The sequence below is a fragment of the Notechis scutatus genome, chromosome 8, assembly GCF_049901735.1.
Source record: "Notechis scutatus isolate UNSWTSFEM ecotype Mainland chromosome 8, rNotScu1.2, whole genome shotgun sequence".
In the NCBI taxonomy this organism is placed as follows: Eukaryota; Metazoa; Chordata; class Lepidosauria; order Squamata; family Elapidae; genus Notechis; species Notechis scutatus.
The window spans coordinates 8958763-9019710 of NC_142016.1; the positions used below are offsets into that span (position 1 = coordinate 8958763).

Sequence of the window (60948 nt, forward strand, 5' to 3'; positions counted from 1 at the left end):
TTATCTATTGTTGTGAGCCACCTCAGAGTCACCCCGGTCAAGATTGGCAACTATATTAATTTGATAAATACATACATATATACATTACATAAAAGGTACCTTCCACTTTAAAAAATGTTCCAGATAAGTAGCCTCTTGACACAAAGGGACTCTGCCGGATAGATTGTTGTTTGTCATTCTATCAACATGAAAGACTGAGGTATTATTGTTTGTCTAAGGCCCGGTCCTGTTTGATTTTGTCCTGTGTAAGTCTGGGCCATCCATTTGGTTTGATGTTTTTAATCTGTGTTTATGTATTTTCTAGTTTTGTACACTGCCCAGGGTCCACTGAGTGGCTTTGAATTCACATGAATAAATAAATAATAGACACGAAGTTTTCTGTTGATAACTTTGGGAGGGGATTAGCATACAAAGTTCTCTCCTGAGGCATTATTGAAAGTCGGGAAGTTGAGTCATGGCAAGTGGTTTCTTGAAATACTCTCAAAATGTGTCAGGAGATTAAAATCAGTTTCCAAACTTCATGGTGTCCACCGCTGAATGGACTGCTTTAAGACCAGAAAGTGGGGCCAAATGTTGTTTTCTTGCATATGAATAAAAACTGATTACCCATCATGTCAAGCCATGGTTTGCTTAATATCAGTTAATAAAGAATAAACCGGACACAGGACAGACACAGACTTCAGAGGATAATTAGAACTGCAGAAAAAACAATTACTAGCAACCTGCCTTCCATCGAGGACCTGTACACTGCACGAGTCAAAAAGTGGGCTGTGAAAATATTTACAGACCCCTCACATCCCGGACATAAACTGTCTCAACTCCTTCCCTCAAAACGACGCTATAGAGCATTCCTCCCACTTATGATGATTTTTTGACTGTTTCCTAGTATGATTTGATTGCTTATTGTACGCTATGACTATTATTAAGTTGTATCTTATGATTCTTGATGAATGCATCTTTTCTTTTATGTACACTGAGAGCAAGAAAAATTCCTTGTGTGTCCAATCACACTTGGCCAATAAAGAATTCTATATCTATCTATACTATATCAATATATATTGATGCTATCACAGAAAGCATCAAAAACTGTTGAGAACAGTGTTTTTCAACCTTGGCAACTTGGAGAAATGTGCAATTGAAATTGGCTGAGGAACGCTGGGAGTTGAAGTTCACACATCTTAAAGTTGCCACGGTTAAGAAACACTGGTTTGAAGTAAGCAGGCAGGAGGTATACTCATTGCAGAATGAAGTCCGACTAATTCAACCCTCAATATCCCTCTAACTCTGAGAAGAAAACTTTCTCTAACTTTTCAGTAGTTTTCTTCCTACAAATTCCTCCAGGTGCCATACGTCACAACACTTGTTCCAAGTCTTGTCTTTTTGTTTGATCAGATTTTGATCAAATGAATAACAAAGAAGCAATATTAAGAAACTTGACTGGATCTTTTGGAAGGGCGCTTAGTTGAAATTTCAATGGCAAAACCCCAGTTTAGCAGATTAGGACACCAGGTGGATGGTTGTATCTACCCATCCATGTAGAGAGAGGCAGGCTGGATGCCCTTGGTTGCCTTGCACACTGCGATATCATCTACAAATGATACAATCATGTAATATGTGTAATAACCTTATGATGCATGCAACTTCCACTGTGGTACAGCTAGTCCTCAACTTATAACCATTCATTTAGTGGTCAAAGTTACAACAGCACTGGCTGATAGAAAGACACAGCCCCAAAATTTGTACAGGTAGTCCTCAATTTATAACCACAAGAGGGACTGGAAAATTCATTGTTAAACAGCGCAGATTTAAATGATGCACCACATGGCCATACCAAATTTTACAAGCGTGTTGTTGTTTTTTTGCCATGATCTTTAAGCAAATTATATATGGTTCCCCACTGCTCAACCAGCAATGAGAAATACCCATCTGTAGCAGTTTAGAAACTCCAAAATTCACAACAGAAACAATAAGTGTAAACATATGCAAACCAGATACAGTAAAACAGTGATTTTTCAAGAATGGACAGATTCAGAAATGAAAGAGAAATTGATACTGATCTCCAGCAAATGACAAATATGTTGCCTGTCCACATTTGAATTAGTTACAGCAGACAAAGGGACAAGGAGGCAAAATATCGCGCAATACGCTCCACATTTCAGGGAACATTCCGTTTATAATATTGAGTGACATTATTTCTTTACATTTGTTAGAGCAAACTGTAAGCAAGCTCGGGGCCTCTTACAAAATCCAGATACAGTAAAAGCTGTTTAATAAAACATAAAACAAGAGAGACAACCTGGATTGAACCCAGGATGGGCCCCCCACAAATGCATCGACCCCAGGCCTGAGATGCCAGGTCTTAAGGGATTGTGCAACCCCTGGGAGAAGATGCCTCCGTATCCTGAGAAGATACTGTTCCAGAGGCTAAGGCCCTGATAGAATAGGCCCACTTCCTTGGCCATTCAATACAGAGGCACTCTGCTAGAATACACTTCAGGGCAGAAGCAATTGGAGAGAAGTGTTGTGGTTTGCTGGCAGCGGTGCAGACGGCAGTGGAATCAGACAGTGGGGAAGAAAGGGGACCAGTCAGGGAATCTGGAGAGGACTTGGACGAGGGTCCTGCATCCAATGCAGGGATGGAGCCAAGACCATCTGGGAGTGGGGTGCTGCCTTCGGAGCCTTTGGAGTCTGGCAGCAGCGAGGCAGAGGACCCCAGGGAGCCTGTTCCCAGTGCACGTGTGCGCAGAGCTGCTAGAAGGAGAGAGCAACTGAAACAAAAGGGGCGACTCGGGAGTAAGGCTGGGAGGTGATTGCCCCTCCCATCAGGGATAAAAGTCAGACCTCAATGACGAAAAGCTTTGCAGGAAGCAAAGCAGTTCAGTAATTTCCAAGTCCTTCTTGAAGCTCGGTACTCTGGTCGGTTTTTTCTGGGTTTTTGGGTTGGTTGATGTTAGCCTTAATTGGACTTCTGTTTCTTGGCAGCATTCTGCAGCACTGAAAAGTGTGCTCTTATCTGGAGGAACGATGTACAATGAGTTTTGGCTGGGAATGCAAGTAATTCCCAGCGTTGCATTAAAATAGTTTTATTTTTAAAATTAGTTTGTGTTTTATTAGGTTTGATGAAGCCTAGGTCAGAACAGTAAATGGGCCCCTCAGATAACTCGGTCTAATGCCCTCAAGGGCTGTAAAGGTAGCAATCATCACTTGGCATTACACCTAGAAGCTGACTGACAACAAAGGCAGCTCACTTTGCAGTGGTGACACATGAGCATACCAAAAAGCACAGGCTATTGCTCGTGTTGCTACACCTTGAACTAATTGTAGCTTCCAGGGCAGCCTCATGTAGAACGCATTGCAATAAGCCAGTAGTGGGATAACCAGGGCACGAGTATCTGAAAAGCCACCCGATTGAGGAAAGGGCACAATTGACGCACCTGGAGAACCTATACAACGGCCCTCCTGGCCAGAGCTACCACCTGCACTTTGGGAAAGGAGCTGTGAATCTAGAAAGACACCTAGGTTGCCCTCCACTCTTGAATGTGGGAGCGCTGCCCCTTTCCATGGATGGAAACCTCTCTAAACCAGTCTTGTCAAGCTTGAGCCCAAGTCTGATTTGCACCCTCCAGAGGCAAACAACCTCCAGACTTGGGGTCAACAGATTGACAGCTTCACCTGCGCAGCCCAAGGTCAGCGTGTAAAACTGGGTACCATCAGCATACAGATGATACCTCACCTCAAACCAATGGGGGAATCTCACTTAGCAATTTCAGGTAGATGAGAAAAGGAGGGAGGAAAGTGTGAAGCCATGAAGCCCCCCAGAAATGATGGGCCATGGGTGTGATTTCTCTACTGCTGCCAACATTGAATGAGACTGACTGCTAGAAAAGTAACAGTCCAATGCTGGCTACTTCCAATCCTGGCTACCATGGTCAATAGTATCAAAGGCTACTAAGAGATCAAAATGCACAAGGATGGCTGCCCCATCACATGTCAGTTCCCCCAAAGATCATCAACAAACACCCGAAATGCTGACTCCGTACAGTACCCTGGTCTAAAACCTGACAGGAACAAGCCCAGATGATCTGTTTCCTGAAAGAACCTTGGTAACTATTGTCCATGGATCTTCTTCACAATCTTCCTCACAGAAAGATTGGAAATTGGACAATAATTGTCCAGCCTTGTCCACAACGATGATGAGGAGATTCATTTATAGAATGTATACAACTGCCCTTCTCACAGCAGCGACTCTGACAGCATACAAAATTAAAGCAACAATTTAACTATCTCAGCCACAATGCCTGAGGTCAAAATAATAATCTCAACTGATAAAAAGAACAACACTAACCAGCAGAGCTCGCCTAACCTCTTATCATGAACTACCTGGAGGGAACTGCAACGGTCTTCAATGTCTTATGAAAACCTTAACAGGATCAAACCACCTAGATTTGTTGGTTCCAGAGGCACTGCCATGAGAAATCACAATTCCTGGACATTTTCCATTTCTCTTTGCCAGGGATTTGTCCACATCTCATCTTAAATCATTGTTTCTCAAATTTAGCAACTTTACATTGCATGAATTCCAACTTCCAGTTTCCCAGCTTTAAATTTGCAGAGATACACTGCCTTAACGGCTCTTGCCACAGAAACTCAGTGAGATCTATGGCTCAGGCAAGAAACAACTTCAAAGTTGGGCATAACGTGTCTGACACAACCCACTCAACCAACATTCATCTAGGAAAGATTTGGTTGAAGAGGATGTTCCAGGGTCTAAGTGTCCCAAGGAAGAAGGATGGCCTATAGCAGTGGTGGCTAACCTTTTTGGGCTCCTGTGCCAAAAATTTCCGGAAATACAGGAAGTGATGAAACAGGCCTGTTTTTCGGCCTCCAAAGGCTGCAGAGGCTTCCCTCGAGCCTCTGGGAAGCCGAAAAAAGCCTCAAACTGGCCGAAAAAATCAGCTGTGAGGCATGCACATGCGCAGAGAGGTAAGTTTGTCTGGGGCTCACATGCCCGCACAAATGGCTCTGTGTGCCACCTGTGGCACACGTGCCACAGGTTCACCATCACGGGCCTATAGTGATCAACCACAAAAGGCCATTTCTCAAGAATGTCACATTGTTTAGGATAGTATTTCTCAACCTTGGCAATTTTAAGATGTGGGAGCTTCAACTCTCAGAATTCCCTAGCCAGACATGCTGGCTGGGGAATTCTGGGAGTTGGAGTCAATACATCTTTAAAGTTGCCAAAGTTTCCTGGCTGGGGAATCCTGGGAGTTGAAGTCCATACATCTTAAAAGTTTCCAAGATTGAGAAACACTGGTTTAGGATCTTGTGCATCACAAGCAAATCCTGAAGTTGACTTAGTTGGCGTGATGCAACTTGTACATGGCCAGGTACCAGACTGCCATATTCTGCCATCTTCCACACCAAGCATGGCAGCCTCACATGGATTGTTGTTGTTGTTGTTAGTTGCGAAGTCATGTCCGACTCATCGAAACCCCATGGACAACATTCCTCCAGGCCTTCCTCTCCTCTACCATCTTCTAGAGTCCATTTAAGCACACGCCGACTGCTTCAGTGACTCCATCCAGCCACCCCATTCTCTGTCAGCCCTTCTTCTTTTTCTCCAGGGAGCCCGTCCTTCTCATTAGGTGGCCAAAGTATTTGAGTTTCATCTTTAGGATCTGGCCTTCTAAAGGGTTGATCTCACATTGATATAGAATTTAATTATAGGCCACTGCATCAGGACTGACCTTCAGCAACTCCATTGGCTCCAAATGCCTGCCCTCTTTTTCCTCTGTCGCTCAATTTTGAGAAGCAGAATTGTTCCTTTGAGTCTATCATCCATCCACATCACATGCCCCTCATATGCATCCTTGCTGATCACAGCCTCAAGGAAAAGCCAACCTTTATGGGTTGAATTCTGGGGATCTTAATATCTCCAGATTCATAATTCAAAGGTATTTTTCTTTCTTCCTCCCAGTCTATATATCTTTGATATTTCTATGTTACCAGTGGAAAAACTGTTGCTTTAACAATTCTGATTGCCATAGAATCTATTATAAATCTATTTCTTTTCTGATCTTGTCTAATTTGTCCTTGTCTCTTTTTTTTTATCTTCCAGCACCCTTTCCCTCTCTGCACCTTATCTATTCTTCAGCCCAAGAAAACAAAATTATCTTCTACCTTTGCTTCTTTACTATCAATTTAAATTCATTAAAAGGTTAGTTTTACCTTTATTGTTTTTATAATTTAACTAACCCCATGTTTTTTTGCTTTCCATTTTTACCCTCCTAATGACTTTTGTAGCTTTCCAACTAAAAAAAGAGGCTATCGTTTGCTTTATCTCAAATTTTTAGGATTCTGGCCTCCAATTCTGACAAAGTTGTCATCTCTTCCTCTCTTGTAATTGTTATATTTGCCGAAGAAGACAACATGCCTTTCTTATCTACTATCTCCCTATTTTAAATTGTTCCTTTTCTCCCAATTCTGTCCTTTATATTGTCCTACATGTCAAATTCTGACAAATAACCCTCGACTTGCAACCATTCATTTAGTGACCTTTCAGAGTTGCACTGGCACTGAAAAAAGTGTCTTATGACCAGTCCTCATACTTACAACAGTCGCGGCATCCTCGTGGTTGTGTAATCAAAGGTTGTGTAATCAAAATTCATATTTATGATGGTTGAAGATTTGCAACCTTCCCAGCCAGCTTTCCACAAGCAAAATCAATGGGGGAAGTCAGATTTGTTTAACGACTGCATGATTCACTTAACAATTGCAGTGATTTGCTTAACAACTGCGGCAAAAAGGTCATAAAATTGCGTGTGATTCATTCAACAATTGCTTTGCTTAGAAATAAAACTTCTGCTCAAAACTGTGGTTGTGCATCGGTTACCTGTACATAATCAAAGGCCTTGGTGTGGCCAATGAAGGAAAGAAAATCTATTCTCTTGCTCTTTCAATTATCTATCTTATTTAATTTAGCCGTCATCTTGATTTCTCCGTTGAAGGCTTGGAAAGTAATTAATTGAAGGTGACCTTCTTGGTCATGTAATTAAACTCCTTACCTAGGGTCAGAATCCAGGACCACAGTGACCAGCCTCTGTTCCAACTTCGCCGTTTCGAAAAACAGAATGTTCCATTGTTACACAACTCTTGCTATTAACTATTTTTTCTTGAAGTCTAATCATACCTTGTAATTTAAAACCCTCATTTCTTGACCTGGCTTGTGGAATGATTCTGAACAATGCTACCCTTCTACACGACACCCTTCAGATCCTTGAAGACTGTGATCAATCATGCCTCCCTATATGCTTCTCTTCTCCAGGCTAAATATAATTCATGTCTGCAGCTGCTTCTGTAGGATTGCATTACTCTTTTTATCAGCTAACCATCCTATTGCCTTTAGGTTTATCTGATAATCCATGAAAGACATCTAGATCCTTTCTTATAAAGATTGGCATCCAATTTGGTCCAACCACCTCTATACAGATGTATTTGATGCTCCCTATTTGAATGTTGGGTTTTGCCTTTCCGTTGCTGAATTTAACCTGCCTCCTGTCTGTCCAATATTCCAGCTTGTCAAGATTCTTCTGAATCTTGATAGTGTCCTCCAACGTGTTTACTCTCCTTGTTTTTCCGTTTCCTGCAAATTTTATAATCATATTTTCGAATTCCACATCCAAGTCATTTGTGCATAGTGGCACTCCTCAACTTATGACTATTTTTTTGGTGACAGTTTGAAATTGCAATGGCACTGAAAAAAGTGACAGATAACCAGTCCTCACATTATGACCATAGCAGCATTCCCACAGTCACAGGAGTAAAATTTGGGCACTTGGCAGCCAGCATGTATTTACAATTGTTGCAGCATCCCGGGGTCATGTGGTTTCTGTTCATGACCTTCAGGCAAGCAAAGTCAGTGAGAAAGCCAGACTGCTTAATGACCACACGATTCACTTAACAACTGTGCCAAAAAGGGTGATAAAATTGGCACAATTCACTTAACAACCATCTTGCTTAGCCTTGGAAATTCTGGTCCCAACTGTGGTTATAAGTCAAGGATTACCTGTACACTGAGACCAAAAAAGTCTTAACTCTATGATTGTTGTGGTTTACCGGCAGCCTGTGCAGACAGCAGCAGAATCAGGCAGTGAGGAAGAACGAGGACCAGTAAGGAGTCTGGAGAGGACACGAACAAGGGTCCTGCACCCGATGCAGAGATGGGGCCAGGACCACCTGGGAATGGGGTGCTGCCTTCGGAGTCTTTGGAGTCTGGCAGCAGCGAAGCAGAGGAACAAGGGGAGGCTGTTCCCAGTGTGCGTGTGTGTGCAGAGCTGCTAGAAGGCGAGAGCAGCTGAAACAAAAGGGGCAACTCAGGAGTAAGGCTGGGAGGTAATTGCCCCTCCCATTAGGGATAAAAGCCAGGCCAAGATGACAAAACCTTTGCAGGAAGCAAAGTCGTTCGATCAGTTCCAAGTCATCCTTGAAGCTCTTGGTACTTCAGTTGGTTTTTCTTGAATTTCGGTTGGTTTCTTTTCTAGTTAATTTGATACTTCCTAAATGAGATAGATTGAGTGGGAAGTGGCTGGTGTGCGTGCATGTGAAATTAAGCCTCCTTCCTATAAAATCCATTCAGAAAACAAAGGTGCAGATATGGTTTAATTCTGCTTCAGCTGAGATTGCTGGGAGAGAAAGTAGTTTAAAGGTATTATTTCATTAACTAATTCATTGGCTTCCCAGCACTTGTAGCACTGAGGAGCTGCTTGCCTTTTAAAATCCAGCGCTGAAGCCCAAGAGTGCTGGATTTCAAAATAAAAGCCAAGGAGCTCAGTGCTACAAGGAGAAGTTCCAGGAAGCGTTGTTGTTGGAGCTGAACTGGGCTTTACTTCTGTTTTGGCATCACTTTACAGAACTGAAAGGTGTGTGCTTATCTTGGGGGACTGTTTGAGCTTAATTCCGGCTGGGAATGAAAACAATTCCCAGTGCTGCAATAAAATAGGTTTTGTTTTTAAAACAAGTTTGTGAATAATTATGGTTTAGAAAGCCTAGGTCAGAACAATGATGTACATTCGATGCTTCCTTCCAGCTTGACACAGAACCAGTGATGGGGACAAAGGTGCAGCCAACTCCGTATTCATTTAATGGTAGCATAATCCAGTCCTCATTTTACTATGTTCTCTCCTAAGATTTCCGTGGAGGCTTTACCTGTGGTGGCGCAGTGGTTAGAATGTGGCATTGCAGGCTAACTTTGCATTCCCACTGCCAGGAGTTCAATCCTGACCAGCTTAAGGTTGACTCAGCCTTCTGTCCTTCTGAGGTCAGTAAAATGAGGATCCAGATCGTTGGGGGCAAGACGCTGACTCGGTAAACTGCTTAGAGAGGGCTGTAAAGCACTATGGACTGGCATATAGTCAAAGTGCTATTGCTATTGCAAATCTCTTCCCACATCTACCCTACTAAGGTTTAAGTTTCCTCTGCTTAAGTAGGAAGGAGCTTAGAAGAGGCAGAAGGTTAGAAAAGTTCTATTGCTTTACCATAAATACGCCCATATATTTTTCCAAGCTGGTGTAAATCTTTTCTAAGAATTGCAGAGGGCATCTTTCACTCACCCACGTCTTTGCAAAGGAAAAGCGGTTTCCTGTCTATTCTTTCCAAAGCTCTCACCACAGCTGTAAGAAGCAATATTGCTCTCACCCTTTTGCTTCTCCTTCTGCTCTTTTCACTACAGATAGTCCTTGATATATGACCGCAATGTAAAGTAAAGCACTATGAAGCGGTATATGTGTCTAAGTGCGATTACTATTGCTATTACTGATTTGCGGAAATCAAGGTACACTATGTCCACTACATTCCATACTGGTTATTCTACCCAAAGAAAGACAAGTAGGTGTAAAACCTGCCTGCTCATATGACGTTTCTGGTCTCTAACATTTTTTTCAAGCATGCTCTTTTTTTGAAAGATCTTTGGGAAAAGGCATTGGTTTGAGGAAGTACTAGTGCAAAGTTTGACAATTTGCACACTGTCTTGTTTTGTCGGAATGGGTACATCTATTAGTCTTAAGCCACAATCTTGTTCCGTATTTGTTAATACCCCAATGGTCTATTTCCTTTACTTTTCACAAAGTTACCAGCACACTGTCTTTGTTCAGGGAAAAGGAAGAGCGGGTGAATGGTTACACTGTGGAATTTATTACCACAGCAACCACTAACCTGAAAGGCTTTTTAAAATGGATGTGACCAATTTATGGCTGAAAGTCAGCTGGTCAGTTATGGAAAGGCTGGTTTGCAAACAATGCTAAGACAGATTTTTTTTAAAACAACCATCATTTGTTTAACGAACCTGCAGGAACACTTCATGCAAAGCCAGAAATCAATGAAATTCAGGATTTAGCCTGAAGGCCAACAATTAATTGACCACAGGCGTAATGGCATTCACTGACTTTCCACAGTATTTTGAAGTGAAGAATATTTTTAAAATTAAAAATTTCCAAAATCTGGAATTGAAATTGAATTTTTTTCTCTTCTCAGAAATCTCTGGTTTAAAAACCGAGATCCTTAACCCAGTTATGGCTCTTAAACTCCATACTCTTTATGGGCGTCTCAGAAGCTTAATTATCTCATCGAGCAAGGTGTTCCTTGGAAGTTTTCATAACACAAGGAACAAAGCTAAGGCTTTCTCAATTAATCCGATTAATTGAGGAGTTGCCTAATCCACTGACCCTCAAATGGACCAAACTAGTTGGATGTTCATGTGACAGGCTTGATTAAAATATCCATAAATTAGTTTGTGCTTATTTACCCAACATACTTAATCAGATGAATGGAAAATTTAGCGGCCGTAACTTGCAACTTTGGTTAATTTTAGTCTTGGCTTGATTTCTGCTTGATTCAACAACCAGATTGAGCATGATGGCTAAACAGGCTTCAGGATTAAAGTGAGGGTCAAACTCAGGCTCTACTCTATGGTTAGTTATACTGTACTTGCCTCAAGTGAAAATGCAGAATTCATTGCATTACACTGCATTACTTGTGAGGAAGGTCGGTGTGTTAAAATGTGATGAATAAATTATTGAAATCCTCAACTTACCACCACAACTGAGCCCAAAATTTCCATTGCCAAGCAAGGCAATTGTTGAGTTTTGCCCTTTTTTACGATCTTTCATGCCAGTTGTTTTTTTTATGGAATTTTTTATTTTATTTTGATAACAAACATAGACAAAACACAAACACAAAACATCAAATAAAACCATCTTTCCATTGTATAGTGTGTCGGTTGGTACATATCCCTTGTGCACAATATTAAGTCTTTCTCTCCTAACCTTAAAGTTCATATTATGTAAATCACTATCCATATCATATTATATTGCTATGAAACCATTATTAGACTTTGATTATAAGTTCATATCATCCTTTTCGAGTGAATCTCAACTTTTACAACGTCTAGTTCATAATATCATTCATTTCACAATAATCAAATATAACATATCATTTCAATGTATCATCTTTACTATTATTTTATATCTACGGTATATTATAGTGTATTTTATTTCTCTGTTTTCTTATCTAGCCATTGATAAAATAAATCCCATCTTTTATAATATTCTTTTTCTTCTTGCTCTCTAATTGCCAATGTCAATCTATTCATTTCTGCACATTCCACAGCCTTTCATGCCACAGTTGTTAAGTGAATCACTCAAGTCGTTAAATTAGAAACATGGTTGTTAAGTGAATCTGGCTTCCCCATGGACTTTGCTTGACAGAAGGTCGCAAAAGGGGACCACATGTTCCCAGGGACACTTTAAGACTTGTGGACTTCAACTCCCAGAATTCTCCAGCCAGCTCTTGCTTTATGGACCGGTCTAAGTACCACTACTTCAGAACTGTGGCAAATCCAAACAGCCTTGGAATAGACTGGTCCATAAAGCAGAGCTGGCTGGAGAATTCTGGGAGTTGAAGTCCACAAGTCTTCAAATTGCCAAGTTTGGGGACCCCCTGCGTCTACAGGGATGGTGCCATGTTGTAAGCCTGAGAAATGCAATGCTGCCATGTTGTAAGCCTTGAGTTCCTTTTTTTTGCAGCGCTGCTGCAACTTTGAACGGTCACTAAATGAACTGTGCTACCTCGAGGACTCCCTGCATCTCAGAAAAAGGCTGCATTCTTTCGATTTTTTTTTTTTTTAACCAAGCAGACAGAAAAGAGAAGTCGGGTTCTTTTTTCTTTTTTTTTTTTGGGTGTTTTTTTTTTTTCTCGCAGCCCGCGTCTTTGGAAGGAGGCAAGTCCTGCTGCCGGCTGTCCCACAGTGGGAAAGGCGAGGGTGTTTTCAGAGGCTCGGCTCCGGATTGGCTCCCTTAAGACATCGAGAATTTGGGCGGGGGGAGGAGGTGTTTCTAATTCCGGCAGAGGCGGGTGGGCTGGGCCACGAGCGCCCTCCCCCGTTAACGAGCCTGGGGTGGAGCCCCGGCTGGCGGCACGCGGAAAAAAAAAAAAAATCCCGTCCGCCGGAGAAAGGGGCGCATTCATTCATTCTTCCCCTCTCCGGCTGAGCTCTTCCGAGGCGGGCACACGGCAGCCTTCCGATCGTCTGAGCCTGTCCCGCCGCTGCTCCCGGAGAAGCAGGTTTCCCGCGCCGGGACAGAAACGTCTGAAAGCGAATTGAGGGGGAAGAAGAAGAAGAAAAAAAGAAGAAGGGAAAGAGAAAGGGAAAGGAAAGAGGAAAGGAGGAAAGCAAAGAAAAGAAAGAAAAAGGGAAAGAGCTGAAAAGGGAAAGATAAGAAAAGAGGAGAAGACGAGAAGGCAAAGCAAAGGCAGAAGGGAAGGGAAGAAAAGGGGGAAAGAAGCAGGGAAGGAAAGGAACAGAAAAGGAAGCCAGGAAAGGCAAGGAAAACTTTCAAGCACGGAGATCCAGTGGATTATTCGGAGCCGATTCCCCTGGGCTTGCCAATGGCCAAAGGAGAAGGAGCTGAGAGCGTCTCTTCGGCTGGTCTCTTGCAACCGAGCATCTTAAAACCGGAGGAGCTGGTCCGATCCAAAGTAAGGGCGAAAGGCAACGGCGGAGCAGGCGAAAAAGGGGGCCGGGGTGGCGGGGGGAGAGAAAGAGGGCGAGGGCGCGCGGAGGGGCTGGAAACCCGCGCGCGCAGCTGGCCCTGCTGAGAAGAAGCCAGGGAGGATTTTACTCCCGAGGAAGCAACGGCGAGAAAACAGCTGGGGCGATCCACGTGCAGCCGATCGACCGGAGAAGAGGGAGGGGGGGGTGAGATCCCGAAAGCCCGGGGATGGGTCTGAGGTGTGCGCCGCTTGCTCGCTCGCTTCCTCCTCCTCCTCCTCCTCCTTTTCCTCCCGAGCGGAACCGGGAGGGCAATGAAACGACCCACCTCAAAACCAAACACGGGTCCTGGAGGCGACGTTCGGCCACCCCGTCCGGATTCCCCCCTCCTCCCACACACTCACTCACTCGCTCTCCGGATCAGGGGCGGAGGTGGGCGGACGAGCCTCCCTTATAAGGCTCGGCGCCTTCAAATTCGAGCGGGCTCGGGCGATCCACCATGGCTCTGCTGCAGGCGCTGGCTGGCCCCTGGCGTCGGGTCAAGGTTAGTCTTTTCCCCCCGGTAGGACGGGGTGAACGGGTCAACGGGGGCGGGGGGTTGCAGTAGCGAAGGGGGCTGAGGAGAAGAGAGCGGAAGAGGGGCTGGCTTTAACGCCGCCGAAAAGCCGCTTGGCCTCTTTTCAAAAGAGCCAGCGGGCTTTTTCGGTGAGTCAGCCTTAAGAGTTTTACGAGACCCCGCGCGGTTCAAGTTCATTCATAAACGGTGTGAGGAGAAAGGTTCGGCCCCCTTGGTGCGACTTCCTCTTGGGGAAAATGTACACATCAATGGGCGAGAAAAGAGCTCTCGTTCTCTCTCACACACACACGCCTCACAGCCAGTGAGAGCCACTCGGCTCGTTTCCTTTAAATATATATATAATTCATGGGGAAGGAGGCAGACTTTCCCCTTGAAGTCTCTCTTTCAAGCCTCGTGGCTCTGGGTGTGTGTTTCTGCCTCAGTGTGGAGTACTACAGAGACGTCCCGGCTGTTTGAGACAGGGGTGGGGTGAGGTTTTAATGCAGAAGTCTCCAAACTTGCCAACTTTGTGGACTTCAACTCCCAGAATTCCCCAGCCAGCATAGCTTTCTGGACCGGTCTAAGTACCACTAATACTTCAGAACCGTGGCAAATTCAAACAGCCTTGGAATGTCCTTGAGTTTTAATTTTATTGGGAAAGCTTCTTCTATATCAGAGGCCTCCAAACTTGGCAACTTTAAGACTTGTGGACTTCACCTCCCAGAATTTCCCAGCCAGCATAGCTTTCTGGACCGGTCTAAGTACCACTACTTCAGAACTGTGGCAAATCCAAACAGCCTTGGAATGTCCTTGAGTTTTATTTTTTTTGGAAAAGCTGCTTCTATAATCAGAGGCCTCCAAACTTGGCAACTTTAAGACTTGTGGACTTCAACTCCCAGAATTCTCCAGCCAGCTGGCTGGAGAATTCTGGGAGTTGAAGTCCACAAGTCTTAAAGTTGCCAAGTTTGGGGATCCCTGTTTTGAAATGCGAGGACAGCTTTTCAGAGTTTGACTTCCCACGTAGCCATGGGTGACTGGAATGCCCTGATTTCTAGCATCAGGTGGGGACTTATCATGCGTGAGAAGGTGACCTTGGGACGCAGAGGTCTTGAAAGAATGGAGGAATTCAGTGCTGAAAATCGTCCTCGCGCTCTCTTACCCCAGTTTCCGCTTCTCACCAGGATGGCCAGTTTAACTGACCAGGATGGCCAGGAAATAAACCTTAATAGAAAAGGAGAATTCTCTCTTAAGACCTGGTGTTTCTAATCTGTAACCTGAGCACTGAAAGGGTTTTGATGAAGAGTTGGTTGGGCTCTGTCAGATGGTTTTAGGGTGACTACATTATGGGTTAAGTGAACCACACAAAAGGCTAAACAATAGCTGGATTCACTAAATGACTGAACACCCAACGGCATTGTAGTCCAGCTTTGCAAACATGGCCACCTTTTGTGGCTTGATCTTGAGGTAACCATTGAATGTAAGCCAGAATTCAGGGCATAGCACTTGGCTAGGCATTACGGCACCCACCCAATGTTTTGAATTTAAATATTCATTCAGCTTTAGCCAGCATATCCAGTGGCAAGAGAATGCTGGACTGTATCCAAAATACCTGGAGAACATCAAGTTGTCTACCTCTGATTAAAGATGGTGTGAAGGTAGTCTTTGTGTCTGGATGTCTTAACTGGAAGGATCTCACTGTTCTTTCACTTGTGACATGCCTTTTCATTAGTAAAAACTGAGCTGAATTTCAGAAAAGAAGCCTAATTAAATCAGGAATGGCAAACTCTTTCAAAACAATGCACAGTAGCATGGATTGAGTGTTGTAAATAAGATTTTCTCTAAAAAGCACTCCTGTGATTTCAGCCAATATGTTTACGATGATCCTTCTGAGTTCACACCACTTGCATTTACCAATTGGTTGGTTTGGGTGTGTGATTACCGCAACTTCTTGGAGATGATGCACACTTGCTGGGTTCACCCCAACATACATAATCAACCCTGGTAAAAATCCAGTGGTGTTCAAAACTCAGCTTTAACTTCTTGGTTGGGTCCAACAGGGGAGAGGACTTCAAAGCTGAATACTTTAATGCAACATCTCAACTTTTTCAGTAGTAAGAATTATTGATAGCATTTCCAGAGTTGTTTGAGTGAATGGGGAGGTTGTTACAGACATAGACCCTGCTGGCACTGGGAGAAAGTGTTTCATTGTTTTTTCACCCCAGTTGGGTTGAAAGCGTGAACAAACACCACTTTTTCTGGACTAGCTTCTATTATCTGTCCTTGGTGAGATTTACTGCCTATTTGAGCTGGGATATTTGCAAAGGGTGAACAAAGAAAGTTGTTGCTAGAAAGTAGGAGTGATAAATACCTCAGGAAGATACGTGCAGATATTGCTAAAGAGACTCTAGAAGGTACAAAATTCTCCCTTTCTAAAACTAAGTACAAATCAAAGTACTGGGTCAATTTCCTGTTCAGTGTATTGTGTGAATCCAGAAAAATAAGTTAATTTCGTAAACTGAGTTGAGCGCATTTAAAGATGGATTGAATTTGTTGATCATAGAGCAGTATTTCTCAACTTTGGTAACTTTAACACATATGGACTTTTAACTCCCAGAATTCCCCGGCCGACTTTCTGGGAATTAAAGTCCATGTGTCTTAAAGTTGCCAAGGTTGAGAAACACTGATACAGAGTGACTCCCGTTTGGTTTTTCTTCTAGAGCTTTTGACCATTGCTCCCGAATTCTTTTTTCCAGAGAGAAAGCAAAGCAAAGTTATCAATATGCAGCAAAGTGTGTTATGCCATTGGTGGAGCACCCTATCAGATCACTGGTTGTGCTTTGGGATTCTTTCTCCAGATTTACTTGCTGGACGTGGTGCAGGTAAGTCTTCACTGGCTTCAGTCCTCTCTTTGAGGCTGGGGGGGAGGAGGGTGGTCAAATCAAAACTTATTTGGGACCCGTGTTGGATTCAATTCTAGGCTGAGCCACTTCTACAGATTTACACCCAGTATAGATTTTCTTTAAGAGCTGTTTTCGTGGGGCTAGAGCTCCCCAAAGCTTTCGTTCCGTGCAAAATTTCCTACATGCTCCACTCTGTGTAGAATCATCCCTTTTCAAGGAAGTTTCTTGCATAGCCTTTTGCTTGAGGTGCTAGCTTTCTATACGGAGATACTTTCTTGTTGCTCTTTCAGATCTGGTCTCAGTGCTGTGCCCCTCGTAGCCACCCTATGGGCAGCCCTCTTTCCTATTGAGCTCAGGATGCCAGGGCTTCTGCAGGGCCATGTGAAGGTAGTTTTTGATTTACAACCCCAGTTGGGAGGAGGACTTCTGTTGCTGAGCAAGGAGGTTGTGAAGTGTTTTATGGCCTTTTTGCCGCAGTTGTTAAGTGAATCATGCAGTTGTTAAAGCAAATTCCATTGACTTTGCTTGTTGAAAGCTGGCCGGGAAAGTTTGAAATGGTGATCACATGATCCTGGGAAATTGCAATTCTCATAAATTGCCAAGGGCCCAAATTTTGATCATACCACTGCGGGGACACTGCAGTGATCATCAGTGTGAGGGATGATTGCAATTGTAACATGGTAACCGACAAATTGCTAAACAAACGGTTGTAAGTGGAGGATTACACAGTGCACCTTTCTTGCATCCAGAATCTTCCAGTTGTGGTAGAATTCAAATTCCCAGAAATCTTAGAAGCATGGTAATTACTGTTTAGGGCCTCCAGGAGTTACTAAGCCATAGCAATAGCAAATAGGCTGCCCCATTCCTCCAGAGCAGGGCTGGGCAATTAATTTTCCCAAGAGGCCACATGAGAAACCAAGGCTGTTGTGGAGAACCAAAACAATCGGGCTGTATGCTTATTCACATTTGATTTCTAATTTCCGATTGACCTCCCGTGGGCCAGACAGGAACAGCCAAAGAGCGGGATGTGGCCTGGGGCTGCAAAATGCCCAGGTTTGGTCCAGAGGATGCCAGCTTAGGGAAGGAAGAACCCCCAAATTGCAGGGGTGCCTCTTGCTTTTCTCTTAGCTGGAACATCATGCTCCCCTTTCGTGCCTTGTTTCCCCGGGGCACAGAATGCCTCTAGAATCTCTGGCCTAATGTGGACTGATTCAAGGGCCTCACCCCCACTTCTAGTCTGATATACGACCAAATTGTTGAATGCATTGTTCAGTCCATTTTACATGCTCCTGGCAAGTGTTCTCAAATGAAGAACATCTTGTTTTCTTGTGGTGCATTGCTTGCCTCGATTATATGTTCTCAGTGGCATTTCTCTTTCAGTAAATAACTCCTGCTGAGAAGAGCAACATGTTTCCTATTGCTTGGTAACTCACTGACTTGAGTTCGCACATCCCACAAAGCCCCAGCTTGCTTGAACTGTAATTTGTTAAACAAGCCACACCGGCTTGGTTCAACAATCCCCCAAAGGCCAACCAAACAATTAATGTTATGTACAACTGTTGACATTTGGTTCCATCTGTATTTTGGCCCCGTCGTCCCTGGAAGCCTCATTGCATGTAGAAGTTCATAGCTTTGGGTGAAGAATGCAGCAACTCAACATTTCAAAACTTGAGGGTGGCAGACCTAAACATGCAATTAATGTGACCATGGAGATACTCAAATCATCCAGGTCATGGTTGTCCCAATGTGCTTTTTCCAAAATGAAGTTTGGACTTTCTTGGGTGTTTTTCTTTGAAAACATTTCATTTCTCATCCAAGAAGCTCATCCAGAACTGAATTCTTGGATGAGAAGCGAAACATTTTTAAAGGGAAAAAAATCCCAAAAGAAATCCAGTTGTTTTTTGAAAAAAGTACCTTTGGGACAATTAATATAACTTCACCATCTGAAAAAAGCATCTCCAGATTCCAACTTCTCAATGCCAGGTTTCAGCTAGAAACAGAATTCGACCCACTTAGAGAAGCTCAGGAGAAAATATTAAAACTACAGTGACTCACACAAGTAGTCCTCAACTTAAGACTTGTCACTTAGGAACTGTTTGAAGTTATGGTAGTCCTAAAAACTACTTAAGACCTGGATTCAAAGTTCCAATAGCTGCCCCTCCCTATCACATGATCCCATTTTGGGTGCTTGGCAACTGGCCAGCATTTATGCCCATTTGTAACATCCCACACTCACCTGACCATGATTCATAACGTTTTTTTGCTGGAAACAGGCATTTACTTCTGATTGCCAGCAGAAAAAACCTCACCCATTGTGGAGAATAGGTTCACTTAATGACTGCAGTGCTCGTTTACGACTGATACAAAAAAGGTGTATGATGACCTGCTTAATAATCAGCATGACTTAACCAGCATAATTCTGGACTCAATTACGGTCATAAGTCAAGGATTAAGAGCCGTGGTGGCACAGTGGTTAGAATGCAGTACTGCAGGTTAACTCACTGCTCACTTCAAGAGTTTGATCCTGACCAGCTCAAGGTTGACTCAGCCTTCCATCCTTCCTTCCGAGGTGGGTAAAATGAGGAGTCAGATTGCTGGGGACAATGTGCTGACTCTGTAAACCGCTTAGAGACGTCTGGGAAGCGGTATACAAGTCTAATGCTTATTGCTATCACCTGTATTTATTGAAAGAGATAGAAAGCTGTTAGCAAGAGCATTTCAGCAGCTGTAGCTGCTGAAGAAACTGGCTTGAGTTCATATGTACGGATTTGGTTCAAATACCGAATTTTCCACTTTGCCCTATCTTGCTCTCTTCCCAGTGGGTTGGCTTGTTTCTACTTGTCCTTTTTTTTCTGCAAGAGACCAATTTGCTTTTCTTTCCCTTATGACTTACAGTGAGAGAATGAGCTCTCATCCTCGAGTTGAATGGCGGTTCTTCCCTTCTTCTGTTTAACAGATGGACCCGTTCTATGCATCCATCATCCTTTTTGTGGGACGTGCGTGGGATGCCATCACTGACCCCCTGGTGGGTTTCTTCATCAGTAAAAGCTCCTGGACTTGCTTTGGACGCCTGATGCCCTGGTAAGCATGCCTGGGTGCAATCCTGTGGGTGCCACTTTCAAGCACAACTTCATGATGGATGGTGACGTCTGTCGAGTTTTCTAGTTACAATTTTCTTGTAGCAGGAGTAGTTTGCCAACACTTTTTTTCTTCTCAGATGCTATTTTATCCAATAGCCTGGTGTCTCTTGGTATCTTCTCATCTCATATAAGAACTAGCCAGCTCCAACCTTGCTTAGCTTCCTGAAGATCAACCAAGGTTGGCTATGTTCTGCCACCTCCTGTGATGAAACTTAAGGAAGTTTCAAATGCTGCTGATCAGAAGAGTACATTTGTGTGCTATTCTTTGGTAACAAAAGAGATTTGCCATTACTTTGTGAGATTTTTTTTTCCCAACACCCAGAACTAGTCTTCACCTTGGAAAGCGAGACAGAGATGCTCCTGTAGTCATTAGCAGTGAAGCTCACTTAAGATCAGTCTTGACTTACCCTAAAGTGCTGGGGGTTGAATTTATAGACAGAATCGTAACCCTGTTGTTTGCAGTTCTTGATTGGAGAATGTCAAAAGCACCAGGTGAGTTTTGATCCCCTCTGACTTGAGTTGGATGAAATGGAGAGTTGGACTAGCTGTGGGTCCCTTTCTGCGTTGGGGCTGTAGAAGAAGCTACTAACAGTGGAGGGAGTGGGTTGGTGTGTATCATAGTCGAATGTGAAACATTCAAGGGGTGCTACTGGCAACTCATTATGTCCCCTAGCTTTGTGACTGCAGCACTGTGGATCAGTTCTGCTTCTGCCGCAACCTGGGAGATATTTTTGGGTCCTTAAAGAGCCATAGGAAGAAGGTGACTGGGTGAAATTGAGATGTCTTGCATGGTCTGAGCTTGTGACACAAAAATTCTGTAGAAATTCTCAGTCATCCAGGTCATGGTTGTCCCAAAGGTGCCTTTTTTTTTTTCAGGAGGCAATTGGATCTTATTTTTTTCTTTTGAAGACATTTTGCTTCTTATCCAAGAAGCTTTTTCAGCTCTGAGAGGATAGTGAGGAATGGAAGGATTTATATTCCTTGCAGACGGAGCTGGTCATTTGCATCCTTAGAGGGTCATTGAAGCACTTGGAGGTTTATCTGTGTGTCTTCAGGGTCACCTGAGTAGTGCTCATCGTTCCTGGTTGTGAAGCAAAGGTTGTGTTTCGGTGGGTCATAAGGAAGCAGTCAACTAGCACTTGGGACTGGGCTGGTCCATGAAAGGTTTTGTATGTGTAGATATTAAAAAAAACCCCACAATAGGCAACACATTTGTTCAAGCTACATCTTCTTCCCAGATATTCCATTCTCCCTCTGATGTTTGCTTCCCCCGCCTCTTGTTTCAGCTGTTGGTGAGCATTTTAGAGATAGCATGCTCCAAATGGCTTGGGGAACACCTGTTGTCTTATTTTATAGCAAGCATGGGCAGAAGACTTTTCAGTATTGTCCCGGTTCTTGAAGCCCATCTTGTTGACCTTATTAATGCTGATTGGAAAATAGCAACTGCACGGCACCAAGTTGCCTGTAACAGGGTTGTTCAACCTTAGCAACTTTAAGATGTGTGAACTTCAACTCCCAGAATTTCCCAGGAAGCATGCTGGGGGTTGAAGTCCACCTACATCTTATAGTTGCCCTCAACAATACATTGATCGACCCGAATCACCTTCTCAATTCACACCTGAGAGTTGAACATCCACTCTTATTTGAACCCCCCAAAGAAAAGAGAATTCTCAGTTTCACAAGACAACCTTCCCCTGATTGACAGCTTATACAGGACATCAGAACAGGTTATTCTGATGTCTACCTGGAGGCATAAAGATTATGACTCAAATAATGAGAATACAAGCATGAAAACCTCGACAGGATATCATAAAATGGGAATGCACAATGTTTTCAATGTTTTCTTACATTTGGATATTTAGATATACCTAGGGCTACAGTCCAAAAATTGTTGCTTGATGCCTAGACAGTCAAACTTTGAGTTGATTTAATTCACTTTTACATAATTAAAACTGGTAGTTAAGAACAATTGGCAGTTAGAAGACTTTCCCATTCAGCATGAAGACTAACTGTTGGTAACAAATGGTCCTTGACTTATAAGTTATAACCATAATTGAGCCTGAAATTATGGTCATAATTTGTTGGGTTCATAAGTTAAAAGCATCATGTTACAATCTATAAAATGGTCAGATTTTTTCAGGGCTGAGCATGGGTTTGATCTCAGAAGCATGAGGTTTCCATTGTTAAACCAACGAACCAGGAACTTTTAATAATTGCCTGGAATAATTCAGTCTTCTGGCTAGAATCATGTGTGTTCTCTTTGCGTAGATTGGCCTTTAAAAGGGAAAAAAAATTATAAGAGCAAAGAGTGTATGAATAAATGAGTTCATTCAGCCAAGCTTCAGGGACTCTTTTTGAAAGAAGTTTTTGTAAAAGCTTTTCCTGACTCTGGGTTCAAACAACCACAATAAGCCCATGTGAATAAAACACTGGAGTCCCATAATATGTAACCCTCACCGAACAGAAATGAATTATGTTTTATCACGCTGACTGGGGAATTCTGGAAGTTGAAGTCTGTTGTGGTTCACCGGCAGCCTGTGCAGATGGCAGCAGAATCGGACAGTGGGGAACAACGGGGATCAGTCTGGGAGTCTGGAGAGGACTCGGGTGAGGGTCCTGCATCCGATGCAGAGATGGGGCCAGGACCATCTGGGAGTAGGATGCTGACTCCGGAGCCTTCAGAGTCTGGCAGCAGCAAGGCAGAGGACCCAGGGGAGCCTGTTCCCAGTGCACGTGTGCCCAGAGCTGCTAGAAGGTGAGAGAAGCTGAAACAAAAGGGGTGATTCGGGAGTAAGGCTTGGGGGTGATTGCTCCTCCCATAAGGAATAAAGGACAAGTAAAGATGACGAAACCTTTGCAGGAAGCAAAGTTGTTTGTTCGGTTCAGATTCATTCCTGAAGCTCTTTGTACTTCGGTTGGCTTTTGTTCTAGTTTATTTGACCCTTCTGTTATTGGCACAGGAAAGAAAGGTGGGTGCTTATCTCGAGGGACTCTTTGAGAATTCATTACCAGCTGGGAATGAAAATAATTCCCAGCGTTGCAATAAAACAAAACTTGTTTTTAAAATAAGTGTGTGGGTAATTACGATCTTGGAAGCCTAGAACAAAGTCCATGTGTTTTAAAGTTGCTAAGGTTGATGAAATACTGGTCTTACAGGTAGACCTCAACTTAACAACCATTTCTTTAGCAAAAATGACTTATGACTGGACCACACACTTGCATGACCATCCTAGCACCCCCATGGTCAAGTGAGGATTGCCCTAGGCGACCCGCGTGTATTTACAATGTTTGTGGTTGTCCTGCAGTCACATGATCCCCATTTGCAGCCAAGCCAGTTGGCTTCTGGCACCAGGGGAAGCTGGATTCATTTAACAAGTGTAGTGATTCACATAACAACAATGGCAAAAAGGTCATAAAACCAGGTGCGACTCACTTACCAACTGCCTTGCTTCGCAAGGAAATCTGGTCCAACTATGGTCATAAGTTGAGTACTATCTGCACTTCACATAATCTATCAAATAATGGCTGGGTTGCCACATGCTGTATCATTAACCCTAGTTTAGCTTAGTTTAGCCCGAATATTGTATGGATCCAAACGAAGAATCTCAAAGTCCTGCTTTGCCCAAGGCCTTTCAGGTATCTTAGTTGGCAGCTACCTTCACCCTTTCCAAGAAAATTACTGTACTGGACATGCTGGCTGGTATTGATGGGGCATGAATTGAAGGGTGCAGGGAAACCGTGTGCTTGAGGAATGCAGGTGTGTATATGTATTGTGGTGTGTTGAAGTGCCTATAGTTTTCGCTCTTGGCATTTGCCCAGAGTAGTTGTTGGCAGAGTTGCTTCCTCTGGAAGGCTTGACACAGCCTCCTTATATCAGCAGCTAAGTTTAGTGTTGCCTGGCACAAGAAGAATCTGGGATTTAGGGGGTCATGTCCTCAGGTGGCTGTCCTTAGTTCTGCAGGACAGCCCGATGCACGTTGCAGCTCAGTCCTTTGAGAATGGCCTCCAGCTCGCTTTTTCTCCTTCTCTTCCTGCAATGAAACCATGCAAGGTTTTGCAGCGGTTTCAGATGGACACTCCTGAAAGTTAATTTGCCCTTTACATCACAGGTCGTCCCGGGCTTACACCGTAATTGAGCCCACAAGTCGTGAAGATGGTTCAGAGGTTGATCCGAGTTAATGACATTTTTTGCGGTGGTCATAAAGCAAACTCACTGTTCTCTATGGGACGTTTATTTTTGCTGGACACCAGAAGTAACTGCCAGTCTCCAGCAAAAATGTCATCGATTACAGTCGTGTGACTGTGGGATGCTGCGAACAGCCATTAATGCTGGTCAGTTGCCAAGCATTCCAAACATGACAGCTGCCCGCCCTGGTCATGTGAAACAGCCCCCTTATCACATGACTGGGGTGAGCAGCTGTCAAAACTTCAAATCTGGGTCGTAGGTAGCTATGTTGCATTCCGTGGAACTTTGAACAGTTTCTGAGCGTCCAGTTGTAAGTCGAGAACGACCTGGATGCATGTTCTTTCTGAGATACCTGCTCACTCCATGTGTAGAGGATCAAAGAGAGCAGACATCCAGCCTGAAACTCAGCGGTGACGTTTGCACAACCTGCTAAACCTGGTTATGGATTTTATTTGGTAGATACGTACCCAGTTGGCCATTCACACCATTGAGTGGTTTAGGATGCCAGATATTACGTGTGATGCAAACCCAGAAAATAGACTGACTGAGAAAATCCACTCAGCATGTTGCATAAATCTGGTTACTGAACTAGCCTTTGTTGTGGGAATTGAAACTAGAAGGTGCAACATTAAGAACATTGACTTGAGCTCTTGAAGGAAAGGCCAGAAGTAAATCTAGCCATGAGTTGCTGTTATTCTCCCATCCGTTTCTACATGGGAGACTTTAGTAGGAAAAGTTTCCAAGCTGTTGTTATGCTAGCCATATGAGGCCTTTGGCCTTTTCAGTCCTTTCATGATTCCCTGAGCCTTTGTGCATTATAGTTCAGTTCACCAAATGTAGGCAAAAAGGCCAGTTATTGGGCATGGAGAGAAAGGGGAAGGAAGGACAGGCATCTCTAGGGAAAAAATTGATCCAACCCCGTGCCATGATTTCTCACTGCAAATCCCAGTGGCTTACGACATCTTTGCATCCCATCTCAGGACACACGTACAAAACCTGAGATTTGCCCTGTGAAATCCTGATGCGCGTTTTGTTATTTTTGCTTCATTGCGGTTGTCCCATTGGGAAAAAAAAATGTGATTTGCCACCTCTTTGCCTTCTCTTCTCTCCCGCCTTCCCCACCTGTGAACTTTTTCGGTGGACTTTTTCCGCCCTGTGCTTGGCAGGTTGCAATGAAGGCCCAATCGGGGCTGTAAGAAGCAGATTCACACGCCAGCCCTTTTCGGCCCTTTGGATTGGCCTTGCATTCCTCTTGACAAATATCTCCTTGCGAAGGGAAACAGTTAAAGCCGTCCAAGTTCAGCAAGGGGTGTGTGCTGAGAGAGAAGTGTGGCCGCCGAAGAGGAGATGTGTGTAAAACACACCACCCAAATCGGCCAATGGGGAGGCAAGGCGTGTGTGCTTGCTAACATTCCATCTGGCTTCCTTCCTCCGGCGGGGCCACGCCTCGGGCTGGAGGTTACTCTCAGTCAAATGGCTCAGTCACCCTTGTGGGGTGAGTGGGATGTGAGACCGGCTAGGCTGGGCTGGGCTGGAGCTTGCTCTTCTTTTCTCCCATTTTTTTTTTTTTTTATAAATTAAAACTATAAAACAAAAATGAAAATAAAAGTAATGGGCAGGGGAGAAAATGGAAGAGGAAAAAAAAGAAAGCAAAAAAGCATTGGATTCCAATTTTTTTTTCCAGCATCGTAAATTGCAAAATAGAATGACTGCTTCAGCTTTTGACTGTATCGGTTTAATAATCCTAACTGTTTCTATAATTTAGAGCAGTGGTCCCCAACCTTTTTTATGCCGTGGCCCGGTACCGGCATCAGCTGGGCGCCACCATCTTGTTTTGATGAAAAAGTGCTTCCGGTGAGCTTTCTTCCCGGAAAAGCTCACCGGAAGCACTTTTTCATCAAAACAAGATGGCGGCGCCCAGCAAACCAGCGGCCCGGTAGGATTTGTTCCACGGACCGGTACCAGTCCACGGACCGGTGGTTGGGGACCCCTGGTTTAGAGTACAGTATAGCAGGCAAACTGATTGAAAGAGGAAACAGCCTGGGATTAAGGAGAAACTCTCTACCAGTGAGGATAATTAACCAGTGGAACTACTTGCCTTCAGAAGTTGTAGGGGCTTCATCACTGGAAGTTTTTGAGAAGAGGCTGGACAGCCACTTGTCTGGAATGGTATAGGGCAGCGACACCCAACTTTTTGGGCCCCAGGGACCAGTTCCATGGAGAGAGGTTTTTCCATGGACCGGAGGGGATGTGGTTTCCCATTCTGCCTGCATCCCTTGGATGGAGCTTTGCTTGATTGTGTGGCCTGGTTCCTGGCATGCCGTGGCCTAGTGCTGGTCCAAGAACCAGGATTGGGGTCTACTGATATAGGTTCTCCTGCTTGAGCGGAGGATTGGACTAGGGGGTCTCCAAGGCCTCTGCCCACAGCCTGGAATTCGATCCTGATGGGACTCAAGGTTGACCCAGCCTTCTATCCATCCGAGGTTGATAAAATGAGGACCCAGATTTTTGGGGCAATAGGCTGATTTTGTAAACTGCCCGGAGAGTGCTGTAAAAGCAGGGATCTCCAACCTTGGCAACTTTTAAGACTTGTGGACTTCAATTCCCAGAATTCCTCAGCCAGCTTTGCAAATGGAAGACCATGTTCAACTGTCCTCTTGGTAGTTACCAGTTTCGGAGGATGCCTTTCGGGCTGCAAGGGGCGCCTGCAGCTTTCATGCCGCTGTAAACCCCTCCTGTAAAGCACTGTGGGGTGGTATATAAGCACTCTTGCCAAAACAACAAATTACTTTAATCAACAAAACCAAAAGTCAAAATGTTACTTTTGTTTTGTTTTCTGTCCTGACCACAACAGTTTAGAAGTGGTTTCTAGACAGAAATAAAACTGGGTATATTCTTGGCTGGCTGCAGTTTGTTCTTGAAGAGCTCGGCTCGGCGGCTCTCACGGGCAGTCTCTGGTGGGAGGGATTCCTTCCTGAAGGGCCATTTCCCCTCCTCCCTCCCCCTGAGCAAACCACATTTTCGGCATTGGCCACGTCAGTTTCCTTTCTTTTCAGATCTAGGGGCAGTTTGTAAAGATAAGCGAGCTGAGGAGATCATGGAAAGGCTGAGTAACTAGCAAGCCCTGTGTGTATCAGAAGCACGCGGAGGAGGAGGAGGAGGAGGAGGAGGAGGAGGAGGAGGAGGAGGAGAGAAAGCTCCGGGTTGAGCTGCTACCTGGGGCTGCTTCCTTTTTGAGGGACACGTCATTTTTACGTTCCACTTCACTGGAAAGAACTAGCTGGGAGGAAAACCTGCACGTCCAGGATCTTCCTTTTCCACTTCCTGCTTTCATCTTGCCTCTTTTGTGCAGGACGCCAAAGAAATGAGAGAGAGAGAGAGAGAGAACTCTGGTTTTGTGGGATACAGGTAGCCCTTGACGTACAATAGCTCACTCAGCGACTGTTCACAGTTACAACGGCTCTGAAAAAAAGGAACTGACGACCCTTTTTCACATTTATGACCTTTACAGCATCCCTGTGTTCATGGGATCAAAATTCAGGCGCTTGGCAACTGCCCTGTATTTATATGACCGTTGCTGTGTCCCATGGTCACGTGGTCGCTTTTGGCAACCTTCTGACAAGCCAAGTCAACAAGGAAGCCACGTTCACTTAACAACCGTATTACTAACCTAACAAGCCAGTGATTCACTTAACAACTGTGGCCAGAAAGGTTGTAAAATGGGACGAAAATCACTTAATTTTGCTTAGCAGCAGAAATGTTGGGCTCAATTGTGGTCATAAGTCGAGGACTACCTGTATAAAATTATCTCCAAGGCCCATGAGGTCGGCTTCAACCCTCCTGACCTTCCCTAAGAGCCCAAAGACCTGGCTCTGCCGCTTAGCTTGGGGGCCTCAGTGGGGGGGGGGACATCACAGGGGGAGAAGGTCCCATTTCCCCCACCCTCCCGTCTTCTTTTCATTGGGCTGCTGTGTTTTTGCTTTTTGTATTCACTTATTTACGTTTTTACTGTATATAGTTTTTATCTTTTATGGTTGTAAGCTGCCCAGAGTTGGCTTGAGATAAGATGATCAGCCAATAAATTTCACGTGCATAGATAAAAACAAACAAACAAATCCATAAGACAGACAGACAGACAGAACTTGGTGCAGAAACAGAAAGCATTCTAAAGTCAGAAACCTGTTAGAAATTTCCTTCCTTCTCCTTTTCTTTCACCTCCCCTCCCTCTCCTTTCCTCTCCTCTCTTCTCCTTTCCTTTCCTCTCCTTCCCTTTCCTCTCCTCTCCTCCCTTCCCCTCCCCTCCCCTCTCTCTTCTCCTTTCCAACAGACCATTGTTCTGGCACTCATAAAAGCTACGTAAAATGGTCACAACGTTTAGGGAAGTTGAGCTATGCATGTCTCTAGATGATAGGTAAAATTTTCTCCCTTCTCCCACCTGACTAAAAAAAAAGACATTATAAATGAGTGTTCTTTGTTTCTCTTCCTCTCCTTGTCATCTCCGTGCTCCCTGCTCAACCCAAAATAAGTTTTCCCCAATAACTTGCCTGACTGCAAGGGAAACCCCAGGAAATAACCCATCATCTGGAAGAAGAGAACATTTTTCATTTGAATGGTAAAAAGTGAAGGCCAGCCTGTGCTGCAGGAGAAATCATATCCCCTTTAGTCTCCAAATTACTTTTAAATTCAGTGTGTGTTTTATTAAGTTTGAGGAAGCCTGGACATGAAGCCAGAACATGAAGCCAGCTAAATGTGTTCAGTCCTTCCACCTCACTTGAATGGATTGGCTGAGTTTCTCTTTTCCCTGGTCTCGTTTTACACATCAGGCACGCAGGCTTAATTTATGTATTTATTTATTTAATTTATTTGATTTGTCAATTGCTTACAAGATAATAGGTATAAGTATATACATAGTTATGAATATATGAAATGGGTACATATAAGAAAAAATAAAAGAAACAATAGGACAGGGACGGTAGTTGGTACGCTTATGCACGCCCCCTACAGACCTCTTAGGAAAGGGGTGAGGTCAATAGTACAGTCTAAGGTTAAAGTTTTTGGGGTTTGGGGAAGAAACTATAGAGCCAGGTAGAGTATTCCAGACACTCTGTTGCTGAAGTCGTATTTCCTGCAATCAAGTTTGGTGCGGTTAACCTTGAGTTTGTATCTATTGTTTGCTCTTGTGTTGTTATGGTTGAAGCTGAAGTACTCATTGACAGGTAGGACATTGCAATGTATGATTTTATATACCATACTTAGATCAGAACCTTTCTCCCTTTTCTTCTAAAGAAGACCATCTTGGCATGTTGCCGCCACTTGCAAGTAGTGTCTAGATTCCTTTAGTCCTCTTCCTGCTGCTTTTCTGGACATTTTTTCCTTAGGAACAACATTTTTTGCAAAAACATTGCTCTGCTTCTGATGCATTATGGAAATTTGCTCCACCAACCTAGCAACTAGCCTCCACTACCTAGGAGGTCCTAGGAGATGTGAACATATAGGGTCATTTTGAAAACTTAAAACTCTTAGAAATTTGTAAGGCCTATTGACTTGAAGAAGCGTAGACTGAGGGATTCTGGGAGTTGAAGTCCACACATCTTCAAACTGCCACGGTTGAGAAACGTTGGACTAGAGAGAATCGTGCTTAACTGAACTCCCTGGATCTTAGAAATATAGTTTCAGTTAGAGATAAAAGTTTAGTCTTGCCGGTTTTATTTCATATGAGAGGGTTCCTAATCATGGCTTCCTAAACTATAGTTAGATGTAAATATGCTGTTTAAATTAACAGTAGGCATCTTGACATCTTCCAGATTTTTCGGTAGGTCTCTCTTACAGTCCTTTTCTGGTGGCCATGATAGTTGGAACCAGGAGAAGCTGAAAGCCACAACATCTGCAAAACGACAGATACTGTATGGCTTGGGAAGAAGCCTAACTCGAAAGAAACATCGTGTGGGGTTTAGTTGAAATAGCTCCAATGGCTTGGTTTGTGAGTTAGAACAATGGCTTAAATCCTGCATAGCACAAAGCCATGAATCCCATGCCAAGGTTGATGTCGTCCTAGGACTTGCCAGCCATTTTGAAAGCTGCACTCAAAAGCGGGGGTGGGGCTGGTCTTGAGTGGACAAGGAGCTTTAAGGGGTACATTAGGTGGTTGAAGCACTGAGAAGTCTTAAGAGATTTATTTTGCAATGAAAAAAAAAAAGGCCTAACGTTCTAAGGGCATGAAAAGGATGTTCATAGATCATCGTCTTGTTTGTTTATTCCTACATTAAGCCAAAAAGAAGCAAACCACTTAATGGCTTAGAGCCATCAGTGAAGGCTGAGTGTGTGCATGAGAGAGAGAGAGAAGAAAGAGAGAGGCTGGGTCCACATACTTCACAGGATTAAGCCAAGTAGAGTTGGCTACTGTGTGCTCAGCAGTTTGGGGTTCTCAGTTGTTGTTTAGCATGCTGGACCAATTAAACCACCAGGATAAGCCACCATATGGTGTGGTTTTTTTGGGCTTGGCTCTGGGAAGCAGTTATATTCTGTTAACCCAGCTTGGGGATTGTGAGAAAATTGGCATTAGGTAGAAACCCGAGAACGTGTATTGTGTTGGTGGTTTTTCTTCAATCTAGTGCTGCCTTTGCACGTTCTCATTGAAACGTTCCATAACTATGGTTAAGTTGGGTTGTTCAGCTGGGGTTAACATGTTCAAGGTGCAGCCAGTGGGATCCAAACAGAACAGTGAGGTCTCTTCCCCAAATTGGTTGGGATTTTGCTGAGATCTCACTGATCAGACCGCCTTAAACCAACTTAACACATATCAGAACGGCGTGACAGCTCAACCCTGCCTTTCTTTGTCTTTTCTCCAAGCACCCCAGTATATTACTCTTTCTCTTACTCTTTCATTTGACTTGATCTCCCAACAGGATTGTCTTTTCCACTCCCTTTGGTGTGATCTCCTACTTCATGATATGGTTGGTGCCCGACATCTCTCAGGGACAAGTCATGTGGTACCTTTTCTTCTACTGCATTTTTCAGACCCTTGTGACGGTGAGTCTGTCCTTTCGCAATGCAGATTTTCGGGCCTTCCTCTTCTCCATGTTCCTTTCTTTTGCCCGACCTTTGCTTGCTTTGATCTTCTGCTCCATACAGCACCTTTATTGGCTATCGTAAAACCAGCATATAGGCAAAATGCTGGATTTAAGATTGTCAAGATGGGAGGGGAGCTCAAATAAGCAAGAAAGGAACATTTTAGCAAGGAGAAGCAAACTTGAATGGACTCTGCTGTGTATATATTGCTGTATAGAACAGGGATCTCCAACCTTGGCAACTTTAAGACTTGTGGGAAAAGTTGGCTGAGGAACTCTGGGAGTTGAAGTCCACAAGTCTTAAAGTTGCCAAGGTTGGAGACCCATGATTATACAATGTATATCTCTGATAACCTGTTTCTAAGATTCTAGTCCCCCTTGTTCTATTGCAGATACATCCACTCTTAGCCCACTGCTTGGAATCTCTTGGCTTAATGTTTACAATTGTAGGAATATTTTTTACTCCTTGTAATTGTGGGGGGCACCATTTTTGCCGTAGAGGTATCCCAATCAATTCATCAACATAGCCTGATAAAATCTGAATCAGATTTTATGTGCTGAATATGCTCTGAAGTCTTTCAGCATATTTTAGAATTTAATTCGGCCTGTTGGTCTCTGTCCTCATAAGGTCCCAAAGCTGGTTTCTCCTTGCACATCCCCAAATCATTTCTTCCAAAAATAGTATGTCTTTGCATGTGTTACATCAAATCAAATCTTGATTGCAGCCATAGCCCAGCATATTATCCTTCTATATTTTGCATTTACAAATGGAATTTGTGTGTACAAGCTTAGCATCTTTCCTCCTTTTCTCCTTGGCAGTGCTTCCATGTTCCTTATTCGGCCCTCACCATGTTCATCAGCAGAGAGCAGAGTGAAAGGGATTCTGCCACAGCCTACCGTAAGAAACCCCCGTTTCTGTTTATGCAAAACTAATATTCAAAGGCTTCCACCCTTCTAACTATGGAAGCCGACTCTTCCCCTTCTGATACACTGAACTGCAAAACACCACAATTTGTGTGTGTGTGTGTGTATCTAAATGTCTGTCTATCTATCTATCTATCTATCTATCTATCTATCTATGATCCATCTACTCATGCATCCACATACCCATCCAGCTATGTCTGTCTGTCTGTCTATCTGTCTGTCTGTCTATCTGTCTGTCTGTCTATCTGACTATCTATGATCCATCTACTCATGCATCCACTTACCCATCCATCTATGTCTGTCTGTCTGTCTGTCTATCTATCTGTCTGTCTGTCTATCTGTCTGTCTGTCTATCTGACTATCTATGATCCATCTACTCATGCATCCACTTACCCATCCATCTATGTCTGTCTGTCTATCTGTCTGTCTATCTATCTATCTATCTATCTATCTATCTATCTATCTATCCATCCATCCATCCATCCATCCATCCATCCATCTATCTGCCTATCTATGATCCATCTACTCATGCATCCACTTACCCATCCATCTATGTCTGTCTATCTGTCTGTCTGTCTATCTATCTATCATCATTCTAGTCTATTCTCAATACATATGTAAGCTTGCACATTTGCACCCTAGATGGCTTTATGGGGGATCTATTAGCCCACTGATGATTGTCTGTCTGTGTTTGCAGAAACATACATAAAATTGTATGATTGAACCCAAGGAAGATGCTAGGAAATTATAAGATTTTCCAGTCTATCCATTCTTTGTTTTCCAGTGGTTGTTTTTAATATTTGTCCCAGTGATCTAAAGAAATCTAAAGGGCAAAGGCAGTTTGATCTTGTTGGACTGCAGTCATTTTTGCTTCAACCACTGTTTAGCTTTCTTATGTAGTTTAGATTAAATGGAAGGGATAGGAAGAACTCTGCTTGTAGTATTCTCCAATACTTATTTCCAGTTTTCCAGTGGGGTAGCTTTTGACTCCTTGCAAAATCCAAGCTGTAATACCTTATTAGCCCATTTAAAGTAGCATTTAATGTGCTGTCTTGAACCCTTCATCCTGATAATCCATTCCACTTATCTGATGTGCTAAGAGCAGCTCATTGTATCATAGGAACTTTCTGACCACAAGTCAAAACATGATCTCCGTCAATAGTGACATAACCAAAAGTAAAGGATTTGAGGCTAACTAGGAATTAATTACTAGGGGCTAAGACACTGAGTTTGTCGATCAGGAAGGTTGGCAGTTTGGTGGTTCGAATCCCTAGCATTGTGTAATGGAGTGAGCTCCTGTTACTTGTCCCAGCTTCTGCCAACCTAGCAGTTTGAAAGCATGTAAAAATACAAGTACAAAAATAGGGACCACTTTGGTGGGAAGGTAACAGCGTTCCGTGCTCCTTTGGCATGTAGTCATACCGGCCACATGACCACGGAGACGTCTTTAAACAGCACTGGCTCTTCAGCTTTGTAACGGAGATGAGCACTGTCCCCTAGAGCCAGAAACGACTAGCACGTATGTGCGAGGGGAGCCTTTAAACTTTAGGAATCCTATCTCTTTCCCTGTTTCATAATTCATAGCACAAGTCTCATTTTCTCCCTTATTGGGAACGAATATAACTTTATAGCTAGGAGATGAGAGATAACGTGAATTATTTTCTTTGATGTTTGAGAAATCCATCTTTAAGAGGTGCTTACTTACATGGCTATCAAGATGATTTCACGTGGATGCATATTGCTTGGAACACCTTGACTAGGTTCACCTATCATTCTAAGCCACAAAATCTAGGGTCTACCTTCACATAATATTCTGGCTCCACCTCAATGAAGGATATTGTAGCTTAGCAGGATGGCTTGGTTGAAGTTTGTGTTCACTAGTTGATGAACCAAAATCTTCATTTTGGTTCAGTTGAGCATGTTGGCCAACCATTGGGGTGTTTACGAACCGAGCCTTGACCTGTATAAATTATGCTTCATGAGGCGGTATTATAAATGAACTGGATTGGATGAACCCACAACTAACTTAAAGCATGGTTGAGTTTAAAATGTGAACGATGATATTCAGGTGCTCAATGAGTTAAAACCAGCATCTACCATTACTTTTGAAAGGGGACTCGGCCTATGTTTTATGCATTCTAATCTTATCTGTCCCTTGTTTCTACAGGCATGACAGTAGAAGTGCTTGGCACTGTCCTAGGAACAGCCATCCAAGGACAGATTGTGGGGAGAGTAGATATTCCTTGTATTCCTGACCCACCTTTCTTGAACATGAACAACTCTTCGGTGGTCCTAGAAGAAGTCAACATCACCCGTGACACGGGTTCGCTTTCTGATACGGTATGGACCCTTACGGACAATTCCGTGTTCTCACTACAATGCGGTAAAGCAGTGTTTGTCAACCTCGGCAAGTTTAAGATGAGTGGATTTCTGGGAGTTGAAGTCCACCCATCTTAAACTTGCTGAGGTTGACAAACACTGTGATAAAGGGTTTGGCTGAAGGATGAGTTGAGAAAAAGATAATCTTCATTTTTGTGGCTGCTTTGTTGGGCTAACCAAAGTGAAAAGACTGATGTTCCGCCTTTTGAGGTAGAATGCCATACAGCCATGATGGCGAACCTATGGCACGCGTGCCACAGGTGGCACTCAGTGTCATTTGTGCTGGAACACGATCTGCAGGTAAACTTACTTTACTGCGCATGTGCATGCCTCACAGCTGATTTTCAGCCGGTTTGAGGCCTTTTTCAGCCTCTAAGAGGCTTGAGGAAGGCTTCTGCAGGCTTTGCAGGCCAAAAACTAGCCCCGTTTCGTCACTTCCTGTTCTTACAAAAATACCGGAAGTGATGAAACGGAGCTAGTTTTCGGCCTGCAAAGCCTGCAGAAGCCTTCCTCAAGCCTCTGGGAGGTCGAAAAAGGCCTCAAATCAGCCAAAAATCGGCTGTGAGGCACAGTGCAGGTAAGGGGTCAGCGGAGGTGGGTGGGTAGGTGGGAATTGCGCACGCATGCGTAGGGGGCATGGGGGCACGTACATTGCCTTCTGGGTGCTGGCACGCAAGCGGGTGTGTGCAAGCACGCGCACAATTTTTGGCACAGGAGCCCCAAAAGGTTAGCCATCACTGCCATAGAGTATCTTCTCCTAGGGAACAAAAATGGGACAGAGCTGTGGTCCAACTTCTTGTTCATTCGAAGAGGTAGTTGGGAACAGATCAAACCAAGAGAGAAGATCAAATCTTCTTTGGTTCTTAGTTGCCAAAGCTGTTCTAATAAGCTGCATCCATATAAGATGCTTCAACTGGTTATTATGTGAGCCTCTTATTTTGGGTTTCCACCAATGTTGAACCCAGAGCTAATTAAATGGGCTTGAGGTGCACAACATGCTAAGATAACCCATGTTAAAATGGATCCTACTTAAAGGCTTATGCAGTCACTGGGTGTGTTGCTGACCTGATTAAAAGTTGTTTTGGTCAGTTTAGAAGTGTTGGTCAGTCTTTCATGTCTGAAACAAATGGGATTTCTGTCAAAAGGAAAAGAAAGCATCTGAATTTATGCTCATATATTAAAATATACGTGTGCAAGATGTAAAATCTTGTTGACACTGGAGAAACAACACAGTCCTCGAGTTACAGTTGAGCCCAGAATTTATGTTGCTAAGTGAGAAATTTGTTAAGTAAGTTTTGCCCCATTTTACGACTTCCCTTGCCACATTTGTTAAGTGAATCTGGCTTCCCCATTGACTTTGATTGTCAGAAGTTGCAAAAGGAGATCACATGTCCCAGGACACTGCAAACGTCACAAGTATGAACCAGTTGTCAAGCATCCAAATGTAAATCACATGACCGTGGGAATGCTGCAATGGTCATAAGTATGAAAAATGGTCATAAGTCGCTTTTTTCAGTGCTGTTGTAACTTCGAACAGTCATTAAATGAACTGATGTAAGTCGAGGACTGCCTGTATTATAGACACAGTTTCGATGTATCTAGTTTAGCTACTAATCTGCAGATCTTGTAACATCAATACCAGGATGTCTCTTCTAATCAGAGTTTGATTTTATCTGGAAGAATTGTTGGGATTCTGGGATTATTGATACTGATTAATTTATAAAACTATTTACAAGATGAAAAAACCCACCTCCTAATGGTTCTGGGGACCATCATTTAGCTAAAACCCAAACCAGCTACTAATTTAGCTACTAACCCAAACCAGGTGACTATGGAACCAATCATGTTTAAAATAAACCCCGGTCAAGTTCTCAGGGTGCCTTATATATAAGATACTGCTTTTAACTGAATGTCTTTGAGGTTGTGGGATGGTTGCTGGCTGCAGGCCATAATAAATGAAAATGAAAATTGAAATTGCTTTGGGAAGGAATATTATACTGTTACTGTTAATAAAATAAATTAACAATATTGTTATTGTTAATATAGCAATAATGGCAGTTGAAGGCTGTTCTCCTTTTCAGTAGGTCATAAAACTTTTTAAATACTTCATGGCCAAGGACAGGTAGTCCTTGATTTACGATGATTAGTTTAACCACAATCCAAAATTACAATAGTACTTAAAAAAATGACTTATGACCCAGCTCGCAGCTATGATGTGGTGTGTCACGTGATTGCAATTTGGGTGTGTTGGCAACTGACTCGCATTTACAACAGTTGCAGCATCAGTTGACTTCCAACAAGCTGGGAAGCCAGAATTATTTAACGATTGTATGATTCACTTAATGACTACATGATTCACTTAACAGCCACCATAAAAATGGTCATGAAACTGGCCTAAGCATCACATAGTGATCAAAATTCCAGTCCCCATTGTAAGTCGAGGAATACTTTTAAGCATCCAATGATGCTTTTCTACAAAATATTCTGCCTGAAATATTGATCACATTTGAAATGTTCCTTTTTTCCACCGTTCTTTCTATCCTTTTACAGAGAAATGCCTATATGATTGCAGCCGGGGTCATTGGTGGGATTTATATTCTTTGTGCTACCATTCTGTCTCTAGGCGTGCGGGAAAGACAAGGTAAGCCAAGTGAATCAACTCACATCATGTAATATTATGTATTCTCAACCATGGCGACTTCTATGTGTGTGGACTTCAATTCCCTAATAACAGGCACAAATAACTAGATGCCTTCATTGAGTTCAAAGCATAGAGGAGTTTACTATTGCAATTACTCCTTATACACAAAAATCTAGTCAACAATTGGTCAAAGTTAAATTGGCACTAGATAAGGGATAATGGAATTCAAGGGGGAAGGGCTGGACTGGGATCTTTTGTGGCAATGCAAGGATTTCAAACTTATAACACATTTAACTCCACCTCCTATTTCAGCCTTTTTCTTCTCCTTCACCAAAATTCCTCAGCTGGCATTGTCCTTGCTTAGAATTCTGGAAGTAGAGTAGACATGCATACAAATTGCAATGATTGGGGTAAACCGGCTTAGATACCTCTCTCTAAAAGGGCAGGAATCTTGAAAGAAATCTTGAAAGCACAGCCAGATTGGTTGAGTCACTGAGGTCAAACAGATGTGAATCCATAATTTGAGTTGAATGATCATCTGCTGAAACAATATATTGCCTCAAAGAGGGATATTGTGATATGCATGGAACCTCTGTAGAAGCCTATAAAACCCTGACCATTTGACTTTAACGTTTTGTTAAATATGCTTTTACTTTAAAATAATGAAGTGAATAGGAATTTAATCATGCCAGCAATTATTTATTTCGGTTCTGCCTTTCCTCGGAGTGTGCAAAGAGTGTTGTTACACAGGACTTGCCCCAAGGATATTTCCACAACTCTAATCCTGGAAAGTAGATTGGACTTGAGTGGGAGAAAGGCTGGCTTAGAGTCATTCAGGAGATCCACGATTGAAGGGGGAGCTGAATTTGTCAAGTGGGGAGATCCAACCTTTTTGAAAGGCCAGTAGTGTCAAGCAGCTCAAATCAGGACAGATCCTTTCTAAAGAGATCTACGCCATCCTTTCAGAAGTGTTCTCTGGCCCCCAAAATGCACTCTGATGACACCCTACTAATGAAGGATGGGTTTTTTTTTTTCTCTTGCTGGATACCGGAGGCGTGTTCAGTATCACTACTCCTACTAATTATGTCAACAGACTCATCAGAGGGTTACAAAAATCGCTTGCTTGCCCCTTGGGACAAACTGATTGTAACTTTCTCTCCCGTGCCACTCCTGTTTAATACCTGAGCAAACTCTGAGGGAGAAAATCACAGTCTTGTGCAAGAGTTGGGGATTGCATAAAGCTGCCGTGCCTAGCCTCAGCTTCTCTCTCATGAGGCAACCCCACATTCTGGTTCTAACCAGCTGCAGGGAAGCAGAAGTTGGCTCACTCCCTGGATGTGTTCTCTGCTTAGTCTTCGGGAGGACGTGACATCAACCTCCTGAAGGAAAGCACCTTCTCAAGCCCACAGTGGCATGGAGGCCTTGCCTGGAGGATGCTTATCAAAAGAGCCGCACCTCTTCAGCAAATATTACCTGATACCTCACCCTTGTCCACACACTTCACGTCTGAGAAATCCTCCTGAGTGTTCCTTCAAGAGAAAAGCCTTATCACCTCATGCACAATATTAAGATTAGCTGAGAGAGGAAGTTTGATGGGCAAACTTCCAAAGATAGGACCGATGGGATGAAGTCATCAAAGGATAGGGCTGGATCATCTTTCGCTGATGGCTCACATTAGCTAAAGATAGCACACATTTACTCCAGTATAGGTCATTCTCAACTCACAATCTGTTGTTTAGCAACTGTCTGACGACACTGAGAAAAGCCACTTATGACCAGTCATTGCATTTATGAGGGGTTGCAACCTCCCCATGGTCACGGGATCAAAATGGAGGCGCATGGCAACCAGCATGTATTTACAAAGGTTGCAGGGTCCTGGGATCGCACAGTCGCCCTTTGCAACTTTCCAACAAGGAAGCCAATGTGGGAAGCTGGATTTACTTAACAAGCATGGCAAAAAAGGGCAGTAAAATCAGGCGTGATCCACTTAACAACCACAATCCCATTGTCATAAGATGAGGACTATTTGTTTCTGAATGTCTATGGAGATTGTCAATCATCCAGGTCATGGTTGTCCCAAAGGTGCTTTTCCAAAAGACAACTGGACTTTCTTGGGTTTTTTTTCCTTCGCTCCTCATCCAGGAAATGAATTGAAGAATGAACTGAAGAAGCTTCTCGGATGAGAAGGGAAATGTTTTCAAGGACAAAAACCAAGGAAGTCCAGTCACCTTTTGGAAAAGCACCTTTGGGACTACCTGTATCTACTTTGTCCAAATCTTTTTGCATTGATTTATCAGCTTGGTGCTGCCTTTTGCACCAATAAAAGGGTTGGAAAACACCCTAATATCCAGCCTTTGTTTCTCTCTGAGGCAGACAATGGGATGGGCTGAAGGAAATGCACACTGAACAAATGCAGTTAAGGGGAAACCTTTGAACAGCCCTGTTGTTTAAGTGGTGTTTGCATCATACCTAAGCTTAAGTTTCTGATTAGGGGGAAGAGTGAAGGTTTCTATGTTTTACTCTGGATTTATGGAAACTGCTGATTTGATCTCTTTCCTACAACAGAGGAGGAGCTCACTCAAGGCAGCTGTCCTTTTAAACCAGGGGTGTCCAACCTTGGCAACTTTAAGACTTGTGGACTTCAACTCCCAGAATTCCTCAGCCAGCAAAGCTGGCTGAGGAATTCTGGGAGTTGAAGTCCACAAGTCTTAAAGTTGCCAAGGTTGGACACCCCTGTTTTAAACCTTCTTGGACATCTTCCTCCTCCTCCTCCTCCTCCTCCTCCTCTGGCTGGCAAAATTAGGATAAATTATGCAAACAAGAACAATGATGGAATTACACAAGAACATGAAAAATAACAAATGGTGTGTTCTAGAAATACGGTAGCCAAATACTTACGATCCAGAACGTCCATGGAAGAGAAGATGCTCACCTGCTCCTTGTGCTTTGCTCCACAGAGTCTTCCGAACTTCAGTTGGCTGAGCCGGTTTCCTTCTTCCAGGGTCTGAAGCTGGTTATGAAACATGGACCCTACATCAAGCTGATTGCGGCTTTCCTGTTCACCTCCCTTGCTTTCATGGTGAGAAAACTTCCAGTCTTTCCCATCACAACTTCTTCATCACACTTCCATCCAGTGAGTAGTGTCAAGCTGGCCACGCCCACCCAGTTGGCCACACCCACCCAGTCAGCCACGCCCACTTGCCCCCCCCCCCCACCCCCGCAAGGTCAACCCTGACAGCCCTGATGCAGGCCTCAATGAAATTGAGTTTGACACCCCTGTACTAGAGCACAGGTAGACCTTGACTTACAACCATTCATTTAGTTTAACGTTACAGCAAATGCTGAAAAAGGTGGCTTGCAATTGGTCCTCATACTTACAAGTGTTGCAGCATCCTCACAGTCATGTGTTCAGAATTCGGGCCCTTGGTAACCAACATGTATTTACCATGTGTTTGCAGTGTCCCAGAGTCAAGGGATCCACCATTTGTGACCTCCTCATCTGTTGCTTCTGACAAAGTCAATGAGGGAAGCCAATTCGCTTAACAACTGCATGATTCAATTAACTCCCATAGCAAAAAGGGTAATAAAATTGGGCATGACTTACTTCACAACTGCCTTGTTTAGCAATGGAAATTCTTGCCCCAACTGTGGTTGTAAGTCAAGGATTACCTGCATCTTGAGTACATCCTAAAGGGATCCCAGATCTTTCTTCTCAGAGTTTAACCTGGGAAATGTCTAAAGCTCTTGTTGGAAAGTCTGTTTTGATTGTCTGGACCAAGTTGAAGGACCCTACATGTTCTGAATCTACATGCTCCCTAAGAATGCCCACGGCCTCAACATTTTGGAGAATGTACTGCCCAAATATCAGGAGTGATGCTGAGGCCACTGCTCAGCTGAATCCTTCTGCTCTGTTGTTTGCTTCTAATTCAATAATGGACAATGAATTCCACTTTCCACCCTTCAGCTCTCTGGGAATATAATGAATATTTATTGCCTCTACCTTTTCTCCTTCTCTTTGGCATTTCTCCAATAGCCTCCTCTCCTCTACTTTCCTCCCCTTAAGTAGACAAAACAAAGATCTGCATTCTTTCAGGACTTCGCTTCTGGAATTTTACAGAACAGCATTTCTCCACCTTGGCAATGTTAAGATGTGTGTGGACTTCAACTCAGCAGACTTCTTGGGCTGGGGATTTCTGAGAGTTGAAGTCCATACGTCTTAACATTGCCAACGTGGAGAAACATTGTGGAGAACTCTATTCTGGTAAGGGTTGGGTTTTTTTGTTTTTTTTTTCAATTGCCATCTTCCTTTTTTTCCTTGCCAAAATACTCTTGCTTTTTTCCACTGACATGTCTTGTTTCTTCCCAGCTGTTGGAAGGGAACTTTGCCTTGTTCTGCACTTACACCTTGGGGTTCCGCAACGAGTTCCAGAACATTCTGCTCGCCATCATGGTATGTGTTCTGCAAGGCATGCAATGACCTTCCTCCCTCCCTCCCTCCCTCCTTTCTCTTTCTTTCTTTCTTTCTTTTCTTCTTTCCCCTTTTTCTACATGAGTTCAACTGTCCCTGGCATGACAGCTTTAGCTGGGTCAAGATTTACTGCTGATGTTATATAACCTACTAATCTTGCTTAGTTAGTTTTTGTGTGATTTAATATGTTGGGTAGAGTTAATTACTTTATAGTTCAATATACTTTCTCAACCCTAAAGTTGGATTATTTATTTATATTGCCAATATTTATTCTTGGGGACCTTGAGTGGGCCACCATATCATAAAACTTAGCTCAAGAAAACAAGAATGCAATGAAGACCCCATAATTGAGGCTCCTACGGAAAACCTATGACCCAAAGCAAATTCAAACAGAAGTGCTTAAAGTTACGTGTCAAAGTCAGCAAGATTCAGATCATATTTCCAAGGGGAGGATATTCCAAAGAGTGTGATGGGAACAAGAGAGGGGTTTGAGTATCTCTTTGAGTAATATTTTCAATAACTAGGAAAGTTTTTGATTAATGTTTCTAGTTCTTTGAAGTAACACAGACTGTTCTCCATATTCCAAACCCAATGTGTTTGAACTGTATATAAACCAATCCCCTATTTTGGGGGAGGTCCCCTCCCTTTCATCCATGGGGTTCCTCTCTTTACTTAGGCACAAATCTATATATATATATATATATATATATATATATATATATATATATATATATATATATATATATATATATATATATATATATATATATGTATGTATATATATATATATGTATATATATATGTATATATATATATATGTATATATATATATGTATATATATATATATATATGTATATATATATAAAAGCAAAATATCACTCAGGCATCATCACAAAATCTCCAGAACCATAAAGCCTACAAACTTGAAATTTGGCACGTATGTTCCTCTTGGCTTCTAGGTGCTCACTAAGAAAGGATTTTTCAGAGCATCAATATTTCATATATTATTATTCACACGCTCTGATGCTAAGGAGTTCTATTCCCCCTCCCCACCTGAAAAGAAATCTGTTCCCAATGCAAAACACAAGCAGAGGAGTTTCAGTTTTACTTTCACAGCAGCAAGCAGCTTTAGTACAGAACAGTTGAGTTAAGCCATGCCCAGGCTCCTTGTTGTCTCCTTGTTGCTCACACAGCAAATACGGTTTCAGTTTCCATATTTCAGTTTCCAAACAGCCCTCAACTCTCTCACGCTAGCCAGATGAATACCGATGGATGCTGGTAGGCAGAGGCACAATTTTTTCCCCCTTATTTCCTCTTCCCAAAAAACTAAGCCCAGCCACATAGCTTCATAGTGAAGCACAGGTATCGAGCTAATAAAGATATACTGTATTAAACTACCTGTCCTATTTAGGCAAGGCACACAGAGCTAATGAATCTTGCCAATAACTCACAGATAACAAGTGGGCCTTTATTCTTGCCCTGTGAATCTTAGATCCTCGGCAGAGACGGCTAGACCAGAGATCAGGTCTTTCCCGGCAAGGCTTCACCCAATAGATCCCAGGGCTGGGCTGCTCAGCACAAGTAGTCCTTGATTTACAACCATTCATTTTAGTGATCATTTGAAGTTACAACGGCATGAAAAAAAGTAACTTATGACCGTCTTTCACGCTTACGCCAGCTGCAGCATCCCCATGGTCAATGATCAAAATTCAGAAGATTGGCAACTGGCATGTACTTATGACGGTTGCCGTGTCCCGGGGGTCACATGATCCCCCTTTTGCGACCTTCCGGCAAGCAAAGTCAACGGGGAAGCCAGATTCACTCAACAACCAGGTTACCGACTTAACAGCCTGCATTGATTCACTTAACAACCACGGCAAGAACGGTGGTAAAATGGGGCAAAACTCACTTAACGAACCGTCTCTCTGGAAATGTTGGGCTCCGCCGTGGCCGTAAGTCGAGGACCGCCTGTGGTAAAGTGAAGAGCGTCCTCGTGGGAGAAGTCTTTCCGCTGTCGGATTCTGCAAGAGAACCAACCGGAGGACGTTCAGTGGGGAAAGCCACCCTTCAAAAGGAGCCGAACCCAGGCGATTAACCCTCTTTCTTGGAAAGACGGAGTCGTTGATCACAAAACAAGGCGTTCTTTGTCTGCTTTTAGAAGCTGGTCTGAAAAGATACGCGAAACCAAAACCCAGGCTGATCTTTTGTCCAAAGCCTGCCGTTTTTCTCCCCTCCTGCCGGCCCTTCATCACGAGAGAGAGAAAAAGCTGTCTTGATCAGGCTCGGAATGGAAGTCTTGGAGCCAAGTTGTCTGAGAAGGCCTGAGAAGGAGGAGAGGGGGGAAGAAGAAAAGACCAGGCTTTGTGCCAAGCCAGAAAGGAGTAGAAACCAACCAACCCCCCCCCGTCTTTCCAAGGAGCACGGAAGAAAGTAGCCCATTTGGGGGGGGGGATCTATCCAATGCACTGGAGCCTAAACTAATCTAACCGTCTGGGGGAATCCCAATTGCCAAACCCATCAAAATGTAGAAATGCTTTAAAAACAAAAAACAAAACTCCACAACTTTGCAAGTCATCTGAAGCAGTGATCCCCAACCTTTTTTACGCCGCGGCCCGGTACCGGCATCAGCTGGGCGCCGCCATCTTTTTGATGAAAAAGTGCTTCCGGTGACCTCACCGAAGCACGTTTTCATCAAAAAGATGGCGCGCTAGCGCTCGTGAGCTTTCCGGTAGAAATGGCTTTCTCCAGAAAAGCTCACGAGCGCGCGCCATCTTTTGATGAAAGCGCTTCGTGAGCTTCTACCCGGAAAAGCTCACCGGAAGCACTTTTTCATCAAAAAAAGATGGCGGCGCCCAGCAAGCCAGCGGCCCGGTAGGACTTGTTCCGCGGACTGGTACCGGTCCGCGGACCGGTGGTTGGGGACCCCTGATCTGAAGGATGACTTTGAACTGTAGCTGACAGCAGACCTCAGATTTAGGGCTGTAAACTCCCACCTGTCATTTGCTAATTTGCTTTCCTTTCCCACGTTCTCAAAAAGAGGAAAATATTAACATGGTCGTTCACACACACACACACACACACACACACACACACACACACACACCAGAGCATCACACCTATTCCAAGCTTTTACCAAGTCAATTACAAACCTACATGCCAAACTTGAGAAGTTTGTTTTGAGCTTTGAGCTTGCCTTGTGTTTTCGATGCCTTTAAAGCGGAGGTGGTCTTCAGCAGGTTCTGACCAGTTCTGGAGAAACCAGTAGCGGAAATTTTGAGTAGTTTGGAGAACGGCAAACAGCAAAGTTTGGAGATTTTACAGTATCCTCCTTCCCCTGCCATGCCCACCAAGCTATGCCCACAGAACCAATAGTAAAAAATTTTTGAATCCCACCACTGCTTTAAAGATAAAGGTAAAGCTTCCCCTCACACATACGTGCTAGTCGTTTCCGGCTCTAGGGGGCGATGCTCATCTCTGTTACAAAGCGAAAGAGCCAGCGCTGTCCGAAGACGTCTCCATGGCCATGTGGCCGGCATGACTAAATGCCAAAGGTGCACAGAACACTGACCTTCCCACCAAAGTGGTCCCTATTTTTCATCTTGCATTTTTACACGCTTTTGAACTGCTAGGTTGGCAGAAGCTGGGACAAGTAATGGGATCTCACTCCGTTACGCGGCACTAAGGATTCGAACCGCCAAACTGCCGACCTTTCTGATCGACAAGCTCAACATCTTAGCCACTGAGCCCCCGTGTCCCTTTTGATGCTTTTAGAATATTGCGTTTACTCAGCCTCTCTGATTAATTTACGGTCCGATGCATTCTGCATGACCCCAAAGTTAGGTTTAACTCAAGACCCCGGTCAGTGGGTTATTGGAACGTGGCCAAAGGGTCCTTATGCACAAGCAGCGAAGGGTGTCAATAAAGGGAAGCAAGGGGAAAATTTATGGGCACTGATGTGCTCCAACTGCTATTAGTGTCTGTCATGCATGTAGTCCTTGACTTTGCAAGCACAACTGGGGGCAGAATTTCCATTGCCAAGCAAGATGGTTGCTAAGCGGGTTGTGCTCAGTTTTTTGCAATGGTTGTTCAGCGAATCACTGCAGTGAATAATGAGGTTGTTAAGTGAATCTGGCTCCTCCTATGGCCTTAGCTTCCCAAAAACCAGTCAGGAAAGTCGCAAGTGGAGATCATCCTGCTACGTTGGCCTTAAGTGAGAGGAACAGTTGTAAGTCGTTGTTGTAACTTTGAATGGTCACTACAAGAATGGTTGTAAATTGAATTCTCCTTATTCCAGTGGTGATAGAATCTTTAGAAGTAGGTCATCAAAAATGAGAATGAAAATGCCCCGTACGGCTAGTTTCTCCTCAAACTCAGTGGTGGGATTCAAATTCTTTGACTACCAGTTCTGTGGCCGTGGCTTGGGAAGGATACTGCAAAATCCCATTCCTTCCCAGCCCCACCCCACTAACCTGCTTTCCAGCTCCATTCTCCTGTGCAGGGCAACCAAAGAAGACCCAGCCGATCAGCTGGGACTCAATGGGAGGCAGAGAAGAGATGGGGGCGGGGCCAGTCAGAGGTGGGATTTGCCGGTTCTCCGAACTACTCAAAATTTCCGCTACCGGTTCTCCAGAACTGCTCAGAACCTGCTGAATGCCACCTCTGCTCAAACTGCTAGTTTCTCCTCTGTTTTTTTTATTTCAAATGCGATGGGACTGTTACGACTGAAAGCAGGAAGAGGGGGCTCAATTTCCCACATTGGAAGAAAATCTGCTGTGGACTAGAATGTTGCCAAAGGGAGGAGCTGATATGCAAGTTTTCTGTTATGCAAAGCTGCTGCCACTGAGGCTTTTTGCCATCCAGGATTCCAAGATGCTATTAATATGTAGAGCAGCCTTTTGGGGAAGAGCCGAGCTGAATGGGAACAGCAGCTTCAAAGCAGCCATTTTTAGCTCATTCCGATGGACGTCCGTCCGTTGTTGGCGGCTCAGCTTTATATTTGAGGCAGCCTGGTCATGAATGGAAGAGACGCTTTTGAGGGATGTTGAAGCCCTTTCAGCCAAAGAGCCATTGCAATCCCCAGCCGCCAACCCTTCACTCACGCCCCCCTCCCCCACGCGCTTCCCTGGGAGATTAAGACTTTGTCTGGGCCACAGCAGCGGGAGACGAGGGTCGGCCCTTAGAAGCCAGTCTTGCATTATTCAAAGAATAGATGGCCAATCTCTTCTCACGCTTTTTGCTTTTAGTTTTTCCCCTGGATATGATTCCAAACAAAGCTTTGGTTTGCTAACAGCTGCTATTTATATTTCCCAAGAATGCTTTTGCCGGTCCAAGGGTGTGACTGAATATAAAAATGATGCTAGACTACATTTGGGGGAGGGGGGAGGTTGCTTTGAATTGAAACATGTCCATATCTCTGTGCTCCATCTGCTGTTTGTGGAAAGTTTTTTCTCCCCCCTGATGTAAACGAAACTTTTCACAAACAGCAGGTGGAGCCGAGATCTAGGCATAAAAGAATATATATGGATGCTCAGAAAAGCCACGTTGCTTCCTTATTTCAGCCTATGGCTCTTGTGACTTTGGCATAAAGCACATTCTTATAACATGCTGCACCTAGAGCCTGAATTAGCCTGTTTCCCAAGTTGCCACAATACACTGAACATCAACTAAAAATAAAACTAAACATAAGCGAGAAAAACTGACAAAACTAATTGTGAATCTTTAGCCTCCCTCAGGTCATCAAACTTAAATTCCTTCTTTGTGGAATCTAAACCCACTTCTGGTCTACAGGTAGTCCTCAATTTATAAACATTCATTTAGTGTCCATTTGAAGTTACAATGACACTGAAAAAAGCTACCTATGACCGTTTTTCACACTTATGACCGTTGCAGAATCCCCATGGTTAGGTGATCAAAATTCAGACACTTGGCAACTGACTCGTATTTATGACGGTTGCAGTGTCCTGGGGTCATGTGATATATCTTCATTAACGACTTAGATGAGGGAATAGAAGGGGAACTTACCAAATTTGCAGATGATAATAAGCTGGTAGGAATAGATAAGACCCAAGAAGCTAGGCTCAAGATCCAGATGGATTTTGACAGACTAGAACACTGGGCCATATCTAACAAAATGAAATTCAATGTAGAGAAAAGTAAAGTCCTACACTTAGGCAAGAAAAACCAAAAGTGCATATATAGACTGGGTAAAACCAGGCTCAGTGGCAGTAACTGGGAGAGGGATCTTGGAGTGGACAACCAGCTAAATAGGAGCCAGCAGTGTGCAGCAGCAGCAGCCAAAAAAGCTAATGCAATCCTAAGTTGCATTAACAGAGGGATACAATCGAGATCAAATGAGGTACTAATACCACTCTATAAAGCCTTAGTAAGACCACACCTAGAGTACTGCATCCAGTTTTGGTCACCACACTATAAAAAAGATGTTGAGGCTCTAGAAAAAGTGCAGAGAAGAGCAACCAGGAGGATTAGGGGACTGGAGGCTAAAACATACGATGAACAGTTGCAGGAACTGGGCATGGCTAGTCTAGGGAAGAGAAGGACCAGGGGAGACATGATAGTGGTCTTCCAATATTTGGGGGGCTGCCACAGGGAGGAGGAAGGGGTCAAGCTGTTTTCTAAATAGCCAGTAGGCCAGACAAGGAATAATGGATGGAAACTGAACAAGGAGAGATTCAACCTGGATATAAGGAGAAATGTTTTGACAGTGAGAACAATCAACCAATGGAACAGCTTGCCTTTGGAAGTTGTGGGAGCGCCATCACTGGAGGCTTTCAAGAGACTGGACTGCCATTTGTCAGAAATGGTGTAGGGTCTCCCGCTTGGGCGGGGGGGTTGGACTAGATGACCTATAAGGTCCCTTCCAACTCTGATTATCTGTTATCTGATCCCCTTTTGCGACCTTCAGACAAGCAAAGTTAATGGGGAAGCCAGATTCTTTTTTAAAAAAATATATTTTTTGTTAATTTTCTTTTTTTTTTTTACATCGTAAAACATCTTGGTATCAACAACGTTCTTGGCATCTATACAGGATTTTGGTTTAAATATCATAAAACATTATATTGCATTTGCCTACTATTAAATAATATCTTTAGCTATAATTACTATTCTTATATCTTTATATAGTTTACAAAATTTTATTTTACTTTCTTAAGGGTTGTTTCAATTAACATTTTTGTCTCGCTTCTTGGTTCTGTTTGTTAGCCATTTATACCAATTGTTCCAAATTGTAAAGAATTCAGAGTCGTCTTTTTCTTTCAGTTTCATTGTTAGCATATTCATCTCAGCACTTTCTGTTTACTTTCTGTATTATTAGTTCTTCATTGGGGGTATTTGGTGTTTTCCATACCTGCGCAAAGGCTATTCTGGCAGCTGTTGCAATATGTAACACTAAGTATTTTACTTCTTTCGGTAAACTTTCTTTGAGGATTCCTAAAAAGAAGGATTCCGGTCTGAGCTCAATCTGATAGCCAGTGATCTCTTTTAACCAATTTTTAATTTGAATCCAGTATGTCCTGGCCTCAGGGCACATCCACCACATGTGATAAAATGTACCATCAACTTTTTTGCAATAGGGAAGCCAGATTCACTTAACAAACGTGTGACAAATTTAACTACTGCAGTGATTCTTAACAACGGTGGCAAGCAAGATTGCAAAATGGGGCAAAACTCTCTTAGCAACAAAAAAAAATTTGCGCTCAGTGGTGGCCGTAAGTTGGGTCTGTAATCAGTGGGTTCAGCCTTTCTGCTTCTCTTCGTTATAACTGAGCAGGAAGTGAGTCAAGTTACTTTATTGCTGTACGGAAATTTCTAACCAGGCTAGGCCAAAAGAGTAGGGACTCTCAGATGGTGTTGGGGATGTTTATATTAGCCTGTCCAATGGGGAACACTTGGTTCCGTGCTTGTGTATGTGGTTACTGTAATTGTTTTATTGCATTATAAGATGCAAATAATATCTTAAAAGAATGCAGATAGTAGATAGCTCAATAGAGAGAAAAAATGTAAAATATGAATTAAAAATTGTTAACAGTGTGCTAATTTAGATAACTTAAAGCTTTAAAGATAAGGGGGGAGTTTATACTGATGTTAACTATAATTCTGAAATGTTAATGAACTTAAGGTTGCTTGAACTGTGAAGTTAAAAATAAGTGGCATTGATAGCCTGTCGCAAAAGGCATACAATTACTTTATAACATAATTATGATTTGTATCTTGAGCTTGGTGAATAATACTGAGGTCTCCACTGTAATGTTATTTATTGTTGTTTATGAATATTAAAAGCTAAAAAAAAGAATGATCCTGAGAAAAAAGGAAAGGAAAGGGGGGGGGAATGCTTGAAAAAATAGATAACTTCCCCTTTATTTTATTATCTGTTTGTTTTGGGTGCCTTTGAGTCAGTTTTTGACCCCCTGATGACTTCCTGGAAAAAGTCCCTGCAGTTTTCTCAATAAGATTTGCAGAAGCGGTTTGCTTAAGTGACAGGGACTGGCTCAAGATCATCCATTGGGCTTTGTGCCTAATGTCTGACTAGAACTCCTCTCCTGGTTTCTAGCCTGAATTCTGAATTCCACTGTACTAAACTGGATCTCTCCCTTCTTTATGCTCCAATGGATTTCTAAACATGGCTTTGGAAAGAGTTTTCACTTTCTGCACATTTTAATGGATGAAGCTTGATGGCAATCCATGTATACAAAAATACGATAGAAATAGTGGTAATCAGAGCAGCAGATTCTTCACACGTGGCATTTTAGGCTGCCACAAAACCCGTGCAAAGTCTTCTTCTGGTTGACTTAAATACAGGTAGTCCTCGACTTGCAATGGTCCTTGTTTAGTGACCATTTGAAATCACGACGGTGCTGAAAAAAGTGACTTACAACCGATGTTTGCCCTTATGAACATCGCAGCAGCCCCATGATTGCGTGACCAAAATTTTGGCAACTGGCATGTATTTACAAATGCTTGGCAACTGGCATGTACTTATGACGGTTGCAGTGTCCGGAAGTCACATGATCAGCATTTCCAACCAGGTTCTGACAAGCAAAGACAATGAGGGAAACCGAATTTGCTTAGTGACTGTAGGATTCACTCAACAAATGCAATGATTCTCTTAACGACGATGGCAAAAACGTCATAAAATGGCCTGTGATTCACTTAACAATGCCTTGCTTAACAACAGAAATTCTGACCCCAATTGTGGTTGTAGGTCGAATCCCATCTACAGTATAATAAACATTCTTTTCTTTCCCTTTTGTTGTTTCTCTTGCAGCTCTCAGCCACGCTGACCATCCCTTTGTGGCAGTGGTTCCTTATACGTTTTGGGAAGAAAACTGCTGTTTACATTGGCATCTCGGTGAGTGAATACCAATAGTCCTCATCTTATGACCGGTCGCTTAGTGACCATTCAAAGTTACAACAGATTCCCCCAAAAGGTACTTACGACTTAATTTCAATGTTACAATAACTGCTCCTCCTCCCATGATTACGTGATTGCATTTCGGGCATTTGGTAACCGGCCTGCATTTATAAGAGTCTGCAATGTTTCCAATCAAATTGTTTGTGATTTACAACTTTTTTTTTTTTTTGCCAGAAACCAGGGTTTACTTTCAGTTCCCAACAAAAAATGCACATGAGCTAAAATGGGTATGCTTAATAACTGCTGTGTTCACTTTACGACCATGGTGTTCGCTTAGCAACCGCAGTGTTCACTTAACCACAACTGTAAAAAAAAAGATCGTAAAATCAGGCATGGTCATAGGTTGATCTGCTTAATGACTGGCACAACGTGTGACTCAATTATGGCCGTAGTGGGGAAATAATGTAGTCCTATTCCCTGCTTAGGTAACTTCTGAACGAGGCCGCCATGAAAATCGTTCAAGTAATGATTCAAACACATGCAGCTGTGGGAGTTAAGCTTCATGCAGGGCCTTCTCTGGGGCCTATTAATGCTGCAGCAGAAACTGAATGTTTATTTTGGAAACATCGGTTTTTGGACAGGGCTAAGACCTGTTAGCAGGACTAACCTGCTCCAGGTGTGTCCTATTTATATTTTCAGAGAACAAACCCCGAGGACCTGATTGGGATAATCTCAGACAGGATGGGGTTGAACTGTGGTGCCCAGCAGTGGTGGGATTCAATTTTTTTTACTACCGGTTCTGTGGGCATGGCTTGGTGGGCGTGGCAGGGGAAGGATCCTGCAAAATCCCCCTTCCCTCCCCACCTCACTCACCTGCTTTCCAGCTCCATTCTCCTGTGCAGGACAACAAAAGAAGACTCAGCCAATCAGCTGGGACTTGGGAGGGGGAGCATAGATGGGGGCGGGGCCAGTCAGAGGTGGGATTTGCTGATTCTCCGAACTACTCAGATTTTCCGCTACCGGTTCTCCAGAACTGGTCACAACCTGCTGAATACCACCTCTGGTGCCCAGACTGTTCTCATTGGTGGATACAGTGGCCTTGTCCTAAAGGTTCTTTTTCAAGAGGCAACTGGACTTTCTGTTTTTCTTTGAAGCTTCTTGGATGAGAATCAAAACATCTTCAAAGAAAAAACAGCGAGTCCAGTTGCCTCTTGAAAAAGCAACTTTTGGGACAACCATGAGAATCTCCATAGATACAATGGTATTGCGTGCAAAACAGGCTAAGAAATAATTTGGTTGGTTGCATTTTGCTAGGTCTTGGTAGCATGTGCGTACCCAGCTGTTCTATATATAGTTGTGATTTAGAGCAGGTGTCTCCAAACTTGGCAACATTAAGACCTGTGGACATCAACTCCCAGAATTCCCTGGGGAATTCTGGGAGTTGACGTCCTCAAGTCTTAAAATGGCCATGTTTGGAGGCCCCTGATTTAGAGTAAGGTATGAAACCAGCCAATGGTGGCTTATTCAATAAACCTTGATGAGTCGAAATATGACTCAGCATGATGCATGAACCAGTTCAACAACTTCTATCGCAGTCAAATGTAAAGTAACCGATAAGTTTCAAATCTAAATATCTATGGACTGATAGACATTTGGAGAGGTTTCATCTCCACCCATGGTTGTATCCGAGCAAGAATAAGGAAACCGTTCTGAATTATTGATAGATTCTCATGAGCAACCGTGGTCAAGTAAGGAAAGAAGCACCCACCCAAAAAAAGAGAAGTCGACAAGTTTCCCTTAAAGATCAAGTCATTCTTAGCTCTCAAGGTAGCCCAATTTTCTTGAGACCCTTTTGTAGCCAAAATCCCTTTTCTATTCTGTTGTCTTAAGGTGCAAAATTGCGTAAGTTCATTCAGGTTCTAATCCAAGCGATCTTCCTGAGCACGTCTTCTCTTCTCATCCTTCAGTCTGCCACTCCTTTCCTCATCTCAGTTGTGATTTTGGAAAGCAACCTTGTGATGACTTACGTGGTGGCCGTTGCAGCTGGAATGAGTGTAGCTGCTGCTTTCCTCCTGCCGTGGTGAGTGAATTGCCGGGTACCTTTGCCTGTTTTCAGAACCCAGTGTACAGTACAGGTAGACCTTGACTTACAACCATTCATTTAGTGACTGTTCAAGGAAATTTCCGTGGACTTTAAGTGGAATTGCCTGAGAGTGGAGGAAATACAGTCATTTGGGTGGTTACTGACTTGTTTTCCAAGCAGGTGCATTTCATACCCTGTGCGAAAATTCCTTCTGCAGAAACTTTGGCTAAACTGTTTATCTTACATGTGTATAGACTACATGGTGTTCCTGAACGGATAATTTCAGATGGGGGGGTGGGTCCAATTTACTTCAAATTTCTGGAAGGAATTCTTGAAGTTATTGGGCTCCGCCCAGGGCTTAACCTCCGCCCACCATCACAAACCAACGGAGCCTGTGAGAGAACTAACTTGGTATTGGAACAATATCTTAGAATGTTATATCAATTACCAACAGGATGCTTGGTCTGACCTACTGCCTTTTGCAGTAAGTGACTTATGACTGTTTTCCACATGACCATTGCAGCATGATCAAAATTCAGATGCTTGGCAACTGACACGTATTTATGACAGGTGCAATGTCCCAGGGGATCAGTGATGGGATTCAAACTTTTATTGCTACCAGTTCTGTGGGCGTGAGTTGGTGGGCGTGGCAGGGGAAGGTTACTGCAAAATCCCCATTCCCTCCCCCACCCACTAACCTGCTTTCCAGGTCTGTTCTCCTGTGCATGGCAACCAAAGGAGACTCAGCCGATCAGCTGGAACTCAATGGGAGGCGGAGAAGAGATGGGGTTGGCGGGGCCAGTCAGAGATGGAATTTGCCAGTTCTCCGAACTACTCAAAATTTCCACTACTGGTTCTCCAGAACTGGTCAGAACCTGCTGAATACCACCTCTGATGGGGATGCCAGATTCGCTTAGAGTAACAGCTGTGTTACTAACTTAACACCTACAGTGATTCACTAAACAACTGTGTTGTAAAATGGGGCAAAACTCACTTAACAACTATCTCCCTTCGCAACAGAAATTTGGTCTCAATTGTGGTTGTAAGTCGAGGAGTACTTGTATAGTTCTATTCGTGTCCCACTTCTTTGAAAAGTATCCAAAGGAAATCGGATATCACTCCTAAAGGGGTTTTGAAAGGCCATTAAGACTCTTTCAAAGGGCCTTTGGGATAGATGATATCAAGGTTCCCCCCTTGACATGTATTATATATTGAAGTATAAGTGGTTCAGTTATGTTGGAACTGTCAGAAGAATAATTTGGGATTCCAACTCGAGCCAGGGTTGCACAAGAGTAAATAAAAATGAGATCCAGACAGCTCTGACAAAAGAAGAAATATTTTGTTCCTAAAAGCAAACAGTTTGCCTTTAGGGGTAACTGCAGAGAAATGGGGTTACAGCAACAGACTTTTATAGGGGAGCTTGTCCTGGTGTGGAAGTATCTTTGTGCTGCTTCTAGAGCAGGGGTCCCCAAAACTTAGCTGACTGGAGAATTCTGGGAGTTGAAGTCCACGAGTCTTAAAGTTGCCAAGTTTGGAGACCCCTGTTCTAGAGTGAGACTTGAGGGGTGTATGTATGTTTGTCTTTCTATAGTGTTCATTGTTGTGAACATGCAGTTCCACTGGGAGACCCAATTTAATTAACTCTATTTGTGCTTACATAGGTCTGGGTAACTTATTTTTTTTGGGGGGGTGGGGGTTTGAGGAAGTTTGGTATTCTCACGTTATTAACTCAGTTTCATCTTTGACTGTCAATTATCTAGTGGAAACGCTGATTCTCAGTCCATTGTAGATTCTGTTGATGTTTTAAGGGAAGATGGAAACAGTATAAAGGATAAAATATATTTTGATATAAAACTTCTCACGGAACGGAAAGGAATAGAATTTTGAAGCAATTAAAAACAGTTCAGCTCATCTTTCCCTATGTGATTTCCTTTTTACTCGCATTGAAAACATTAATTTGGTGGCCGCTTTTAGGAAAGATCTGGTTCGTATCTTATTCCTTAGGGCAGGGGTCTCCAACCTTGGCAACTTTAAGCCTGGAGGACTTCAACTCCCAGAATTCCCCTGCTGGGAAGTTGAAGTCCTCCAGGCTTAAAGTTGCCAAGGTTGGAGACCCCTGCCTTAGGGAACCTCCTTATGGCTAAACTGAGTAGTTGGCTTTTGTCTTGTCTCCTTCCATTAGGTCTATGCTGCCAGATGTTGTGGATGACTTCAACCTCCAGCACCCGGATTGCAGAGGCCACGAGGCTATTTTCTTCTCTTTCTACGTCTTCTTCACCAAGTTTGCTTCCGGAGTGTCTTTGGGGATCTCCACGCTCAGTTTAGAGTAAGCTTTCACGATCACCCCGTTTGACTAAATAGAATTCAGATTCCCAGCTCTTTGGGGATCCAGGAATTGCAATCCTTTGGAAATCTTTTGAAAAAGAAATCTCTCTACTGATATGCCTAGTTATCAGCAATTTCCAGATGACACCAAAGGTAGTCCTCGAGTTATGACCACAATTGAGCCCAAAATTTATGTTGCTAAGTGAGGATTTTGTTAAGTGAGTTTTGCCCCATTTTACGACTTTTCTTACCCCATTTATTAAGTGAATCACTGCAGTTATTAAATTAGCAACCTGGTTGTTAAGTGGATCTGGCTTCCCCCATGGACTTTGCTTGTCAGAAGGTCGCAAAAGGGGGTCATATGACCCCAGTACCCTGCAACTGTTGTAAATATGAACCAATTGCCAAGTATCCAAAAGTAAATCACATGAACATGGGGGATGCTGGTCATAAGTGTGAGAAATGGTCATAAAGTCACTTTTTCCAGCACTGTTGTAACTTTGAACAGTCACTAAGTAAACTATTGTAAGGGGAGGACTATCTGTATAATTCCTGTTCCAGCATAATTTGGCTGATTAACCGTTTGTCCAGTAAAGAAAATATTACCCCACGACAAAGCTCCGCATTCAAACTCTATACACAGCTTTGCTCCAACCGATCGTCCTCTTGCATCGTTTATTCTGATTCTGTTACCACCACAAAGTGGTTCAAACGTTTTTCTCTGGTCCCCTTTATTCAACCTCCCCCTGTTTCATTTGTTGCAGCTTTGCGGGATACAAGACTCGAGGCTGCTCCCAACCGGAGGAGGTGAAGCTGACTTTGAAAATACTCGTCTCTGCTGCCCCAGTGGCATTGATCATCTTTGGCCTGCTCCTTTTTAAGCTCTACCCCATCGATGAGGATAGGCGGAAAAAGAACAAAAAAGCTCTGCAGGATTTAAGGTGAGAGGTCTTACCTGCTACAGGCAACCGGAGAGGAAAGGAAGGAGGGATGGGCACCTGGCAAAGAGGGAAGGTGGGCTGGGATTTGCCTTTCGTGGGCTGGCAATTGTTCTGACCCAGCCGAAGTTTCCAAAAGCAAACACAGATAAACTCCAAAACTGAAAGGTTCATGGCTTTATTCCACAAATTACCCCCTCTTTGTAGATAACAGGTGGCTTGCAGCCAATTAGTCCAATAAATCAGAGTCTGTAATCATCACACTAACTCTTTCGAACTTTTGCCTTTTGCAAAGGCAAAAGCCGTTTGAAACCAGGCTTATATTCCCTCGAGGGAGGGGTCATTAATTAGCATTCTTACTCCCAAGTCGCCTGTGCTGCTCTTCCATGAATCATCCTGCTGTCACTCACACCCAGCACAGGCTTCTTGGGAACGTCCTCCTGATTGCTGCCGGTGAACCACAACACCCATGGGGAAACAAAGGACATCACTCGTGCCATCGCGTTATCATGCAAACTTGAAGAAACCTTGTGGGATGATTAGGAGCCCTGGCGGTCCAGTGATTGAACTACACTATTGCAGGCAAACTCTACCCACAGCCTGCAGTTCGATCCTGTTGGGGCTCAAGGTTGACTCAGCTTTCCATCCATCCGAGTTCAGCAAAAGGAGGACCCGGATTGTTCAGGGCAATCAATATGCTTGCACTGTAAACAGTCCAAAGAGGGCTGTAAACATTGTGGGGCAGTATATAAGTCTAAGTGTTGTTGCTATTGCTGTGATGTCATACCACAAGGGATGGCCTTTAGGGCTTCTACATAACCACCCGTGGCTGGCATAGCCGGCAGAAATGCCCTTCATTCAGGATGCATTGCCACAAGGTCCCCGCTCTCTCTCTCATCGTTTTTGTACCATGGTGGTAAAAATAGAACTCTTTGAAGTTGCCTTCTGGATCAGTTCACATGTTACCCAAAGCCATGAATGTTCTGAATCGTGGTAAACTGAATAAAGACCATTGGCAAACTTTGTTGAGGTTCTTGGAGAAGCAGCTAAGGACGTTTGGCCATATTTCTCTGTTCCCCATGTGATGTCCTAAGATTTCGTTTAATAAAAAATATTCTAAAAACTTGGGTGACCACGACAATTGGCAGTGCCTTTCCTTGTAAAGCTTGCCGTTTCTCCCTTAGCGCGGGGTCTCCAACCTTGGCAACTTTAAGACTTGTGGACCAACTCCCAGAATTCCCCTGCTGGCTGGTGAATTCTGGGAGTTGAAGTCTATAAGTCTTAAAGTTGCCAAGGTTGGAGACCCTTGCCTTAGTGTAATGTGTGAACCAAGCCTATCTCTGAAGCTTCAGTGAAGCATAGCATGAACGTGGTGTGCTCTGTTCTGGTTGGGTTGGAGGCAGGAACTCTTACCTGCATACTTCATTCCCAGGGACTGAAACTCGTGGGAATTCCATCCTGCCCAAGACCATATGTCATGTTGTGATCGTGTGACAACTTTTATTATTTAGGGAGAAAGTAGGGAGATAAGGTTACCTCTACCCCACAGCTGCAGAATTCCAAGGGAATACAGAATAAGAGAGTTGGAAGGGTCCTTGGAGGTCTTCTAGTCCAACCCCAGGCTCAAGCTGGAGATCCTATACCATTCTGTACAAATCACTGTTCAATCTGTTCTTAAAAGCCTACAGCGACAAGAGGACCCACAACTTCTGAAGGCCAGCTGTTCCACTGATTGATTGAGATAGATAGTTGACAGATGAGGGAGGGAGGGAGTGGGAGAGAGAGAGAGAGAGAGAGAGATGGAAAGATGATAGATAGATAGATAGATAGATAGATAGATAGATAGATAGATAGATAGATAGATAGATAGATAGATAGATAGATAGATAGAGAGAGATAGAGAGAGAAATGGAGAGATGATAATAGATAGATAGATAGATAGATAGATAGATAGATAGATAGATAGATAGATAGATAGATATAGAGAGACAGAGAGAGACAGACAGACAGACAGACATAGGTAGGTAGGTATCAAGAATTCCCTTGGAATTCTGCAGCTGTGGGACATAAGTAACACCAATCCCTTCTTTACCCTAAATAAGGAAACAAAAATGGTCACATTTAATATATATTTGAAAGAACTCCCTCTTATGGATAGCATTTGAAATCCTGAGCTCGAGAGCATCCTTGTAACTTAATTGCTAAAACTTAAAATAGAACTGATGCTTCTGGCTCTGAGGCAAGTGGCTATCTCATTTCTCTGATGTAGCACTTTCGCACCAGAAGGGCGAGCATACAGTAAAGCATACAGGACACTAAATATAAAATGCTGAGTGTTCATTTACCTTACTTTTGCAAACAGAAGTCTTGCACAGCTTCCTGATTGCAGACCCAAACCCAGATTGTAGACCCAGTGAACTCCAATCGAGTCCAGTCCTTCATTTACTTGCACCCAATAGACAGGATCTTGCCAAACTAAAGCGATGAGTTTTTTAAACTATTAGATACATCTTGAGAGATTCTCAGGTGTGGCTACCGTGATTCTCTTCCCTGCTTCCGCTCAGGACTGTGAAGTCTCTTGATGTGGGCCTCTCTCTGGGAAACCTCTGTGTTGCCCAGTCTCCACCCACTTTTCCTGCAGGTGCACATTCCAGCACACTGATGGCCTTTTAGTCTTCTTTATACTAGACTGTAAATATGGTTTTCCCAGTTGCAATGTAGGGCTGTGAAAGTTGGGCCATAAGGAAGGCTGAGCGCCAAAGAATGGAGGCCTTTGAACTATGGTGCTGGAGAAGACTCCTGCGAGTCCCTTGGACTGCAAGGTGATCAAACCGGTCAGTCCTAGAGGAGATCCACCCTGACTGCTCTTCAGAAGGCCAGATCCTGAAGAGGAAACTCAAAGACTTTGGCCACCTCATGAGAAGGAAGGACTCATTGGCCTAAGGCTGGGAATGATTGAGAGCAAAAGAAGAAGAAGGGGACGGCAGAGGAGGAGGTGGCTGGATGGAGTCACTAAAGCAGTAGTCATGAGCTGAAATGGACTCCGGGAGATGGTAGAGGACAGGAAGGCTTGGAGGAACGTTGTCCATGGGGTCGCGATGGGTCGGACACAACTTCACAGCTAACAACAACATACTAGACTTCTAACATTTCAAATTTGTCCAGTTCTAAGATTGTAAGCCCTTGGCTTTTCAGAAGAATAGGAAGAGTTTGTATATTGTTCCATCTTGTGCAGAGAGAATGATTTGGGGCCACCTACCCGAATCTATAGCTAAGTTAACCCTTCCTTAAGTAGCCATTCTTTATACTATGCCTGGCACAAAAGCAATCCCCAGCTTTGGCTTGGTCTTGTATTACACGTGATCTTCCTTCTCTCGCTTCCCCTTCTCTCGCTTCCAGTCTGACCTGGACCAGGTGTTGCATCATAGACTAAGCCATAGTTCATTTAATCATCTGTTGTAGAGTTAATTTTGGCTGGGTCAAAATCAAGGGGACCACACCCATGGCCTAGGTAGAATAACATGTGAACTCAGTCCCTGACTCTCTGCTAACGTGATATTTTTTCCTACTAAGATGATGTACTTATTACTTTTCTACATTTTGACTCTTCCAGAGATGAAGAGAGCAACAGTAGCACCGAGACAGATTCTACAGAATTAGCCAGTATTGTTTGACCTTACCTTGTCTTGGTTTACCCCCTGGGATCCTCCAAACACAGGGCCACCATGACATCTACTGTGAAAGACTTGCTTCCATGGGAGAGCACTTGTGAAGCCTTAAAGACTGCTCTGGAAATCAAATATTGATCGACGTTGTGCCTTAAGTGGGATCCATGCATCACCAATTGTCAAACATACTTTAGCTTTTGGTACTCCAATAAGATACCTCTTACAAGAACAAGCATCATCTCATCTGTGCCTTTTACCAGAATTGGTTTGAAAAACTGTTGTGTTATGATATCTTTTAAACATGTGTTATTTATCACTAATCCACCCGCTGAATGGTGCAAATCTCTAAAATACTGTTAAGTGCATTTTGGTATGTTTTTTTCCTATTCAATATTGCATTATATATTATATTATCATGGACCCAGATGGTGCTTTTTTGGTGTATATTACACCGGTGACTTGATCTTGTCGAAATATCCTTGTACTGTTTTTTTCTGTAAATAAGATGCAACTAATGAATCATCCTGTGATGTTCCTGTTTATATATATATATATATATATATATATATATATATATATATATATATATATATATATATATATATATATATATATATATTTGTATATATCAAGCACCTAATTAAAGTAACTTAATGCTGTACATATAAAAATGACATGTTTTCCTATTTGTATATTGTGTACAGAAAGAAAACTGGATTTGTTAATAATGTACATTAAAATGGAAAAATAACATGACTGTTATTCTTTAACATTTCTTTGAAATACAAGTGAAGATAATGCATTAATAATAGGAAACTATGCACATTACCCTGGTTAAGATAAACTGAAAGGGAGAAGCAAAAGAGCTTAGGAAAAACAATAAAAAAGATACATGTGGTATGACTATAAAGTTAATTGGATCCTCAAACTGATTAAATCTGATTAAATCTGCAACACGGAAATATTTTGCTCCATCTTTTTATTTGAGTATTACATCTGTCATTAAGCGTCATGATTTCAGTTCTTTCACTGAAAAAAAAGGCAGAAAATAATATGAATGGAAGACTTTCAGTTCAGTTTACTGTGGTCATAGACCAGTACCATTTATGAAACAGCCTAACTAAGATCTATAAATGAGATCCAGGATACAGCCTATGTTAAAATTATAATGTAAACACTAAAATTATATTGAATATGATAAAATCTAAAATTATAGCAAAGTAATAGTATTACTAGGGGACATGGTGGCTCAGTGTCTAA

The 60948-nt window shown here is 43.2% G+C and overlaps 1 protein-coding gene across 2 annotated transcripts; it reads left to right on the plus strand.

Annotated features, from left to right (window-relative positions):
* The first annotated feature begins 12400 nt into the window (after positions 1–12400).
* On the plus strand, positions 12401–60208 carry MFSD2A (MFSD2 lysolipid transporter A, lysophospholipid). Of its 2 annotated transcripts, none has more exons than XM_087970568.1 (14): positions 12401–13032; positions 16355–16480; positions 19458–19582; positions 30733–30856; positions 31714–31792; positions 33986–34158; positions 36748–36838; positions 39796–39917; positions 41205–41288; positions 50588–50671; positions 52642–52754; positions 54940–55083; positions 55847–56023; positions 59634–60208. In XM_087970568.1, the coding sequence occupies exons 1-14, from the start codon at positions 12943–12945 to the stop codon at positions 59692–59694; spliced, it is 1593 nt and encodes a 530-aa protein (XP_087826694.1). In that variant the 5' UTR covers positions 12401–12942; the 3' UTR covers positions 59695–60208. The 2 variants fall into 2 exon arrangements, with proteins under 2 accessions (XP_087826694.1, XP_087826695.1); XM_087970569.1 differs by lacking the exon at positions 12401–13032 and adding an exon at positions 13174–13589.
* Positions 60209–60948: the final 740 nt, after the last annotated feature.

Bases quoted from the DNA above. Each gene is read 5' to 3' on its own strand.
- MFSD2A (XM_087970568.1), top strand. From the start codon at position 12,943: ATGGCCAAAGGAGAAGGAGCTGAGAGCGTCTCTTCGGCTGGTCTCTTG. The intron at 13,033-16,354 runs GTAAGGGCGAAA...TCTTTTTTCCAG, and splicing joins AGGAGCTGGTCCGATCCAAA to AGAGAAAGCAAAGCAAAGTT. The intron at 56,024-59,633 runs GTGAGAGGTCTT...TGACTCTTCCAG, and splicing joins AAAGCTCTGCAGGATTTAAG to AGATGAAGAGAGCAACAGTA.